The following is a 72089-nucleotide window of genomic DNA, read 5'->3' on the forward strand; positions in this document are numbered from 1 at the left end:
GTGCCCACTAATGGTCTCGGTGCCCACTAATGATCTGGGTGCCCACTAATGGTCTGGGTGCCCACTAATGATCTGGGTGCCCACTAATGGTCTGAGTGCCCACTAATGGTCTGGGTGCCCACTAATGGTCTGAGTGCCCACTAATGGTCTGGGTGCCCACTAATGATCTGAGTGCCCACTAATGATCTGAGTGCCCACTAATGGTCTGAGTGCCCACTAATGGTCTGGGTGCCCACTAATGGTCTGAATGCCCACTAATGGTCTGGGTGCCCACTAATGATCTGAGTGCCCACTAATGATCTGAGTGCCCACTAATGGTCTGAGTGCCCACTAATGGTCTGGGTGCCCACTAATGGTCTGAGTGCCCACTAATGGTCTGGGTGCCCACTAATGATCTGAGTGCCCACTAATGGTCTGGGTGCCCACTAATGGTCTGAGTGCCCACTAATGGTCTGAGTGCCCACTAATGGTCTGGGTGCCCACTAATGGTCTGAGTGCCCACTAATGGTCTGGGTGCCCACTAATGGTCTGAGTGCCCATTAATGGTCTGGGTGCCCACTAATGGTCTGAGTGCCCACTAATGGTCTGGGTGCCCACTAATGGTCTGGGTGCCCACTAATGGTCTGGGTGCCCACTAATGGTCTGAGTGCCCACTAATGGTCTCGGTGCCCACTAATGATCTGGGTGCCCACTAATGGTCTGGGTGCCCACTAATGATCTGGGTGCCCACTAATGGTCTGAGTGCCCACTAATGATCTGGGTGCCCACTAATGGTCTGAGTGCCCACTAATGGTCTGGGTGCCCACTAATGGTCTGAGTGCCCACTAATGGTCTCGGTGCCCACTAATGATCTGGGTGCCCACTAATGGTCTGGGTGCCCACTAATGATCTGGGTGCCCACTAATGGTCTGGGTGCCCACTAATGGTCTGGGTGCCCACTAATGGTCTCGGTGCCCACTAATGATCTGGGTGCCCACTAATGATCTGGGTGCCCACTAATGGTCTGGGTGCCCACTAATGGTCTGGGTGCCCACTAATGGTCTGGGTGCCTACTAATGGTCTGGGTGCCTACTAATGGTCTGGGTGCCCACTAATGGTCTGGGTGCCTACTAATGGTCTGGGTGCCCACTAATGGTCTGGGTGCCCACTAATGGTCTGGGTGCTCACTAATGGTCTGGGTGCCCACTAATGGTCTGGGTGCCCACTAATGGTCTGGGTGCCCACTAATGGTCTCGGTGTCTCGGTGCCCACATGCGGCGTGACGTGCAACCTGCCACGGCAGCCGTCGGGGCCGCTGCGGCTTCAGAGGAATCAGCAATCTCTGGCGAGGCGACGCAATTCCTGCGTGGCACGATTCGCCGTTACACTTTCGTCGGTCCTACTATTATTATTATTTAAGAAATTGCTTTTGCGAGAGTTTGAACTGAATACGTTCGAGAACTCTTCACAAAAGAGAGGGCACGCAAACAGTGTCGGTGATTGACTTCGGAATACCGACGGCGAGTTTCGCGCTCCCGCCGCCCGCGTTGGGGGGGGGGGGGGGGGCGCCTCTGGTGCGGCGCTGTCGGCCTCGTTATGCGTGGGATTGGCCTCGGGGGAGCTTTGCCATCGGTCCTCACCTCCCCCAGGTTCATCTTCTTGTTAGAGTAGCTGCTGTCTTTGGAATTTAAAACTCCCGGTTGTTGTGAGTTGCACAGTAATAGTAATAATAATACTACGATGGTAATGCACCACCGATGACGATCCATCTCGACGGCGTTCGCCTTTCACATCGTATTGAGAGATGCTTCTTTTCCAAGATGCGTCCTTTTTACTGTGCACCTCGGAGTCGGTGTCAGCTGGGCCTGTGGCTCGGCGTGCCCGTGTGCGGTGAGCCGTCGTTCGTTGCGTGAGCAGCGCGCGAGCCGCGCTCTCAGCACCGCTCTCGCATCTGCTGCGTGCCGTGTCCCCAGCGGCACGGCCACTCCCCGACACTGGCGCGGTATTGGAGCGCGCTGTTTGAATGCGAGCCGATCCGAGGCAGCAGAGCCACCATCCATTATTCATGCGGCGGCTCTGTTGGTGGCACTTCTACGGCGGCGGTGACAGATTTAACAGAATCTTTTTTTTGCTGCGCTGCTACAAAAAACAAAAAAACCTGCGCCGTGAATTATCTTTGTTTTGGTTGTGTTCTTCTTCCAAAAATAGTTTTGAGACCAGACAACTGGCGGATGCCAAGCTTTGCTATATTTGCACGTGATCGATCAAAGTGTCTTGACATTTTCAATGCCTCCACATTTAATGTTGAGCCAGTTAAAATTCAGAGATTCAACTTTCCCAGTTCGCTAAGAAATAGAAACAAACATCGTAACTGTCCTTGGCCAAAGCCAATGCTTAAAAGGATACCTGCAATTACCCAATTGGGATTACGCATCGCGACATCGCCACCCCCTACTGCGAAACAATGGTCGGGCTCTCCTGAAGAAGAGTTGATAGTCGATGAAGCTTCCCGCATTGAACAAATGTGATTAAAATAATAAAAATTTGATGCATTTTCACGATTTGGGTTGCAATTTGATTCTAGTACAAGCAAAATCTGAAGCGGTTTCGACATACAGCGTCTCATTGGCAGAATCAGGCTTGCTTTGGATTCATCTAGCATCCCAACGCGACTGCATCTCAAACCGGCGTACATAAAGAGTGAGACACGTTTATGTGAGACGCGTTTATGTCATAGCGAGAGAGGTAGGGGGGGGGCAGCAACGAATCATCGGCAGAGGAGAAGAGGACGGTCTTGAGCCTGGACTGGAAGGGGGAGGTGAAGAGAACAGAGATTCGTGTACATTGAGCCTAGCAGCCCAGGCTGTGAGTGGGTAGCGTCGGGGGTAGTTGGGACGCTGGGTAGACGGAACGGTCTCCGGCTGGACTGAGCGCGGCAGGAGGGCCTGGAGTGAACCTGAGCAGGGGAGGCAACTGGGGGAGCAGCGGCATCCCTCGCCTGTTGCCCTTGGATTACAGGCGGACAAACTCGCCGCTGATCAATCCCATTGGATGGAGCGTTGTCGTTACCACATGAGTGTCCTCTTGCTTTGCAGGAAAGCCTCAATGAGTCTCAAGACTTTTTCAAGAGAGGAGGCGATGTCGCTCTGTTTATTATTAATTTGAATAATTTTCAGGTAATTTGGTTTAGCATTGGAATATTTTTTGGCCAATACTGTACTTGTTAAGGTTTTTTTTGCTTTGGAATGAAACCGCATAAAACCATAAGACACCCATTCCGAACTGGGGCAGAGATAACGCACAAACTCCACACCGAGAGGCACCCGAGTCGGGAATCGAACTTGTTCCCGCAGCGCCCCTCACAATCAGGATGATCAGCCAGGATGATCAATCACCACCAGAATGATCAATCACTTCCCTTGCCAGGACATTTATTCTGGAACGTGAAGCTGACACTAAAGCCACAAGGACTGGTGCCTGGGTTTGTCGTCTTGCCGCGGTTGTTATCCACCTGCTATCATCCGTCACCGCGCAAAGTGTGGTCTTCACGCAAGCGAGTCGCCTGTCATGCAAAACGATGCAGAAACCCAACTGAGGGTTTCTCAACAAACGCATGTAATCCCAAGTCTGTCAAACAACCTCGGCGTGAGTTTCATGCCGTGCTGCTCCCTGTACAAGATTCAAACGTTCACGGCCAATTGCGAGCAGCGTAGCCGCCCATGCAGATCCACTGCTCCGTGGACGGATATTGACGGCCGTGAATTTGAACCGTGAAATGAACATCCCTGAGACGTAAACGCGTTAACCGCCAATTAAACCGATGCCGTGTTGATTTTTTGTAACTGTGTCAAGACGGCAGATACAAATAGGTCACGGATTTATTTATTTATTTTGCTTTAACAATCCAAACTTCTTTTTATAACAAACACGAACTGTACCTGAAATCATTCACCCACGTTTCTGCCCAGAGAGAGAATTCCGCGCCGCATCCGTGTGTGTGAGAGCATCTGTGTGAGTGTCTGTTTGTGTGAGTGTCTGTGTGTGTGAGAGCATCTGTGTGAGTGTCTGTGTGTGTGAGTGTCTGTGTGTGTGAGTGTCTGTGTGTGTGAGTGTCTGTGTGTGTGATTGTCTGTGTGAGTGTCTGTGTGTGTGAGTGCGAAACGTGGACCCCCCTAATAGAACATCTTTGCCGGTTAGAAACATTTAGGCTGGCCTGCCTACTATCCATCATGGGTTTAACCAGGCTGGATTGTGTGAGGAGCTCACAAATCCTTGAAAGATCTGGACAAAGTCCCATCGGTGAGCTCCTCCGGCAGGCAAGGTTGCGTTGGCTGGGTCATGTAGCCCGCATGCCCAGCCACCACATGCGTAAACAGCTTTTGTTCGGCCGGATAGAAGGGGCTAAACGGGTGCGGCACGGGTTAGAGAAAAGATGGAGTGAGGTGGTACATGAGGATGTGGAGCTGAGTGCACTTGCCGATGACTGGTACCAGCGGTGTCAAGATCGGCCTCTGTGGAGGAGGCTCGTGAAGGACGCTACTGGGCAGTTGGAGGCAGTCGCCCTTCAACAACAACGGAGGGTGGATGAGCGACGCTCACAACAACGAGCGGAGCGCTGGGTGGCTAAAGCACAGCAAGTTGGCACAGTAGGGCGCACAGGTGGTGCATCAGCCAGTCATCTCAGTCAGTCGACCCGTGGCACCTGGGTTTGCCTCCTGCCAGCAGGGCGTTCGACACTTCACGTGGCCTCAAGGTGCACATAGCCTGGCACAAGCGTCGTGGTGACGTCACCACCACTTAGTGACTGTGCCGCCGTCCACCATAGCAACACCATTGTGAAGTTTGCTGATGACACCACAGTGGTGGGGCTCATCTCTGGGGGGGATGAGTCTGCCTACAGGGACGAGGTGGAGCGGCTGACAGCATACTGCAGGGGCAACAACCTGCTCCTTAACACCGCAAAGACCAAGGAGCTCATAATAGACTACAGGAGAAAGAAAACGGACACTCCACCACTAATCATCAGCGGGGACTGTGTGGAGAGGGTGGCAGATTTCTGCTTCCTGGGAGTCCACATTGGGGAGGGCCTGACCTGGAGCGCCAACAGCACTGAGCTTCTGAAAAAGGCCCAGCAGAGACTTTACTTCCTGAGAATTCTCAGGAATAATAACATCACACAGAAACTGCTGGTGTCCTTCTACCGAGCCTCCATCGAGAGCATTCTTACATACTGCATCTGTGTATGGTACACCAGCTGCACAGTGGCTCAGAGGAAAGCGCTCCAGAGGGTCATCAACACAGCCCAAAATATCGCCGGCTGCCATCTCCCCACACTGGAAGAACTACACAGTTCACGTTGCATCAAAAAAGCACAGAACATTATAAAGGACTCTTCTCACCCTGGACACTCACTGTTTGAGCTGTTGCCATCAGGCAGACGATTCAGATCAGTCAAAACAAGGACAAACAGATTCAAACAGAGCTTTTATCCTACAGCGATCACCACACTCAATAATGCTAATTAATTATTAAGTAATAGTGTTTACAATTGACTGTGAAATAGAGATGTGCAATGACAAAATGTAACCTTATGTGGGTATGTGGGTATACTTGGGCTGTTTTTATATATAGTATAAATTGATTATCTTTCATTTAATTTTATTTTTATTTTCTTGTTTTATTTAATTTAAATTTATGAATGATGCCCTGACTGGTGAGCATTTTAAATTTCGTTGTACTGGTGACAATGACAATAAACGATCTATCTATCTATCTAGTGGCGAATGGCGGTTGTTGTTCTATGGGGAGCGGTAGTGTAGCGGTTAGCGCGCTGTGCTACGAACCCGGTGACCCGAGTTTGATTTCCGCTCACGGCAAACACCAGTGACGATTATGTCAACCGGTCCTGGGCCTCCTCTAGGTAGACTCAGCCTCAAATGAGTACCTGGTGCGGTGTGTCAACATCGCCACTAGTGAGACAAAGGCGTGTGCCGTGCCGGCCTTCATAGGTGCTCGTAAACATAACTTGCCCCAACAGTCTGTCAAAGGTATGATTGTACGTGTGTGTTCATATTTTTTACCGATTCAGAGCCCAATGCCAATGTGCACATTTCAACAAAAGTCCCAACGAAGACTAATTCACGTGGCTTACTCTGTCACGCCTGCCAGACAACTTGCAAGAGCAACAGGGTATAAGCTGACAGTCACGTCGGGAGGACGACGCGTGAAGACAACTGCCGTGGAAAGACCGCTCGTTCCCACTGCAGAAATACATTTGGCGGCTCGCCGAAACAAACCCCCTGGCACTGGAGCTGTATAAGGCAGCCGGGAGGATGTCGAGCGCCTTGAACGGGAATGAACAAGAGCGAAGAGTGAGTGCGTGACGCTCATCGCTCACAACACAACAACACGACACTGCTGTTACTCTGTGTCTGCATCGCAAGGGCGCCACGGTGGCTAGGAGATGTTAACTCCCTCGCCTGGCGTACAGGAGGTCGTGGGCACGACCCCGAGCCTGACGCCTGCTGCTCTGTACTTGGAGTTTTCACGTCTCGCTCTCCCACGTGGTCGCGTGGGTTTTCCCCGGGTCCTGCGGATTTTCACGCCACATTAAGAAACACGCGTTTACATTTCTTTGGTTGCTGTTTTAAACGTCAACATAATGAGCCACTTCGTTGAGCTATCATTTGTGACCAGGTCGCTTCTGAAAAGAGCTATCAGTGGGCCTTACCTAGTAAAATTAAATAACAAAATAGTTTAATAGTGTACAATAGTTGAACGTCAGCCATATGAAATCGGATGAAGATCGCTGATAATGATGCGAGCGGTATTCCTCTCACCGGGAGTGGCTCCGAGGAGAAGCATTTGTTGTTGGTTCCGTACGGTGCGAAAGAAGTTCAACATGCACAGACACACACAGTGGGACTCGCACGGGCCCGTGTTCCGCATCAACGTCACACTTGGCCATGATGATGATGATGGTGACGGTGATCGTATTGACGGAACCCAAATGTAAATCAATTTCACGGCTCGGCAAAACGAAGACGCGGTCTGCGATTGTCTCCGTGCGAGGCAGCGGGAACTCGCTGTTCCCATGCGCTAATCTTGTCAATGGCGAGCGGTCGTTGTTAGTTTTTTGCGTGTTAATGAAACGATGCATCGACCGCGAAGGTTTACCTCCAGGTCCACCTCCACGGGACTCCGAAAACAAATCAATGAGCCGCAAGGAGTGAGACACCGCACTGCTCAAGAGGGGCGCTCGATTAGTTGACGGATGTCTCGCCGTGATTGGCTGCCAGCCTCTGACGTCACAATAGGGCACGGATCAGCACCACGTCCTTGCGTCATACACGGAGGCAAGGTGACGAATAGGGGTATCACGAGGAGTCGATTCGTCGTCGAAAATCGATTTGATTTTTAAGTTGCCCGGTTTGCACGTAATCGAATCGTCACCGCCAGCCAAGATCAACCCCCACAGGTCCGCGCACGAGCTGATTATACTCATGCATCTCGAAGTGCGTTCGTCTGAACCGACTTTTGTGGTTTATGCAATATATATGCAAACGCATGCGTCTTGCTAAGCTGATACGTTTAAAGTTATCACTTATAAACTTCGTAGGTTACACATATATATATATACATTCTACTCGATTGACCGTGGCTAATGCTGATGATACATTGCTTACAGAACGAATATGTCGCAGTGACGCAATCTCAATGCATTTGCTCTCGGGGTGGGGAGCACACGGGACGAGCCGCTCGCCGCGCGACAGCAAACCGCCAATTAGAGCCGCGCGGTGCTCGTGCGCACATCCCTGAGAGCAGCAGCAGCAGCAGCACAAAGACAAAGGTCCCCCAGGTAGCCCGCGCAGTCTGTCGGAGCAAGTGCTGTTAAACAGCAGCTATGGATGACGGCATGGCACAGTCTTGAGACTCGGTGAGGCGGGCTTTCTCGGGTTAATACAGGATATACTCTTTATTGTTGGCCTCCATGTGGACAGTAATGACTTGTAGCTAACAAACGGCAGCTACATTTTCAATGGTTTTAGTTTAGTTTATATTGTGGTTATCCTCTGGAGGGGCTGGCTTCCACCGTAGGAATGTGGAATTCCCACCACTGGCTCAGGGCTGCCTAAGGAGATGAGCACTGATGAATATTTTGAAATGGGAGGAATTTGGAATTTTATTTTGTTGTATAGCTTATTTAATAAACCAATACCGCTATAAGAGGCAGCATTATATTGCTTCCACTGTTGCTGAGGGTGCTCATGGCGAGGCGAGTAAGAGACGCACACACACAGACGTTCGTGGGTATGAATAGTATAAATAGCATTAAATAGAATGAATAGTATAAATAGTATGAATAGTATAAAATAGTATAAATAATAGTGCAGCATTCGGAGGCCCGAACTGTCCTCGCATTAAAAGAAAGGAGCGTTTGTTCACGTGAACCAGCGAGAGGGATTGTGCTGAACCGCTCAGTAATGTTCCACCCCACTCTGTTCACGACAAGGAAACAGCCTGCATCCATACCGCTGCTGCGATGGCTGGTGTTCTAGTCATGTACAGATCTGAATTAATGAGATGCCTTTCGGCGGTGCTAATGAGGTCCCCAAAGTGTAAAGGCACAAAAGCCCTCTTTGTAAAATTCGGCTCCCCGAGGCACACGCCAGCAACCAACATTGATGACTCCGCTGGACTGACGGGTCCCCACGAGGACGGTACCGGTCTGCGATTGTGTCGTTGATTCACCGCTGCCCGTGATCGGCACGGCCACATTTTCTCAACTCTATCAGTTGGTGGTCCAAATGACAACACGGCAACGCATTCAGTTCTTCTGAGCTGGTGGTCTTGATAAGGCAGAGAGCGTCTGTACTTGCAATAGGGCACACCTCTGTCCACTCTAATCACAGCACTCCAATCATCGCACTTGGTAAAGAGATACTTTCATTCACATAGTTTTAAGTTTAAAAAAAAGAATCTTTAAATATGACACTTTATTTTTAGATGAAATGTAATGAGGCATTCTGACAAAATATACCGCAGACCAAGGTTTGTTGCCCCATAATTGACTCTTTGCGAGTGCCGCGTGCAAGCGTCGCGTCCACGATGTCCTTCATCTGACGTCGCCGCTCGCACGTACAACTCGTCATCAACGTGTGTGTGTGTATGTACGTGTGTGTGTATGTGTGTATGTATGTGTGTGTATGTGTGTGTATGTACGTGTGTGTGTATGTGTGTGTGTGTATGTGTGTATGTGTGTGTGTATGTGTGTGTGTGTGTATGTGTGTTGTGGGGAGCGGTAGTGTAGCGGTTAGCGCGCTGCGCTATGAACCTGGCGACCCGGGTTCGATTCCCGCTCACGGCTAACACCAGTGACGATTATCTGAACCGGTCCTGGGCCTCCCCTAGGTCGACTCAGCCTTAAATGAGTACCTGGTGCGGTGTGTAAACATCGCCACTAGGGAGACAAAGGCGGTCGGGTGTGGTGCTGGCCACCCACCCCCTCGTGTACCGTTCCGGCCTTCATAGGTGCTCGCTAACAGCACTTGCCCCTACAGTCTGTTCAGGCTATACGGGGGATCTTTGTGATCTTTGTATGTGTGTGTGTGAATTGGGAGCGGAAGTGTAGCGGTTAGCGCGCTGCACTACGTACCTGGCAACCCGGAATTCCCGCTCACGGCAAACACCCAGTGACGATTATCTGAACCGGTTCTGGGCCTCCCCTAGGTCGACTCAGCCTCAAATGAGTACCTGGTGCGGTGTGTAAACATCGCCACTGGGGAGACAAAGGCGGTCGGGCGTGGTGCTGGCCACCCACCCCCTCGTGTACCGTTCCGGCCTTCATATGTGCTCGCTAACAGCACTTGTCCCTACAATCTGTTAAGGCTATATGGGTGATCTTTGTATATGTGTGTATGTATGTGTTGGAAACATTTAGGCTGGCCTGCCTACGATCCATCCTGGGTTTAACCAGGCTGGGTTGTGTGAGGAGCTCACAAATCCTTGAAAGATCTCGGCAAAGTCCCATCGGTGAGGTCCTCCGGCAGGCAAGGCTGCGTTGGCTGGGTCATGTAGCCCGCATGCCCAGCCACCGCGTGCCTAAACAGCTTTTGTTCGGCCGGATCGAGGGGGCTAAACGGGCGCGGCACGGGCTAGAGAAGAGATGGAGTGATGTGGTACAAGAGGACGTGGAGCTTAGTGGACTTGCCGATGACTGGTACCAGCGGCGTCAAGGAGGCTCGTGAAGGACGCTACTGGGCAGTTGGAGGCAGTCGTCCTCCAACAACAACGGAGGGCGGAGGAGCGACGCTCACAACAGCGAGCGCAGCGCCGGGTGGCTAAAGCACAGCAAGTTGGCACAGTAGGGGGCACAGGTGGTGCATCAGCCAGTCATCTCAGTCAGTCGACCCGTGGCATCTCCTGGGTCTGCCCCGTGACCTCCTGCCAGTGGGCGTTCGACACTTCACGTGGCCTCAAGGTGCACATGGCCTGGCACAAGCGTCGTGGTGACGTCACCGCCACTTAGTGGCGAATGGCGGTTGTTGTTGATGTATGTGTGTGTATGTATGTTGAACTTCTTCCTTCGCACGGAACAGCTCCACGTATCAACGTGGCTACCACACAGATCGCAACCTACCCCAGCGAGAAACTCTCCTCGAGTCAGGGGACACGCCGCGTAGCCCGCACGATGATGACGCAACACCGATCACCGTTCACACGAACACGCGCTCCATCGGCCAACGCAGTTCGAATAAATCCTCGGACGAGGCACAGAGGAGCCGAATGATCACTTTGGTTTCCCTATGACTCGTCAGGGTAACACTTCTCTTTATGTTGCTTAAACACAATAGAAACATAATATATTGTGTTATTAAAGTCACTGGCACTTCTTCTTCTTGAGTGCTGCCTAACGGCGTGTGCGACTTCACGATGATATTGGTCCCGGTCTAGCACGGCGTGTAGAGTTTGTGCTGTTGTTAATTGTAGCCATGTTTTGATGTTACTGAGCCATGTCGTTTTTTGGCCGTCCTGGTCGTTTTTTCCCTTCGATTTTTCCTTCCAGGATTTGCTTTAATAGCTGGTATTTGTGGTCGTTTCGGGCAATGTGGCCTAGGTAGTAACACTTCCTGCTAATGATGGTCTTCAGCAGTTGCCTGTCAGTGCCCATATCTTGCAGAACTTGTGTTTTGGTGGTTTTGGCTGTCCATGGGATTTTCAGCATTCTTCGATACAGCCACATTTCGAAAGCTTCGAGCCTTTTTGTTGCTGTTGTTGTCAGTGTCCACGTCTCTACTCCGTACAGCAAAATTGACCAGATGTAGCATTTCAGTGTGCGCAGTTTCAGTGATATACTCAAGTTGCGGTCTGCAAGGAGTGTTTTCCATTTAATAAATGCTTGCCTTGCTTGTTCAATTCTGCTCTTGATTTCGACTTCATGGTTCAACTGATCGTCAATGATTACACCAAGGTATTTAAATCGGTGTACTTGTTCCAATTTTTCGCTACCCAGCTTGATTGTTATTTCGCTTGTAGTTCGGCTGACCTTCATAACCTTTGTTTTCTTTTTATGAATTCGTAAGCCCCATATTTGACTCTCTGTGGCAACCTCGTCCAAGATTTGTTGTAGGTCTTGTTCTGAATCGGCCAGCAGTGCAGTGTCGTCGGCATACCTGATGTTGTTGATGTATTGTCCATTGACTTTAATACCAATGTTTTTATCTGCTAGTGTTCGATCAAAAATCTGCTCCGAGTAGATGTTGAAAAGACTGGGTGAAAGTGGGCAGCCCTGTCGTACACCTTTTTGTATTGGTGTTGGGTCTGTCAATTCGTCACTGGCACACAAGCTGCCAACTCGTGCCAGTTACATATAACTCTGTAAACCTGTACTGAAATGATGAGTCACCGCCATCAACTGATAACTCTGTGGTCGATACAATGGGTACCACTTTGTGGAAAGCCAACAGTGGCTATCCGAGTAACGCACCGGGCGAGTACGCAGGGCGGTGCAACTGCGCCAGGTCCCCCGGGCCTGAGCGGCTACGACAGGGGCGGTGATGGTCGGCAGAGAGCCCATCCATCACCTGGGCCTCAGCACACTAACCACGCTATGGCACGGCCTGGGCCTCAGCACACTAACGTGGAGTCTCCGCCGCCGGCTCTGGCTGCCAATGGCGATGAGCAGCAGCAGCACCCCCCACTGCCCGCACGAGCAGAGAGAGGCACTCTGACGTCGACGCGTGGCATCCTCGGCAGCGACACTCAGCAGTGCCCTTCCCCACCGCCGCCTGTTAACCCGTTGACAACAACGGCAACAACAACCACAACAACAACAACCACCACCACGTGGATGGAGGATACAAGGGGCAGCTGCAGCGCGACGATTAATTCCTCAGTGGGGGCGCGCGTTCGCAGGAGACCTCCGACCAAACGTAGCTGGACGCTGTCGTGTGGCCGATTGTCCACACACCCCGAGTGCGCACGGCACGAGAGGGGGATGACATGACGCGGCGGGCGTCTCGCATGTGAGCCAGGGCACTTTGTAAGTCGCGCGGCGCGAACGGCAGCGAGTTGGACGAGTTGGGGAGCGCGCCGCGTCCCATCGACCTCGCCACAGCAGCTTTACCCACAAGGCATTGTGCCGGTGACATTGTATACTTTTACTTTTCATACAAGTGAGTTTATACAGTAATACATGTTTGATTGTCGAAGGGTGGATCTGTTATTTAGTGGCTACTGTGAGGTAACTGTTAATAAACCATTTTAAATACAGGTAATAGATAATCATTATTTTAATGCGATATTCATCATGGCCCATGGTGTAAGTGTAGTTTACAACTTATCTACTCTCTGGCCTGTCTAATTACGTGCTATGGAGAGGAGTCATTGCCCCCTAAGCATCGCTTGCCGTAGATTTTTACTTTCCAGGCCCCAGTGTGATATGCGGATGCGCCGGGGCTCTCTGCATGGCAATCCCAGTGAGCGCACGGCTACAGCAGCAGGAGTGCCCGCGTGTCATGAGCCGAATACAAATCCAGTTGCAACTCTCACAGAAAGCATTGCATCACCTTGTGAGGGAACATTCCTGGGAGAGGATTTCACGAGACTTGAAGGGTTTGGGACGATGCCATGTTTATGTCCTCTGAACGGATGACATCACGGGTAGCAAACCTAGGGTCTCAACCCAGATCTCAACCCAGATCTCAACCCAGATCTCAACCCAGATCTCATCCCAGATCTCATCCCAGATCTCAACCCAGATCTCATCCCAGATCTCAACCCAGATCTCAACCCAGGTCTCAACCCAGATCTCATCCCAGGTCTCAACCCAGATCTCATCCCAGATCTCAACCCAGATCTCAACCCAGATCTCAACCCAGGTCTCAACCCAGATCTCATCCCAGGTCTCAACCCAGATCTCATCCCAGATCTCAACCCAGATCTCAACCCAGATCTCAACCCAGGTCTCAACCCAGATCTCATCCCAGGTCTCAACCCAGATCTCATCCCAGATCTCATCCCAGGTCTCAACCCAGATCTCATCCCAGGGTCTCAACCCAGGTCTCAACCCAGATCTCAACCCAGATCTCAACCCAGATCTCAATCCAGATCTCAACCCAGATCTCAACCCAGATCTCAACCCAGATCTCAATCCAGGTCTCAACCCAGATCTCAACCCAGATCTCAACCCAGGTCTCAACCCAGATCTCAACCCAGATCTCAACCCAGGTCTCAACCCAGATCTCATCCCAGATCTCAACCCAGATCTCAACCCAGGGTCTCAACCCAGATCTCATCCCAGATCTCATCCCAGGTCTCATCCCAGATCTCAACCCAGATCTCAACCCAGGGTCTCAATCCAGGGTCTCAACCCAGGTCTCAACCCAGGGTCTCAACCCAGGGTCTCAACCCAGGGTCTCACTGGTGCAGCGCGGCGCAGACTGCAGATGCAGCAGAGGCGTTGACGATCGTTTGTGGCTCACGAATTCTAAACATAAGCCACTCGATTCGTTAGAAGCAGAGCCTCTTCTCCTAGGCCAAGCCCCGCAGAATATTTATGACACTTCAAGGTCCATTAAACACCAACCCAGTCGTCAATAACCCTTGCCTTAAAAGGGGGAAACATTTTATAAGAGGCAAGGTCCATTAGATCAATTATGGAGGCTGACTTACTGCAGAACCGATCGTTCGAGCTGGTTACGGAAGACGCTCTGCTCTCAAATGACAAGTTGCAAGGTAGCGGATAAGTGCTCTGCGTCAATTTCTAGCGTTATTATTTATACCGACAATGAACCCTGAATGTTTACATCCAGTCTAACGATGGTAATGGGCTGGAGGGGGGAAGTGTCGGTGACTCGGGTTGCTGGACCATACTTCACCACGCTGGTGAAGTGTGTTTGGGGATCGGGACCGATCGGTTTAGATATCGCGCACCGCTGATGCGAGCCGTGGGCGGGCATCAGGTCTTTGGGTTCACAGCACTCAGCAACTCTTCGCGTTGCTCCAGCCAGATTGTGTGTTTTTCTTTTTAAAGAGCCTCGTTTTTAAATGTTGTGGCCTGAGAGGTCAGCGCGTTCTTGGGTGGAGATGCCTCGAGACGCCCTCTGGTTAGAATGGCTCCGCTGTACACCGCAAACGTTGATTCTACGTGCGGCGAGGCCAGGGACAGCTACATCTAATCCAGAGAGCCGCAGCGCGGAGGGAGAAGGAGGGCAAGAGAGTTGATGAGGATCTATGGGCGAGTGTCAGGCAATATCGAGCTATATCGAATCTGCTAAGGGCTAAAATGAGTCTGGCGATGATTTCACTCGGGGAAACGGAACTGAGCAAAGAATAAGGTCGCCTTGAGAGACGCCGTTACTTCGAGATCCAGCGCCAGCCTTCAGACGACACAAATAATTGCACGGGACGATGTTACCCAGTTGGAACATTGTGATGCAGTATTCCGAAGACGTCACGTCGATTTTCAAGACGTTCGTACGGAAAGATATACGCGATAGAGGTGAGAAGCTTCGAAGAGACAACGAAAGAAAATTAAAGAGCAAGGGGAAGTGAGACTGAATATTGGTGACTTGGCAGTCAAATTTACTTTGATGTCTATTAAATTATTACAATGCAGAGTAAACTCATGTGTTTTTGTACTGATTCCTACTTACATACTTACCCGTATTTAATTGTTTGCTTTGATTGTGTCAAATTGGTGAGCCATTCCACTCTTGCAAATAAAAAACATCGGGACCGATTGGTCACCTGAGTTCGCATGTGGTTCAACCACACACACACATTCACCAAAACTTGGGACTCACTCATCCACCCCACCACCACTCGTCACTGTCATTCACAGCGCTCCTCCCATGCAGTGCATCTCCGGGTGCCAGAGCAAGAGAACAACTGCTCAGTAAGAAAACGACTGCGGAACAAAGGGCGATGTTCAGCAAACAATGCAGAGAAGAGACGCCGCGGAGACGCTTTAAATGTGCTGGAGCCGTCTCTTGTTTGGCCTTCCCAGTTGAGTTATTCGTCTTGCCAAAGTGAAAATAACGTCACGTTCAAATTCACCGTGGGCACACACAATAGGTACACACAACAGGTAAACACAACAGGTACACACAACAGGTACACACAATAGGTACACACAATAGGTACACGCAACAGGTACACACAATAGGTACACACAGTAGGTACACACAACAGGTACACACAACAGGTACACACAACAGGTACACACAGTAGGTACACACAACAGGTACACACAGTAGGTACACACAACAGGTAAACACAACAGGTACACACAACAGGTACACACAATAGGTAACATACAATAGGTAAACACAAGAGGTACACACAACAGGTACACACAATAGGTACACATAACAGGTACACACAACAGGTACACACAACAGGTACACACAGTAGGTAAACACAACAGGTACACACAATAGGTACACACAACAGGTACACATAACAGGTACACACAACAGGTAAACACAACAGGTACACACAACAGGTACACACAACAGGTACACACAATAGGTACACACAATAGGTACACGCAACAGGTGCACACAGTAGGTACACGCGATAGGCAGCGCTTCATGTCGTGGTCAAAATCCCACGAGACGGGAACGAGTTCCCCACAGCATCTCCCCACCCCCCGCCAAGTGCCGACCGACTTGCTCTGTGGGCTGTGGTCGCCCCGAATGAGATGAACTCGGAGGGCGATTGTCTCCCGCTCGGGAGATGGAGACGAATCGCGCGGGGCGCCGCTCGGCCAAGCTGCCTCCCTTGGGTTGCCCCGTGGCGACTGTCAGCCGCAACGTTCGCAGCGATAGTCATTGCCGCTTTTTTTTTAAAGCCGTAAGATTTGCAAAACTAGAAGAAAATCTATTCGCTTTATCTTAATTACGAGGATAATTGTATTGATTGAATTTGTAATGGGCCACATGCTGCCTAAATAATCCCATCGGTTAAATACAAGGTAGATGCTGTTGTTGGTTTTCAATTGGAAGAATTTCAATATTCACCATTGGAACCTCATTTTCCAGTAAAAAAAATATGATAATTGTTTTTTTACCCTTCTATCTGGCAACAAAGCTGACACCTTTTTTACAAGGAGTCATGTTTGCATAGACCACAATACCTGCAGTCATAATGCAAACAAAAAGCATAACTCTGATAATGTATGCACTGTCCTTGAAGTTGATTGGTCCACACCCGAGACAGCTTTCCTTAGCCTAGTATCACATGGGTTGGACCAGATGACGCCAAAAGGCGCACAAGTAAAAAAAAATGCACCATCAGAGTATGAGAGCTCGGGGTAAGCATGTGAGACTAGGCTCTAAGGAAAGCTGTCTCGGGTGTGGACTAATCAACTTCAAGGACAGTGCATACATTATCAGAGTTATGTTTTTTTGCATTATGACTGCAGGTATTGTGGTCTATGCAAACATGACTCCTTGCAAAAAAAAGTGTCAGTTTTGTTGCCAGATAGAAGGGTAAAAAAACAATTATCAATTTCAATATTGTCGAGAATTAAGGAACGCATGCAATGACAAAACATTCTAGAAATGTCGCTGGTTTTGAATGTCACGATGTTGATGTAGTAACTCTGCGGTTCACAGCTGAAGCTGACGTGGCACCACAGATCAACATCGTGCGTGTTGCCCGCGGTGGGGTGAGTTTGCGAACAGCATCGGCCGTCTTCCCCCTCTTCCTGGCTCTCTATAATTGTCTTTGACATCGTATGAACGTACACGGTGTTGGTGGGAGATTAAAAACTAAAATGTGGCGTAAGCCTGTCTGCACGCGTTTGCGTGACACCTTGTGCACGCGTGCAAAGCAGATGTTTCAGCTCAAGAGATTTTCCAGGTGAAATATACGAAGAAATTAAGTTAATATATATTTTAAAAAAGAATCGTATATGCTGTTGTTGATGCTACACATACACACGTCAAATCCTTTTAAAATCACTTCAACAGAGAAATGCATGTTGGCATTGACGTTCCAACTGTAGCCTGCACACCTGCCAGGGCCTGTCACACACCATCACTTACGCATCATGTCCCTTCCTTCCACATGACGATGAGAATATTACATAAGCGGCCTCAAAACACAGAACCATACGGCCAAACACAATGACGCCCTGCATGGCGGCCAGTCAATCCTTCTTGAAGATGCATTCCTTGGCAGCAACGCGTAGCTAATTTGATCATGTCGAGTACAATGTAAGCATTTCACTCAGAAACCTGTTTATCAATATCGGTAGTATAGGAAAGTGCTCAGCAATAACATCAGCGATTCAACTGTCCATCCAACGTTGCGATGAGAATGCTGCGTTATAACTGAGATTCGTTGGAATATTTCGTATATATATTTATTTTAAGATTTATTTTCGAATAACTGTTCAACCAATTGGTGAGCATTTTGAGTTTCGGACATTGAGGTTTACAAATGTCGAGGTGGAGCACTGCAAATGCGTTCTCGCTCCACTGCTGGTAGAAGCGCCTCCACTCCAGATGACTTCTGAGCGCCAATCTGGAGGGTGTTTGGCCTACTCTTCCACCTTGGCCAGACATCTTGAAAGAGATGGGAACAAATCCATTTTACACCACAAGCGACTTGCCGATCGGCCGTTATTGTAATAGAACGTTAAAGTTGTGATCAGAAAACAGCAGATGCAAACATGACAAAGACTCTAGCCTTTCTTCATGCCGTCGTGTGGTGCTCTAAATGATGTTGTTAACTCGTCACAAAAAAGGTAATTGGCATTGGCCAAACATCCCAATGCGTAATATTTACCCGCACATCACTCAAGTGGGATAACGCAGCAGCAGGCGAACACATCTCTCTCTGCTGCCAAACCTTGGCACGACCCTTCTGAAAAGAGTAGAGACTCAGTGAGGATGTATTGGGTAAACAAGCGTGAGCTTAATCATAACAACAATGTTACAACCTGAAGCTCTGCTGCCCTCTCGCTGTAGGCTTGCGTATTTAAAATATATTTTGTAACCTCTCACAATTCGAGGCTTCTTCCCCCAATCTATAAAATATGGCCATCACAACATGCGCGAAAATATCTAAGCAAGGAATTCAATTAAATTGTGAGAAGTCATTGCTTTAGTTATCAAGTAGTGTTTTTTTTATTCAGTCCTGAAGGAATGGTCTATCATTGACAATAGATGATAGATTACCAAACGCTCAGGGCTCTTCTTAGGAACCGTCAAGGACTGTAACCAGTGCAAACCTTCAGTTGGAACAGTCCGGGCCGATGTTTCTGGATTTATTTTGGCACCAGGTCGTCCCCGATATCCCGATTCATAACATTATGGGAACGTAGCGAACACATAATCTAGGATTGCTGTATTACAGATGGACATTCCTTGTGCAGTACTCTCGTGGTAGTGCCTTACGCCAACAATCCGTACTCCAAGCTAGCCTGGCAGCGTACGGAAAAATATTGAGCGATTTAAATTGGAGCTGTCCAACCGCACTTACTCATGTATGTATGTATGTTGAGCGTCTTTCGCACTATACGTAGCCAACCGTGCTAATCAGAGGTGCGGGGGTAGGACAACAAACTAAACACAAAATGCAGTTCTAAAGAAATGAAATTGAAATGTAACGCCAATCCACTGCGAGTGTGTCTAGTCTGATGCAAAACGGATAAACTGTTGTGCGTTATGCATCGTAACAGCCACATATGGTAGCTATGTGTAGGCGCAGCCCTGCAGCATCTCGCTCACGCCACTGCTGCTGGAAGGGCCTCCAGTCGGGGCAGCTCCAGAGGGTTCCATCTCGAGACAATCTAAATCCGTAATGGTTGCTTAGTGGCGTGGTGTACAGCAAAGGGCAGTGTAACAAACGACACTGCTATAGAGTCCTCGACTCACATCCTCCGTCTATGCTCCCCGCAAACCCGCACTGACCAGCGTGGTCAAGGATGATCAAACAACCCAAACACAAAACCGTACATGGACATGCTTAGGAGGCATACAAATTAATAAACAAAGAACCGCAACACTTGTTCAATAACAATGTTTCAACATATTCTTTGGGTCTTTCGATAATGTCACGTAGACAGGTTAAAAGAAAATAACAAAAAATCTCCGTCATGCTGATGACGACCGCTTGTGTTGCGATCGAAACATCTGTCTTTCGTGACTTTAGCGAAAGACCCAAAGAATATGAATTCCTGCAGCCACGAAAGCTTTAAGTCAAGATTATTTCAACATGTTTTATTCTCAACTGCGTACAACACAGACGTCCGTTTACGGCTTCGTTCGTCAAGCTAGTAAGACCACAATCACATTACAGGTGCAGAAGCACATCCTCGTCTACAATCTAAAACAGTTGCAATGCATCTATCGCTACCACGCGCACGACAGAAGCACTATGCATGCTAAGTGCAGGACCGCATCTCTAACAGCTTAGGCATTTGTGCTCTTACGTGATTTCGTATACCACAAGGATATGTAATATACCTTATGAATACTTGAGGCGATGTGGCTCAGTGTGAATTACAGCAGTGGCACTGACATCGATCCCATTATTGACCTAGACATAGGGGCACCACGAAAGCGATACAAAGACTCCCTGAAGAAGTCCCTCACTGCTTGCTGCATCGATCACCGTCAGTGGGCAACACAAGCAGCTGATCGCAACTCCTGGCGGCACACAGTCCACCAAGCCACCTCCTTCTTCGAAGATACCCGCAGGGCCCGTATGGAGGACAAAAGGAGGAGGAAGAACCATGATCCCTCAGCACCCATCCCAGATGAGACCTATACTTGCAGCTGTTGTGGCAGGACCTGCTTGTCCCGCATAGGCCTCTTCAGCCACCAGCGTGCCTGCAGAAGACGTGGATGTCCTTCCTAGATCTTCGTTCGCGAAGCCAAGCCATGATGATGATGATGATGACTTGAGGCGATGTGGCTCAGTGTGAATTACAGCAGTGGCACTGACATCGATCCCATTATTGACCTAGAGAGGCATTGGCAAGGTGTGGTTGGGTCTAGTGCCACGGTGGCGTCTGATGCAACGCCCGAATCCACCGCTAGAGGAGGCTAGGGTGTCGTTGTGTTGGTCACCGACTATTCACGCGTTAAGGTCTTAAGCATCTGTGCACAGGCATATACAGTTTTATTTGTGTGTACTCGTGGGTGCCTGTTGCAAAATATATTTATTTGTAAACGTGCCTTTGAAAAATAAATGGTATAACTCAACTGCATCCTACGCACACACGTGTAGGGAGTAAGTAAGGCGATCCACTTTGAACTTCTAATATCAAAACTGAGACCGCCGCATGAAATCAGCTCCACTATTGTACTGAGGTCACGACTGCCTTGCCGCAAATTTGGCTGACATTAAAATAGAATTGTTTGTTACAACGAACATAAACACACGTGTCTCGGTTGGCAGTGATGTACAGAAATCAGGAAAACAAACCCTTTCAAACATCTTCATCAGCAGTGACTTTAAACAGACATGTAGTCGTGTATGGGTCATCACCTGTACTGACTTTCCCAAGGTAATCATACTGGCAAATCTGTCATGTGTAAGTTTTCTGCGGGCATTAGACGTGCCGGTATGTGGCAGTTGGGTAGTAATACAGCAGTAATAGTAACACTGAATACCACTTAATACAATGCATGTCCAGGCAGCTCTCCCCTCGTTGGCTCCTTGATATTCATTTCCCCATCATGTTCCAAGTTTTTTATTGACGAGGCAACCCCATTTACAGGCATGCGAATTTTCCACGTGCTCTGTAAAAAGAGGCATTTCCGCGATACAGCCGACCTATGTTCATGTTGTAAAGTGGCAAGACAAACAAGACATGTTCTTGCCTGCACGCTGCACTGAAACCCGGGAATCGAGGAGTCTACGTTACTTGATCTGGTCTCCGCTCGATGCCACGTGGTGGTCATGCCGCTTGGCAGACGCGGTGGACAACATTCGACCGGGAAGATCGCCACCCTGTGGGTCCCTCTTCCCGGCGGAGCCGAGCGGCTTGCGAGCAGCGCGAGGAACAACAGCGACGTCAGTGGAGGACGGGCCACGGCCTCGTCCCAAGATGTGTCGAGTTGCACTCTGGCTTTTGTCGGGTACAATTGGCTCCCGAATTGAAAGCTTTCAGGAGTTCCCACGTTTCGAAGCATGTAGTGTGGTGTGAGCTTTTTTTTAATAACCCAAATGCGTAATCTCTCTATGAAAGCTTGAAAATACTACCCAATCGCAATTCCAAAGTTAATACGAGTACTGTTATACTGTACTGGATGTGCAAAGCACTAATCGTTCCCTTTATAAGACCATCATGTCTAGCATATTGCAAGTTTACTCAAGTGTATCCATGCTTAATAATGAGCTTTTAGTCTTCAGTGATCATGCTGCAATCTACAAATCCTTAATCGTCTGCAAGCGATATATGGACAGGCATAACTGCATCGAGCTAAATCCTCCAGAACACAGATCTCTCCTGTGCCAACCGCCCCGAACACCGCTCCCGAGGTCCTCCCATCCTCACCACCCCAGCAGAGTTGCCCCACTCATGCCAGCCGCAGCCAACACTCACACACAATGGTGGAGGAATGCACGCAGCCGGGTACAGAGTGGCAGGCGGATATCAAATTTCGGCCAGCGCAGCCCGCTGACAATCACGGGGGTGACTCAGTATTCCTCCAGCATGTCAACTTCATCTCGCGAGGCCAATCGCAGGCCATCGATGGCAAAGCCGGGAATCGCACCGAGATCGTGAAGAGCCCAGTGCGACACCGCGACGCAGCCAGCAGGCGGCGCGGGCGAGTGCGCCACCACCACAACACGAAATGATTGATGCTCGGTACAAAACTCTCAAAAGGATAACGCCCCAATGGTCGCACATCTAAAATGTAGCAGAGCATGCTCTGCTATGCACACGGGACTAAACAAAGCCGACAACAACGCGTTAAAATCATCACAGTAGTTGTGCGTAAACAACGCAACAAGCAAATGGACAGCTGGCGTTTTTCCAAATCGCGCTTTGCATGATGCATGAATGTGCAAGGTTGTTTGTAGTTCGTCAAACAAAAAAAACTCCACTTTGTTTCAACGTTTTGCCAAAACGACTCATCAGCTGTTCTTTGCGATTCTGTAGAGTAAGAGCTGACTATTGTGTTTAACAGTACACAAAGGCAATGATTAGCATACCATTTTAAAGTGTAAAGCATGTATATGCTTCAGCTGACAAACCGCATGGCTGCTGGCACAAATTGTACGATTGCAGTGATGTCGATGGTGGCCTAGAAGGAAAAAAACCGGACTGCCAGTTTAAGACTTTTGATTATTCTACCACGATGGTTACATATTTTATACGATTATAACTATTTTGATTGATACATTAATCGTGAATCTTGAACACACCATCTCGCCTTTGATATGCATGAACGAATTAAATTACCATGACCTAATAATTTCTCCATCATGTGCAGCAATTTGGTTTGTAAGCTTAAAATGGGTTTGACAGCACTCTCTCCCCACGACAGTGTACATCATGTATGCCAGCTCGCTCACCAAGGAGCTGCTTGTAACTTCTTTCGCACTGTACGTAGCCAACCGTGCTTGGTGTAAAAGAACCACGTACCAGGGCTGCAATGAACACGAATGGCGACATCGTGACCGGCGACTTTCGCCAACTGTGGCCTACGGCGAGACATTATGGGGGAAGTGTCGCATTCAAAGGGGGCTGATTCAGATCAGCGCTACAGTCCGGGGATCACTTTACGACCAAAATCAAATCCCTCCCATTCCCTTCCCGAGCTACTGATAGGGCATTGCCCAAATTCGCGAGCGCTCTCCGTGCGCATCCCAGCGGAAGCTGCATTCGCCAAACGCCTCCATCCGATAGCGCTGCCTCTGTGCTCGATGCAAACTGAGAACATCCCAAAAACCCACCCTCGTCTAAGCAATACGATTTTAAATCCTCCCGATTCCCATTCAGTATTCAGAAAAATCTATCGGTGGAAAGGATGAGCAATGCACGTGTTTGTTTTTTCCCAAGTAAGGTTCAATTCCATTGAATTTTCACTTGCGCATCTGTGAATAAGAATATGAAACGTTTACATTCTTAAAAGCGAGCATTTATGATAAGAACCTTTCTGTGGCCTAACAATTTTAGTTGCTCGTTTTTTTTGCCAGCTGTCAGAAATTAAATAAAAGTGATTTCAGGCAGTGCTCATCTCTCGTCTACAACCCTGACCCAGTTGTGGAAATTACACATTCCCATGGCAGGGGTGAGTCTCTGCACGGGACTTATGTTATCGACCCTGGTGGGATGATGGGCTGAGCCAATTCCAACTGTGAGCCGCTGGCTCCGACGCTAAGCTGCCTGGCCAGCCTCTGCTCGCTGTAGATGTATAGATATGTACACAAGAATATCAACCATTACCATTGCAGATCATTTCCTTAAATAATCATGGCACTAAACACGTAGTCGTTAGCGCAAAGAATGACCTCGCGACCATCTGTATGACACTGCAGGTGAGAGTTTTACACCGATGGATAATCGTACGTCTCAGCTGTGGAAAACCTCAAATTATATTCAATTACACCTGCTTATAAAGCAATGAAGGTTTAGCTTCGATGCAACTATTATAATATATTATATCATTACATAATTGAATCCTATCTGGCATCAGCCTGAGCGTTTTACTTTTTTATTATATTTGCTTTACTTCGTTTAACCTGTTCAGAGTTTAAGTAATTCATGATTAATACGTTTGTGGTAGGAGCAATATTGAATGGCATGTGGTGAAAGAACATCAAATCTCCGCGACCGTGCACGCAGAGCCTGAAGAACTGTCAGCCAGGAGACGTTCCCTTGGCTGCTACAGACCCCCCCACGGCTATCCGGCAATCTCTGAGGCTTCGGTGACAAGCTTGTGACCGTTCCACACGGTCTTGAACTGCTCGGGCACTGGGAATTCTCGCTGTGGGGAAAGAGAGAATGCATTCGACAAGGTTACACTCAAAGAGGGAACTTGCACTCCTATTCTAATAAACATTCAATGTCGTGAACGATATGTAGTGAAAACAAATTGGCTGGCTCGAGACTTGGGAATGTCAGAAAAAAAGCACATTTGTAATTTGAAATAAATCAAGTTCATGAAATAAATGGTCATTGTTTGCCAAGATTAATCAACTGCTGGATGACGGCCTCCGCAAGCCTCCGACACCTCTCACAATCCTGGGATTTAGCACATCCAGCAGAGCACCAGCACGCAAACGTATTTCATCGCTCCATCTCATCAGTATATTAAAAACCACACAACGGTTGGCTTCAGACTTGCTCATTGCAACAAAAACTAACGACACAGACTAACAATGTCTCCCCACCTCCTACGAACGCACCGAAGAGTACAGCAGCGAGAGAAAGGAGCCGCTGCGACCGGCACGCTATTCCTCACGACGGGCAGACTCACGTAATCGTCGTGGTCAGGGACGAGGATGTTCATCTCGGAGGACTTGGCGCTCACGATCTCGCAGTCCAGGGACTGGGGGCTCAGGAACACCTGGCAGCCGTCCGTCTTGTTGATGGAAATGGTCGGGACCTTCCCCTCCACCTGTCGTACGGCGCGGGGGGGGAGGGTCATCGTCAAGGCTGAAGCGGAGTGCTCGCGAGGGTGACACGAGCGTGACACGCGACGCGCGGGGCGCTCGTGTTCACTTTTCGACTTTAAAAACAGAAACTGAAACATTGTGCATCACGTTCTCGCCACTAATACTTGTCAGTGGCAGATAGTGTGGAGGTCAATAGAAACTATTTGCAAAAAGACTTTGAAAAAGTCAACAAATTTCAGTTTAACGCTTGACAAAGAGATTTAGTATTTCATAGGCAAACACAGTGGAGGATGAATTCGTTGAAATAGTTTTCTTGGACTGCCAATACATACCTATTATTTTCCTTACACATGACTCAAGGGCAAATGTAATCTCAAGTTTGATAAGACTGCACATATTTTAAACAATAGAATATTTATTGCCCAGTAATTTCAACAGACTGCAACTCAAAAGAGTGACAATCACATAACCCTGTGTTTCCAATTCTTACCAAAAGAGATTTTCTGGCTTTCAATTTGAGTGATAACCTAACAGCACAAGCCAATAATACTTTATTGCTGCACCCAATATGATGAAAGCTCGATATATAACGTGTGTAAAACAGCAAAAAAGTGATTCATGCATATTGCACATTGTTCTTGAAATACTCTAAAGTGATTCATTTAGCTGGGAACAAACATTACATTTGAATTCAAGAAAGTGATTACAAATGTGTAGAAATCCACGTGTGATTCCCAGGAGACATGCGAGTACCTGCAGTTGCACACTCTTGCTGTTGATGACCTCTACGATGCCAACCACGTTCTCAAAGACCAACCCCAACCTCTTGCAGTTATCTGCAACAACGAAGCAATGGTAACAAATGACTTCACTGCATGCCCAATGCACACCAAAACATGGTCTTCGATGACAAGAACGCAATATCACGACGAAGCTATCGCTTGGGATAAAGGGAATGAAACAAAATCCATTGTTGTAGTGTACTTCTAAGCTCAACATCTACGCTCGCAACCTTCACCAACCCGTATTGATCAGCGCAGCGAAGTATGGTCAAAGAACCCCCATGACCCACACGGTGTGGGGAGGCCCTCATCCAGCAGTGGAGTGAAAAAATGTCAATCAAAGTGCATGTAAAAAGATGTGACAATACCCCTACAGTATACTCAAGTGCACGTGCCAGCGTTGGTTAAGAGTGTTATCCCCCTAGTTCGTTTTCACGTGCTGCATTGGTCTGTTCAGTAGCTCACCGATGATGATGGAGTTGATTTTGCCTTTGATCTGCAACATGCTGTTCACACACTGGAAGACGTACACCACCTGCTTGAGCTCCGTGTCCTCGATCAGGAGACCCTCGGCATTCTCCTGGTACTCCTGGAAAACCGCACCCGACGCTCTCGGTAAATCGCCGTTACATACGGGCACGTTAAAATGATAGATAGAAGCTGATAGCAGCATATCAAGAGCTTGCGACATAACATGTTAGAATCACCGTTGTGTTACATTGGGGCCGGATGCGGCTACTGGCAGAGCGTTCGACTCGCAATCGGTCACGAGATTAGGAGTTCAAATCCCCGGTCAGAGGTTAACTCAACCACTCGGCAAAACAAATCCACTTTCTGGGAGGTCAACAGCGGAGGTGCGTGTCTGGTCCCTCCCACAGGAATGTGGAATTTCCACCACTGACTACTGCTAAGTTAGGTCGACAGGCAGAGAGGAGCGATAACCAATGCTCACCAGAGCCAAGGGGAGACGTTTCACATCAACTCCTCTCCGTTGTGCGGACAAACCGACGGCTGTAGGAATCGAGTGGCACGGGGGTGCGGCGGTCGTGACGACTCACCACTCTCCACTTCTTGCCTTCTAACTTCGAGCACGGGCTGCTGCTGTTTCCGAGCGGCGAGCGCCCTGTGGGGCGACGACTGTGGACTGTCCCCCCGGCTCACGCTGCCCTGCGCACGGAGGCCTGGGTTCTTGTGGGTCTTCACTTTGTCCGACACGTGCTTCAACGCTGAGAGACGGGCGAGAGTTTCAACCAAGTCAGGCTTCGTCGTCGTCGTTGTTATTATAATAACGATTGCTGTGATTATGGTTGTTAACACAGTCTGTCCTCGTTCCACACTAGCTACAACTGGCAGCAACGTTTGAAAAGTCAAAATGGTTCAATATTTAAGTGATGAAAACTCAATTCATGCCTGTGTGCCAATAATCACAGGCAACAGGTAAATGTGAACAGTTATTAAACACGCGAGTGAACAAAACAGCAGCAGTGACACACTTGAGAAAACTGTATTGCATCCGTAGCTTAGTGCGGACAAAACATCATAGAACATTAATATTTAACGACCTGTGGTGTTTATTTAGAGATTCCTATCTGCCCAGGTGGCTGCAGAACCCCATTTGCTGTACTGCCATATCAAGGCCAGCTTGCAGGCCAGCAGCTTTGCGAGTTTCTCAAATGTACGTGATCCACACACCCTTGATTCCACAGTGCTGGATTACTGGCGGGACACCACCACGGCTTGCCACACGTGGGGTAGCGAGCTAAGACGGGCATCACACAATGATGTCCTTCTCACTGCAGACATGTGCAAAAATGACACGTTGCTCCTATTAAGTCCTCGTACTTTCAATGCGGCGGTGGAGACCTTGTACAAATTATCAAAGCGAGAGGCGTTATTTAAAACATTTAAATAGTGACGCACAAAGTATTTTGTTACACGTGGCGAGTACTTTATCCCCTCCCTAGCAACGGTTTAAAGCCTCTATCAAGACGCGATCAAAACTACGGTTGACTTTTCAAACAAGTCATAAAGGGCGCGATGACGAACAGGGATGTGTCAAGTCTGACTGGGCTTAGTGGCAAGACCCACACGCCCACACACATGCGCGAGTGTGTGCATTTTTTTTTACTAAGATGACGAAATATTTTAAAGACCCGCGCTCGCAGTCAACATTCCCGCCAGAAGTCAAAGAACGCGACTACATTGTGCGTGGTGACACACGAGGGCAGCCCCGTTCACGCTGCGTGGCCACAAGCTCGCAAGGGGGCTTCACCCACAGAGTCGTGTCATACTTTCATCAAACACAAGTCAAACATTACTCGGAATAAAACAGTGATGCTCTAATTTCATCGTAACTTTTTTTTAAACTAGTTTTATGCATAAAAGAAAAACAGAAGATTTTTAAAAATAATCTTTAATTGACTGTCAAAAGGACACAAGACAAAAGTGATTTCCTAATTTAACACGTTGGTTCTCGTGACCAGGATTCGTAATTGTGTGTTTGGGTAAGATCACTTGAGTCTCACGCCAAATGGTGTCATATGCCCTCCGCCACCCAACATGGCCAAAAGTTGTCACGTGAACAGAACATTACTTCATTGGTCCCAGCCAAGCATGTTAAAAGGAAGTGAATGTGAGTGTGATGATATAAGTTGTCATTATCAATAGTCCCTCATTATTAGTTCATATGTTAGCATGACAGAAATTTATAACTTATTGTTACATGAACCTTAACATGTGATAAACAACTACAGGACCATGAAAATGTCTTTTTAAGCACACACATTCTCCCTTATACACACCACAGGTGCAATTATATAACAAACACGGACATTCAGAAATGACCTTACCTTGCTGTGCATTATGCCTGCACCTGTGTAGGCATTAACCCATTTCACAAACATAATAAACCCTAATTGCACAAGCATCAGCATGCCTCCACTATCTCTGCTATCACTTCGGCACACAATCAACAAAGGTAATATTTTAATTTTAGTGATCAGCAAATGTTCCGCGGTTGTGGCAAATTGACCTTGGAAAGTGATTGGTGTGTTGTAAGAGAAGTCAGCCATCACCAGATTTCCCAAAAGAACGATGTTTTGTTATATTGTTGACTTTGGTCTTTTAGGATTGACTCAATAATACTGTAAAATGAATACAAATTGATGATTTATCAATGCTTATGCGATATGCCTTGACTATGTACGTTATATGAGTCTCAGAAACCTGCATGTACATAAATGTGAGGAAGAAACTGCATGGTAATATACCAATAAAACTCTCCAGACTGTGCACGTTGTATCTGTACGCAAAAGGGAACGGATTATGTTGGAGTCAAAGACAACTGCTTGCCACAATCATCGCTGCGAATATTACATTATCATATCGGTGTTCATGGGACAACCGCGAACGTTGACAAAACAAAGAAGGCATGTCAGCGGTGAGCAATTTCACGGACACTTTTATCGTGTTTAAGTGTTTGTAAAGGGAGCAGCGCTGGAGCAGGTGTTGGGCGAACTGCACTCTAAACCCCGCGACCTACGTTTGATTTCCAGTCACTGAGACATCCCAGCATCGAGGCTCAGAGAGTCAGGCAGAACATCACTAACACACTTGGGGTACCCTCCTGGCAAGAGACGAAACTCCCTCGAGGATTCTAAGGATTCAGCGGTAATTCTGCGGCTCAGAGTCAGACTGACGTGATGATGATAGTAGTAGGTTTTTACCCTTTAAACTGGTACAAAACTGACACCTTTATACAAGGCATCATGTTTGCAATAACCGCAACACAAGCAGTCAAAATGCAAACAAAAAGAAACAACTCTGATAATGGTAATGATATGCACTGTCCTTGAGTTGATTTGTCCACACCCGAGACAGCTTTCCTTAGAGCCTAGTCTCCATTGGTGTTAGACCAATCAACTTCAAGGACAGTGCATATCATTACCATTATCAGAGTTGTTTCTTTTTGTTTGCATTTTGACTGCTTGTGTTGCGGTTATTGCAAACATGATGCCTTGTATAAAGGTGTCAGTTTTGTACCAGTTTAAAGGGTAAAAACCTACTACTATATTTTGCCACTGGTAAAGGAGGTCTCATAATGTGATGATGATGATAATGATGATGAACGTCCTCAGGGTTCCGTGTTAATGGCCGGGACCCACGGGTGACGCGTCGCCGGAGGCTGACGGGCGATCAGCTGTGCAAGGTGGAAGCGATACCTCTGGCAATCCCCTCGCCCTGGTTGATCTCGGCAAAGAGCGCCGAGCGGTCTCCCGTCGCGCTGTCCTGCCTCGCCAGGGACGGCAGCAGAGGGGGCGGGGGACCCGGGGGTGGAGGGGGAGGAGGGGGAGGAGGAGGCGTCGAGAGTGCACCTGAGGTTGCCTCTTTTGCTTTTGGGTTCTGCAAGAGAGAAGAGAGGGAACATGCGGATTGCCTGCTGTGGGTTCACTACAGGCTACGTGGCCTACCAGGCCGCTGTAATGCATCACCGATATTACATTTCAGTGGACCGTTTGTATACAAAATGTGCAGCATTGTTGTTACTGCAGTACAAAACCATTTGTTAAGCATAATGCATATTTAATTGTTCTATACGGTGCCAAAAATACTCTATATTTTCTGTGTACAGCATACGGCACAGCTGATCCTGAATAGCAGCACTGTTATTGAAGACAATGCCTGCAGATTTGCATCGTATTAAACCAACACAAACTTACAAAGTACAACTCTCACACAATAAGCCCAGGAAATTATATATATTAAAAAAAAAATTGGCTTTCATGAAAGCCAGGTTTTGTCAAATTACTTGCAATGTACACGTGTCGCTAGGTTTTTCACGAATAATACAGGACTCCCTCAGAGGGAAGCCTAAATAAAGTAACAATATACCTTTAAAAACCCCAAGTCAAAATAGCAGTGACTCTACAGTCATTCACCGTCTACAATTCTACTTTGTTCAAATAATGTTTCTTATACCTGTTTGGGAAACACTACATAACTGCTAAAGTTGTATGAATACAAAGCTAACCTGTGGTAAGAAGACACTGCACTAAATGGAACTTATGAAGTTTCATAATGCACACACGTGCAGAGTTTAGCCCTTTTAAAGCACTATAGAAGGCGTACACACACAAAAAAAACACACACACACTGGCAAACAGCTTAACGGCCAATTCTGGGTCAAAGAACTTCCAGTAGCTTCACGTACGGCCTTGGCAAAAACCACACGTCAGCAATCAATCACGGCGACAGAAAGAGTGGAAGAATAATACACGAAATTGACGGCATGCCGCATCAGCGCTGTAAGGGGGGCAAATCTTTTAATGGGGAAAGGCTGTGACTGTGTCTGAAGTGAAAAGTAATTTTTTTTACTCATTTTGCGAAATGTCACAATTCATTATTTTCAGATAAATGACCGAAGGGTGCATTATTTGCTTAACCCAAGGAGAAAAAAAAAATCTCACGATTATAAGAATACACCGATCACCGTACCTTCCGAGATCAGTTTTGACTAAAATATGTAACATCACGATTAGCAGCATGCACGTTATGTTGCCTTGACTTCCGTTTGTCACAACGCAAATATCGCAGACATGTTCTTGTTTAGCACTAAGTCTCTCTGCATTAAACTACACCTTGAACATGCGGTCACAACGCTGAACATAACCTGCTCCGATAACAGCACGGATGGTACAGCGCAGAGGTTTAGTATTAAGTGCAAGCATCACATTTCAGCGATTTCAAAATTCCAGGTTACCACCCTGCTATTCCAAGAGCTATTATTACCAATGCCCGCACGACATTGCAAGCTGATAGAAAAATGACAGACGTTCAGTATACCGCTATGAAAAGAACTCAAAATAATTTACGACAAATGCCAATGACAAATAGTTTGGGCAAGCGAAGCTGCTGCTTTGTCACGCAAGCTATTTATATGAAAAGCCAAACCACCTTCGCGATGGTTTAATGACTGCGACGCTGGAGGCTGAAGTCGCTACTCAGCTGTTGCGCACGAGGGCCCCTAAGAGCAAGTGCTGAACAGCTGAGAGCCGAAAAAAAAATAATCCGCAACTGATCAACAGCTGTCCTGTCCAAACTGCCAGTTCATCCACAAAAGGGCTGAGCCCTTACACTGAATTCCTTGGTGGCCCTGTACAACGAGACCACAGTGGCAGGCCACCCGCCAGGCAGGTGGCCACTTCAGGGCCTCATGTTGGATGTCAGGGAAAAAAAAGGACATTCACTCTAGTAGGATGAAAACAAAAAATGTGCTGAGAATTTTCGTCGTTTGTGTCTGGAAAAAAAGGAACCTGATTTTATTTTCCTTTGATCTTTAAAACGATCTTTGCAACAGCCAAGCTGGCAGCTGTCTTTATTTTACGTTTAAAAGCAGAAAGCCTGAATAAACGCAGATATTTTATGTGGTGAATGTTCGGTCATTTTCCATGATGAGTTTCTACTTCTTCCAAATTCGAAACGGCAAGTCCGCTGCCTAAAGTGTTTTATGGTTTAGTATTAATTCACCAAATTTTAAAAGCACAATTACTATTTCCCAATTTACACCTTGCCTGCCAAAAACAAATAGAAGTGTGTGTGGTGAATAATTAGACTATTAGAAAAAAACTGGGCATATTTGTAAATAAACTGACAAAATGACCATCAACCAAAAGCATCTCCATATCTTGCCAAATCCCACAAATTTTAATGAAGCTGTCCTTTTTACCAACATGACCCAGGTTGTCTGAAACTGAACCAAATTGTTCATGGCAGGCTATAGGGGGCATGCAAATACAATCAGGGGCTGGCACAAGATGAAGGATAAGAAAGGTACCGAATCTTTCCACTCGACGCCGGTAGTGTGGTACTCTCGTATGTAGGCCTGCAGCTCCTTCCAGATGCCCAGGAATGCTGTCACCCACTCCACGTGCCTCTTGTCACTACCACAAGCAGCGCACACACAGCAAACTGGTGGCATCGATACAACAATATTTCACAGTAGGTTGCCAATACATTTACAAAGCATAAAGTGTACACGAATATGGCACTTACGTTTAGTAAAACAAATCTACATTATGTTATTGGCTATATTATCTTAAAATACATACAATTTCGGTAAATTGCACACAATGTCTGGGTGTACAGTTGACATACCTATACCCGTAATTATATTTCCACTGAACTTTTACCACAAGGAATTAAAATAATGCTGTTGTTACTATGGATGAACTGAATATCATATTCCTTTTTAAATCAGCCTCGGGCTACTTCAGTGGAGACCTGCACGAGTCCAGCTCGCCAAGACAACACGCTCTGCCACGCAGACACGAGGTGAGCCAGGGAGCGAGAGAGCAGTGGCAGAGTTTCTGCTTGTGTTAACTTTGTACAGCGTGCTGTGTGTCGTGTTATTGTTCGGCTTTGAATATGAATTAATGGAAGATTTTTTTTTTATCATTCTATTGTACATCTAAATTCTTAAACATGTAAACTGTAGCTTAATCAACATCTGGAAACATCAGTTTTCAAATGTTCTTTTTGTAGTCATCATGTGACAGGTATCAGTCTCAATCTATCAATCTAGATCTCAAATCTAGAATTAAGTCTCAATCTGTCAATCTCTCTGCGTGCAATGGCTGACAATGTTTCCCATTCAAAGGTAAGCAAGCTGAAGTGCAGGGTGCATATTGGCATCTCAGAACAATGTGTTTTAGGTCAAGCCATGAGGGGCTTGGGAGTGAAATTGGAGCAGACTGATTGCATTGATCGAGCAGCAGTTGTCCCACTGGAGGGCGCTCCAGACAAGAAGACAGCAGAGCTCAACTCCACAGTCCCAATTTGAAATAGATGACCTACAAGCACTCATTTGGAATCTACAGAACAATCATTGCCACCTACTGAGAAAGAAATATGATAGGACCCTCCTAGAAGAAAGTCATGGGTAAATAAACGTACAAATAAGAATAACTTCAACGACTGAACTTTCAAATGAATTAACAAATGCCAATACCATGTTATGAAATGAAGTGCTCGTAAAGACAGAAATTCCAAATTATTATCCTTAGTGATTCTAACAGGAGATTAGAAATTAGATATGCACATTCCGAAAATATAATAAAAAAATTACTTTGCCAAACAGTAAATTTCTCATCTTGATGTTATGCTTGTATTGTCGATTTACTTCTGCGTCGATATTACAAACCACATTTGCATTCGTTTACATGGCAGGCCTGCCTTGCAAGACACTGTTGTCTCAATGAGTTCCCACCATCACCATCAACCGTGATTCATCTACTGTAGGATGTCGACTTCCACAAGGCCTTGCCCAGCTCTGAGCCCCACCATGAGGTCATATATAAAGTTGGTGCACGTACGCAGGCAACAGAAGATGCTCATGTGAGCTGTCAACCCTCATTTACAGTGACAGCAGCAGCTGTGCCGCCGTTCGAGGCGACGCGAGTGTGACGCCGCTACTCACGAGTCGCGATACTCCTTCAGGACGCGGTTTGTGTAAAACATCGCCGCATCATTCATCTCCTTCACGTAAGACGATGGCGTGGGGGCCTGCGGTCAGGGCGTGGAGAAAAGTGGACAAAACAAAAGATAAATAACGCAGTCTGTGGTCGAAAGTGAACATAACGTAAACATGGTGTTGTCTAAGCTGCACCTATGAGGCACACGGTGTTTATGAAACGTAAGCAAGGAACTCGACCATGCGCCCCATCTGCTGATGAAAGCGGACGTCAAACACGTGGGACGTTATTCGTAAGAGTTGAACGCTCGTATAGTAACTCAGCCCAAATAGAACATTTAAAAATGACCCACAATAACAACAAACTACAATTAAAATCCCATCCATTGTTATCCTATTTAATCCCAATGTAGCTTAACCTGTTGGAAGAAACGACACCGATTGTATAACAAACGACATTCATTTTAGGTGCTGCCAGGCCGTCCCGCTCACCATGGTGACCCAGCCGAGTGCAGGAATGCTCTCGCTGACCGCCGACAGGTGGTTGAAGAGCACGCTGCCGCGGTTCCTCTCCCGCAGTCCCTGCACCTCCTGCACCTTCTCCGAGATGGGCTTCAAGAGCTGCATCAGGGCCATCTTGAGCCAGCGAGGGTGACACAAATGTATTCGTTAACGCCGGCACAATCGCATGCAACGACGGAAATTCGTTTAGCAAAATAATAACGCCATCCCCCGAGTTTAATGCACACCACCTCTTCCCCCGCTCCCCAGTCGTGCGCGTGTCATATACACACAACATGACGTGTTCATTGCTTGCGGTGTCAGCGGCATGGCTCAGCTTCTGCAGTGGAAACACAACCCGGCTGTGCGGTAGAAAAGGTGGGCTGTGTGTATTTTTGAGCCGCATTGTGGCGCAGTTCTTGACGCAGAAAATGAGTCCTACACGTTCACCATCCCACAGACTGGGGCACCCCTCAGAGGCTTTGGCGCTGCCGGTTAAGAGGCGCTGATTAGTCTTCTTTTTATATGTAGGCATCTTTACAAATCTGAAATGCAAATCCATCTTAAGAAAAGAAGAGAGTGCTCTTGCATTCTGCAGAAAAAACGTTAACATTATAGTATATTCTTGAACAAAAATAGTCTTGAAAAAAATCTAACATCATAGATGTGAGTGCAGAAATTCGTTGTAATTACATTTTTTTATGTACATGCCTAGACTTGCCCAAGGAGGCCACGCATGGCCATGAAGGCAAAGGCAAGAGGGACAGGTCACCACAATTAGCTTTCAGACTTGGGGAGGGCCTGGCAGACAAAGAGAGTTGATTCTCTGTACCAGGGCTGGCTCAGGAAGGTTATAACAGCTGCCAATCCTGACATCTTGGATTTCAATATGGGTTCAGCCCCGTGTGATTAAACTAGGTTTTAGTTTCTAAGGTGTAGCAAGTTGACCGTCTCAGCTCGGCCATCAATGACTGCAGAATGGTGGCTCAAGTTGGCAAACTCCAGCTCTGAGTGCACGTGGCAATCAGACATTCAAGTCTGATTGCCACGTGATGAACACTTTGCAGGGCGTGCATGGAAATGGGCACCATCTCGTGTGGATAAGAGGCTACAGAAAATCACTTTTAGTGGTTCTGAGGTCATCTTCCCGAGGCGGTTTTCTGATAGCAAGTGATGTTGCTTTGCTCACAGCGAGAGCTTGAAATGGGCAATTCTTTCTCTCTTGACACGACGCTGATAAGACAAAACGCTGTATCTTACAACAGTGCACATGCCCGTGTTTCAAGAGACGCACACACACACAGATCTTCTGGTGCATTTCATTTTGATATTTTCGTAACCTAAGCGTATTTAAAGATTGTCACGGACAACTGTTGGAAAGGTTTAAAGCACTCGGGGTTAATCTCCTGTATTTTTGTCACAGGTTGATAGAAAAGCAATGGAACGTGCCGTGCCGATATGAACGGCACTTCTGGCTGTTGCACTATCAGGAGAGATAACGGGATCACTTTGGTGCCATTAGTACTGTCACATCACACTCCCCAGAGGCAAATGGCTGATTATCTACAATTATATCCCCTTATAAGGCGAATCCTATCTCCCTTTTACGAATAAGGACACAACCCCGTATGATAAATGTCCACAAAAGGATGGCGGTTGCCAAAATATAAATAGAATCATCATATGCTCTATCTCGAAATGTTTAGGTATTACGCATTATATTTAAAGTTGTATGTATGCTGAACTTCTTTCACACCATATGTTGCCATCCGTGCTTATTAGAGTCGTGAGATGCATTCACACAAAAGCACTCGCAGTGACCAATACACAGCCACTGTAGCAGTCATCGGCGGAGCTATCCGACCAGGCCACATTTGCACCCTCCTGGGGCAACTTTGTTGAGGGGGGTCATTTCTAGGGACATGTCTGCATCGACATTATAATCGTTGCCTTGACACAAAGGGTCACCTTTACACGCTCCCCATCCACGGCAGTTGTCACGCAACACCTCCACACGCCCATGCCCTTTGTTTTAACACCGAATGCAAACGCGTGAATGTAAACCTGCTCTTTCGATTCAAAGCTCTATGAGTATACAATACATACATAACAGGGGCCTTCAGACTGCCTGGAAGTCAAGAAAGCACCACCTGTCCCCGAGCAGTGCAGGCGAACGTCTGTAGCCCAGCCCTGTGGAGGCAGCAGCGAGGGTTCGTGTATCACACACAGATGTTCTGACACTCCCTTCCCGTGGGCGTCGAGGTGCCATACTCTGACCTGCTATGCGAGAGTGGTCCACCCAATGTGGACTCATCTCCATCTGTTTCCGTCTGTATGGGATAGAGTGTTGCCCCCTCGCACGCGTGGGTTTTATCCACGTGCTCCTGTGTCCTCCCACATGTATAGACACTCACGAATTGTCCGAAAACATCGTGATATATAGAGGATCGTTAAGCTTGGGCAATTATAGGCTTCGGCTCACTACCTCCTGGCTGCCTTACCGCTCTCTCTACGAAACCGAGGAGCGATTATTATTATTGTAGCAATGCACGGGTAATGAAAGTTTGTTTGTTTGATTTTAAGCCAAGAAATGCTTTCAATACTCAATTAGCTATCTTTACAAGTGCTGGTAAATTAAAATGGGAACAATGACAACAGAAAGCATAAAACTCACGTCACTAAATAGTTCACTGAACAAAACCAAACACATTACATTTCATCGTGCTTTGCACTCCAGGTGTCATTTTTAACTACAGCTATTATCCTTAAATTAAATCGAACAGGCATGTAGCTCACCCATGCACATCACAAGCCACCGTAGGTGGATATGCAGACAACACGCGTGAAACCAAGACCAAAACACACACAGCAGTGCTTAGAAAGCTTCTATTCACCTCAGCAGTCTTATCCTCTACAGCAACCCTCCCTTGCTTTTGAAGTTCTGAAATCTATCCCCAATGTTAAAATCACTTGAACTAAATACTTTGCCTCTGCAAAACCAGCTGAGCAAAAAGAAACAACGGTGGCAAGGCCATTCTCAAAGCAAAGAAAAGGCAGCCAAGTATTAAATCAGTCTATTTCCACCTATGCTTGAGCCCGAACTACATCATATATTGCACAGATAATGAGTCCCCGCAGCATAAGAGGTGGCACAGATATTTTTCAGGCTCCCACCACAGAGATAATGGAATCACTTCAGTGCCATTAGGACTGTCACATCACACTCCCCCAAGTAGGCAGCATGGAGAGGGGCAGGTTACACAGATGGGCACTGGAGTGCCACCAGCCACCGAGGGAAAGAGCTAAAGCCACACAGTGGGCTACTCCAAGAGCAGACATTGAAAGATGGGTGCAGAATGAGTAACCACGACGTGACCTGGCAGAAGCATCAGGTGTGCGGGTGTCGATGGTGCCAACGATTGAACGCCACCCACCAAGTCGCAATGTAAAGCGCACTGCGAGAAATGGAGTGTCATTGAGTTTACATTCATGCACTGTGTTGGTCGTTTTCTGGACATATAACAATTCACCGTCCCCTCCCAACATGTGACAATTTAATGCTATAATTGATGTTTTTTAAATACACATGTAACGTCTCATGTGTATTATGTGCTTTGTACATTCCATCATGCTGTCTCATTAATTATATTTGGCCTCATGTAACATTTCCATGCAATGTGAACACACTAAACACGATCAATTCTTGCGTACACAATTCTGCCCAAGTATCATGACCATAAGAATCTATTTTCATCAATGACTTGTTACATGGATTGGTGCTGAGCATGGGAGAATAGGAGATGGGATGCATCCAACAATTGGCTTGGCTCTTGCTCAAAAGCTCTTACATCACAGGGGCTGCTGCATTTTAAATTAACATGTATTCAAAGCTATTCACATTTTTGTAAATCTTATAATTTAGCACGGAGGTTATTCATGGCCTACTCGTAATCCGAGTGTGGTGTACTGGGTTAGAGTGGTGTACTGGGTTAGAGTGGTGTACTGGGTTAGAGTGGTGTACTGAGTTAGAGTGGTGTACTGGGTTAGAGTGGTGTACTGGGTTAGAGTGGTGTACTGGGTTAGAGTGGTGTACTGGGTTAGAGTGGTGTACTGGGTTAGAGTGGTGTACTGGGTTAGAGTGGTGTACTGGGTTAGACTGCATGTTGAGCATTTATCCTCTCAAGCCTTTGCCACGCACTCCTGTGGGCATTTTCAGACACGTGGCCTGACCTGTGCATATCTGAAGATGTCCACAGACGTGGATGGCCAAAGCTTGAGAGATGAAATTCTTAATACGTGGCCTAACCCAACAGTTCACTCACTCATGTATCTCTAAACTTCACGTGGAATGTTGTATATTAATTATTTTATAACATTGATTAGTAATACATTTTATATATTTATTATTTTGGTATTTCCAATTTGAATCTACTGATTCGTCAGGATATGTCCTGTCGAGCATCTATGTGGAAGCTGGAAAAAGAGGCGAGAGTCCAGAGATGATTTAGAAAAAAAAATTTGGCCAAAAAAATCGAAAAGGCCTCTTGAGGTGAAAAACCAAAACCTTGCACTTCGTAACTGATGAAGTGTAAAAGCAAAAAGTGCAATCCATCATTTGAATTGACTTAAAGAAATACTTCATAAGCGTAAGAACATCATCCATTTGGAAAAATGGAGCGACTATTTTGAGAGCGCTACTGTCAATTGCCTAGAATAATATTGCCAGCTCGACTTTGACATGGCATCCTAACAATTCTGGCTTCTCTCCGGTCTAAGCTCCAGTAAAAACATCGTCGGCAGCTATTGGTGCTCACAAAGCGGTGCTAACTCTCACGCGGGCCACTGCCCCGCAGCCCGGGCCGTTCCACGACTCTCGTCCCAGAGAAACAGTTTTCTCTACGGGGCCAGCAATGATCTCAGCGTGTTGGCACAGCCCATTGTCTCCCTGTTACACTCGCCGGTTGGCATTTAAATATCCTCTGGCCCAACAAGCACTTTTTCTTGCAGAAAAAAAGATTAAACCTTTCCGGACTAAAAAAAGAAAGGGAGGGGGGGGGACGGTGGGGGGGTATTGTGGGGCCAGAGGAGTTGGCGTTGGGTTCGCGAGGACAAAGTCGTCGCAGCTCGCGGGCACGCCGAATTTCGCCTGCGTCCGAGCGTGCGGGCACGCGCAGGTGAACTCGTTTAGTCCCGCTGAGGAGTGTGCACAGGCGACGCAGGGCCCCGTTTTGCTTTTCAATACGCAACGAGAGAATACCTGACTGTTGCATATTGTTTTATTGCAGGCGAGCGATAGGTTTAAATTAATTAATGAAATCTTGTGGTACAATGAAGCGACCCGTGGCTTATTTGTGCAGGCCCGGATGGTTCGTCCAGCTGCGCTCAGCCGTGGCCTTTTCTCCTCTTGAGCAAACACGTCCTTCCTGCCGTTGCATCAACAGTTGACACAATAGACCGATGGGCTCAAGTGATTAAGAAAAAAAAATGTTTAGAAAAGGTAACAACCCTCACGCTGGACTTTACCGTATTTCTATTTGGGGTATAGAGCTCGATAACCTATACATTGCTGCCATGCATCATCTCTTTATATGTATCGCTTTAGATGTATTGCTTTCAGGTTCAAGGCCATGGTGCATTGTACATGTGGCTAAAATCAGTGTAGTTTGATGAGGAAATTATACACAATCCGGTACCGATACTGACCTGAACAGTATTCTTAATGTTCACATACTGTGTGGTATATAGTACTCCTGTCAGCGCAGGGTCAAGTGACCAACATGAGTTCGTCGAAATGGCCTTGAGCAAACAACATCAGGCACACCCATTTTTTGTTATGCACACGCGATTGTAACTGTGCATTCAGTTCCATGGTGTGTAGGTGTGAATCCATCTTCAAGGGACCTTTCATCAATTAAACCTCCACAATCGTGTTGGTGAGAAGGGGACTACACATGTCCAAGACTTAACAGAAAATATATCTTAAAAAAATGATGGATGTGCTCAAAAAATGGGCCGTGTTTGCCAAGCTGTGGCATCCAAAGAGTATGGCAGCATTAATTACCTGCTCAATCCGTCAGAAAGCAAGTTGGCCTTGACTCCAACAAAACACAAAGGGGAACGTTTTCTTGGTGGTTGCAAGGAGGTTCAATTGAAAGGGAAAGTGGGACACGGTGGATGGACAGGTAAACAACGCTCGGCTCAATTGCGTTTGTCGTTTGCTGGCATTGTGCAGGCCGGATTCAGCAGCGCCGCCGACATTGCGATGCATTCCGTGGCACAGTCATGGAAAGGTGGCGTGCTACAGAGGGACAGCTTGAAAAGACCAATTAACCCTTTGAATGGCACAAGTGGCTTAATGCCAGAGTGGCTGTAATGGTAAGCTGACAAAGCAAATTTAAGACATTCCTTTCCCATGCTAAAGAAGAGTATAATTTAATCGAGTCCACTGTCATAAGCATCAGCTGCCCATTGGTTAAAAATAATTATAGTACCTGTGAGCAAAGGGAATTTAACTTCTCATTTCTGAATTCATGCATTTTTAAAAAATATTTAAATATATATAAATTGTACGGCCAGGTTGAAAACCATTTTCATACAAGAACCTCCTTCGAAAGCTTTTGTTGTATACATGGATAATTTTAGACCGTATTTTGTAAAATTATACTTTCATAATAAATTAATTCTGAAACTGGATAAGTATACTTTTTTCACAATGACCTGTTAATCTAAAAAACACCCACAAAAACACACACTCCATTCCAAGGTGCATACACTTGTGCAATACTCACCCAATGCAGCTAATAACCTCATTTTTTAATGTATAGATGTAAGCATTAATATAATACAACTCGTATATTTATTTCTAGAAATATAACATGAATCAGCCATTCTTATATTATGCATGCACTTGCACAATATTTACCCGTAGCAGTGAATCCTACCGAGCGGTATTAAATAACATGAGGCCATTCCATGTAGCAGGTGTGCAGGCTTCTTCACTTGTGCTCATCTTACCATGTAACATTACAAGTCATGTTTCAAAAGGATTCACTTACCTGTGCTAACAAAGGAGACTCAGTGCAGATCGTGTTCTTGGGAATTCGAATCTTTCCCAATCAGCTATATGCCCCTGCATCTGCAAGCTGTTTACAGCTTTGGGCTGTACAAGACAAACTGCACTCACGTTTCAGAAGCCTTGCAGACCAAGGTCTCGATAGTTCACTACAAGGCTAAGTATTGCGAGTAAAATAAGACGAAAGACTTATAATTAACTGGACTTACATTGGCTTTACACACACGCAGATGACAAGCAAAGCTATCGATAAGGCTAACCGACATGCATTTGTGCTACATCATTCAGTGTTTTATGGAATCAACCAATATTAACATCTAAATGATTGTGCCCGGTAATTGCGGTAAAACATCGACACGGAGCACATGCGTGAAGCGTCGAATGACCTCGGGTAGAGGAAGATGCAGCTGGCTGCCTTCGGGAACGACTCTCACCTCAGAAGGCTGCTGTGACCTGGCAGCGGTCACCAGAAACGATCTTTGCGCATGAAGAGCTGTTTTTACCATCTCGGCCTGAAGACAAGAAACATGAAGAGAAACGAGATTATTTATATCTTACACTTCAAAAGTCAAGGATACGTGTCTACGTGCTGCAATGAGCATTGTAGAGCCTTAAGACAGCAGTGGAAATACCACATTCCCATGACAGACCCAGTCAGTTCACAGGAAAGCCAGTGCAGACTTCACACGGCGATACTAATTTTATCAACCCGAAAGGGATGATGAGCTCAGGCAACCTTTGAACCGGCATTTGAACTTTCAACCTTCTCGTTTGTGTACAGAGGCAGTAAAGGTGATAGCGGACGGCCATGAGGAAGTGTTCGACACCGACCGACGCCGCACTGTGTAAGATTATCTGTGTGTGTACCACACGGAGCGGCTTCATCCGCGAGTGGCATTGAAGGCAAACATCGCATTCATTCATTTAAAAAAAAACTTCAACTTTGCTCTCGTGAGGACATTAAATGAACCAGGTACCACAGTCATTTAACTTTCACACATTTGCAGTTTCACCCATTAAACACCACTCCAAACACTGCCGTCTGTGGGCACGGCTGTGTTTAAGTGCAATCAGGTGCATGAGCTTTGCACCAGGCACAGGTTTCTGTTGGTTTTTTGGTGTACAATAAGCCTGTTGCAGGCTATTGACTTGCAAAGCAAATAACTATCAATGTCAAGAAAGTCTTTAGAATTCTGCAATAGGTCAGAGGTCACTTTTAACCAAATGCCACCTCCTCCAAAAGTGAACTATGAACTATAAATAGGCTTGCCTAGGCTTGAGCGTTACAAAGTAACAACTCAACAACTGAACGCCAGTCACACATTTAGTGGGAGAAGCCGTGAAGGTAATCTCAGCCAATGGAAGAAGACACATTCAGGGTGTTTCTGAACAGGGTTACAGCGTGTTTCACTTTACACTGGAATAAACTCACAAGAAATTTAACTTGTGTGCTTTCATACAAAACAAACGCACCTGTATCGTTTTAAAAGCGATCATTGGCATTGCTTAGGTCTCCCTAGTGATCACTTCGCTCAGCGACCCACTATGACTAACCTTAAGTTCGCTACTATGAGTAATCTTAAGTCCGCAACACTTGGGCTATTACGCCACATTTTGACATGAAATAAGTCCTTCTCATTCTTGTTCATGCGGTTAATTTCTCAAGCTCACTGGAATATAATGTTTTGTTTTTTGCCGAGTTCTGTGTGTTCTATTGTTTGTTTGGCACTTTCGTTATCGATCTTTCTCTTCAACACGCCTTTTTGTCGTGTCCAAGTAACTTTTTCACCATTTGCTTTTTAATTTCATTACCACTTTAACTGCACTGTTCAGAATTTCTGCTTCGTATCAATCTAAATCTGCTAAACTCATGAAGTAGCCTTTCGATATTAACCGCCGTGTTGTCTCTAACTTACTTTGTTATCTCTTTGGCACTGCTGAAGCGTAACTTGCATCGCATCAGCCTGTGATCACTTCCTGCGTTGAAATTGCTGAGTACAGAGACGTCTCTGACGACCCGGCATGTATCCGTGGGAATAAAGGCAATCTCGTGTGTACTGTGCACTGTTCGTTTCCTTCTCTCGTACGTCTTGTCAGTAACGTCTGTCATTTGTACCGTCTGCCTCATTTAGTCTTTCTCGTTTGTAGCATCCGTTTCTTATGTTTTGTCGACCCCATTTGCATTGTGTCCTTGTCTGTACTGTCTAGCTCACATGTACTTCCCACCGTCTTTGTATCACCTATCTCGTTCACTCCGCGAGCCTAAAGATCCACGACAAAAGAACATAACTCGTAAAGAGTCGAGGCGAACATGCAGCAATCGGTGTGTGTATCAAGAACGTCAACTGCTTAGGCTGGGGTCACGATTCAAAGAGAAAGTGTGGATGCTGAGCACTTCTCTGCTTGCGCTGTAGTTGCTTCATGGTTATTATTCTGCTCGTGAGAGGGGGACGGGGGGGGGGGAGCCTGTGTATGGATGAAGAAAACAATGCTCTTGCTGTCGTGACACATCAGCATCGCAGGACGCGTCTGCATTAGCATCACTACTTGATCCACTTCTGTTTGTTGCATGAGAATGGAACTGCAGTCTGAATTCATGAGCTCTCGTTCCGTATATATGAAAAACTTATTTTGCACCGTATGTAGCCAACCGTGCTCATCGTCGATGCCACTGATCAGGTGGTCATGATTCATATTCTTTGGGTCTTTCGGTAAAGTCACGTAGATAGATCAATAAAATAATAAAAATGAAAATAAAGTTAATACAAATGTTTTTATTCACTTTATTTTCATTTTTATTTTATTGTTCTATGTGACTTTACCGAAAGACCCAAAGAATATGAATTCCTGCAGTCACGAAAGCTTTAAGTCAAGAGGTGGTCAAGAGTTTAATCCTGACCCTGACGCTTGCATATTTGCTGTTTGCACGCCTGTTTCCCCGTGGTCGCGTGGATTTGCCTCCGAGTCATCTGGTGTTTTCCCCTCCACAATTATAATCAACGTGCGCTTCGATTATTTGGCTGCTATAAATTTCCACATGATAAGCCACTTCGTTGAGCTATTATTGTGGCCAGGTCGCCGCTGAAAAATATCTAATAGCTCAGTGGGCATCGTGTTAGGTTCATAGGGTCGGGCGAGCGTCGATTCAAGGCCCGGCCCTGACCCCGTGGCTCTGTGAATCTGAGCGGTGGCTGATCTTTTCTTTTCGCTGCTGCTGCTGCCGACAAGTGCGTCACGAGGCCAACTCCTCTCCATGCTGCGTGGGCGTCGCCTTACATAGCCATGCTCGGCGCACGCCATCCCTGGGCAAGATCAGCCGGTCCACCGACGTTTTCTCTTCACTCTCTCCCACGAGAGCAGCTACGACGAGGCGTTTTGTCTTCGTTTTCAATTAACAACGGTAATTACAGTGATGCTGCTGCTGATAAGAGACGTTCCCTGTTACATCTAACAGAAATCTAACCGCTCACGCTTAGCAGTGACGAGGCTGCAGTGAGGGCTCGTGGCTGCATCGTTGCCTGAGAGGCGTTATTGCACCAACACTCCACATCTCCCACCGATCTTGTTTTTACTCCTAATGAGCTGAACACGAATGTTCTATGTAAAGCAATTCTTACATGGGTCACATTAACCAACTCATTCACCATACCTACGGCTAAACTCTACATTTTTAATTAAGGTAATCAAGGTACTGTGACTACCTTGTAATGCATCCTACCTTGATCAGATTAGGTTTATTGTCACTATGCAGAGAACCAACTGGGAATATTTATGTCTTTGTGATACTGTAACAGGCAATATAGTGATCACATTTCAAAATCCAGTTTGATTGTTCTGCTAGTTTAAGGCATTAGATCACTCGCAAACGTATATAAACAACTTTATTCAGTGTCTCCATCTTTCAGTGTTCCTGAAATCAATCTATGGGCATCCTCCAGGAATGTCCCTCCAAGTCATGTGGATAGAATTAAGCAACCCGCCTAAAAGCAAATTAGCAGAGATGTCACGATTCCCCACCCCACCACTGCCACTTGATGAATAGTCAGGATTCATGGTCACTTACAATTGATGCATCGATTATTTTTTGTCTCTTTCACTTCATTCAGCCATTAAAGGTGCCAGTTCCATTTAATGTACCTATAACTTACATGAATTGGAAATAAATCAATTCATAGACACAAATCTGATGCATGTATTGCGAGTGAAAAAAGATGAATTTTTTTAATCGAGGAATCAATGTAACGTTACATAGTTATTACCAAAAAAAACTGATAAAAGTCAATTGGTAAAAGTGGAAAAATTATGTTTATATGATGTAATGTTTGGCACCACCGCATCAGTGGAACCCATGCCCAACCGCTGCTACACGTTCAGTCAGTTACCGTGGAGGATCAGCTGATTGTATCCAGGTATCAGAACACACATTTTCCATGCATATGATCGCGGCACAAAACACTTGCTGACCCAGCAGTGCGCGGATTAATTTACAAAGCAAGTTGTTAGTCAGCAGCAGGGATACACCGCGGGGCGGGGTCGAGTCACAACGATGATTCAATGGGGCATAAACAATAGATGTAACTTTTGTTATTCAAGCAGTAATCTTGTAATGACCTAAATAAACCTAAAAATAAATCAAACAAATGCACATGAACGATTTACACTGACCTCACTTTTAACTATGGACGTGTGGACTAGTTACGTGGGAAATGGAAAGTTTTCGCATGAACATTAACCATCAATATCGCACAGCATTTTTTACAATTGCATTACAATCGTGAATATTGCATCAAATTTTACTTTCAACGCGTCGTAGGAGGCTCGTCTAAAATTCCCCAAAAAACACAATTGTGTCCTCCAAACATAAATACTTTACTGTGACCAAAGTCTCAACAAATAATAGATGCGGTTGTGGAAAGTCAATGAAACGTCCGCTGGTCGGCTGTGTGTGGGTTTTAATGTCCTCAAGCACTTCGCACGTTTTTTCCCAAAATGCTTTTACATTTACGATAATGAAAAACATGACAAAAACACAACATCGAGATAAGGTACCCCGTGTCCCCTTGGCAACTGCTCACTTCACGGCTAAATATGGCTTTGGAGCAGCACTCGGGAGGAGCACCCATACATGGCTAAGGCAGTCACCACCACTGACGGCTGGCAATATCTCTCTCTCTGATCGGGGCCCGAATACTTTACAGGCGCCAAGGAAAGAGGAGGGGTGCACTGCACTAAGGAGGAATGGGCTTAAGGAAAGAGGGAGACTGGAGGCAACGTGTTGGAATACTCCAGGAATATTTACCGAAAGCCCTTCCAGACACCAGCTGTTCACAAAGTAACCGCTGTTGGCCTTGTGACAAATCCAGTGGAACATTCGTGCCGAGGGTCTCCACCAGTATTATGTCTCATTATTAATTAAAATGCAACAGCTTGATTTGGAGATTGGGACATTTTAACCAAGTAACTTTAAATATCCCTGCAGTGTCACAAAAATATATATAATCAACGTACCCATGATATAAGGAACGTTTAAATATACCAAACTATTTTTTTACGAAAAATTGTGCCAAGGTCTACCAAGGCTCTTAAAACTTGCATGCATAACGGCTTGGGTTCTACTAAAATCAACGTAATTTCCTGCTCAAACAAGCATCGAGGCATTGGTGCTCATCTCCGTATAGCCGGGAGCCAGGTGGAAAAATTCCACATTCCTACGGCAGGGGCGAGAAGAAAAAGGACAACCACAGTTGACTTCCCCAGAGAGTGGTACCTGTATATTGACCCCAAAGGGATGATGGGATGAGTCAACTCCCAACTAGGATTTGAACTCATGAACCTTCTGATTGCGAGCCGCTCGCTCTCCCACTGAGCCACCTGGGCCAGGTCTGAATAAATATACAGGGTGTTTAAAAAAGATGGACCTAATTTCAAAGCAGTATATTTCACGATGGCAACATGTTACAATTACACAAAAAGTTACAAACGGTTTAATGAGTTATCAAATTTTATTAACCATTTTAAAAATGCTATATGTGCCCTCCACCTGCTGTACGGACAACATCGAGACGATAGTTGAATTCGTCCTAAACGCCTCTCTGCTCACGTTTTCCTCTGAGGTGCGTGGTCGGCCTGTGCTCTTCCCCTTACATCAACAGCCTGTTTCCTCAATTTATCGGTACCAACGACGAATGCTCTTTGACATTGGCGGATCAATGCCAAAACGCCGTTAAAACGCACGCTGCACCGTAATTACGAATTCAGTCTTGCTGAACTGCAGAACGCAAAACGCCCCTTGTGTTGTGGGGTCACACGTCTTGCGAATGACTGAGGCTAGGGGCTGTTTGTGCGCCGGGAGAGGCATCGAGCGGTAATCATTTGAAACTCTATGCCCCACCTTCTCTATGTTCCCGCCCTCTATGCCCCACCTTTTCAAGTGGTAAAAGTTTCATTCATGGGCGGTTCGTGGTTGCAGAGATATAGCGATTTCAAATTGGGCCCATCTTTTTGAAACAGCCTGTATATCTAATATTGTGATTTCTATATATATCTGTAAATATATGTCTGTAATTCACGAACCTGGGATGCAGGGTTGGTGGATCAAAGGTGGAGCTTCAGTGCATGCGAGACTGCTAAATCGAGTGCTAATGATGTGCATGTACAAGCCGGTACAAGTAGGTTTCTGATCTAACTACACAGTTCAGGTGTTAATCCCACACATGTAGGCTTTCTTTGGAGACTTCAAAATCCATTCAATGCAAAATTACACAAATAAAATAAAATTGCCAAACATCCCAAAGCTTTGACACTTTCCACTTTGTGGTGTAAACAATAAAAATGGATCAAAATGTTTTCTTCACACATATGTGGCTTCCCATGAGTACAATGTGTAGCACCTGTGATCACACACTCGGTACACATACGTACTAAGCTGAAGCTTCGACGACTGCAGTATGTGTCGATCTCACACGTGTCAGCACTATACATTTCGGGCATCCAATTTCAGAAATGCACAATGAACATCATATCTCCTGCATGATCCAAACAGCTTAACCCTCTAAACAAACACCTGGATAATAGATGAATAAAAACTGTTGCCATCTACTAAAGAGCCGTCTTTCATTAAAAGACAAAAGTTTAACTGTAACACGTTCATTACAATTGATAATTGCCACATTGTCTTAGCTAAAACAACATACAAACACCATTTAGAGCATGACACGATTGCTGTATTCCATGCATTAATATCTACGAAAGCTTCAATTAAACACACAGAATCACAACAATACACATAGTGAACATCGTTCTCTCACAATGACACATCAAACGTGCGAAAGAAAAACATGAGCTGCCTTTGAAAAGTGCCGTTTTAAACACTCGGGCATTCACGGGGCACCTGCTGAAGCTTAAGCCTCTCTTGCCAGGGCTGCATTTCACTTTTAACCAATCTCTTGCCATATAAACTTTCACCAACCCTCAAGCTTTCCAATAACCTCAAGAAAGGAGTCACTTGTACATTTAAAGCACTGCTGTTGAAGTAGTTGTGAACAGGTGCGGACGGCGCTATACACCACATTCTTTTTCTCCCTCTAGATGTTATTTTGGCCATGCCCGTGCCACACGCGCATTTTTTGCTAAATCCTGGACAGTCAGACAACCAGTGTGAACTCCTGGCAGCAGTTATAAATGTAGCATTTTGTAACCAATTCCATCACTGTGCATTGTGCATTTGTGCGCGTGTGTGCAAGCGAATGAATGCTCGCTTCTATGCCTATTTTACAGTTTGGTAAATGTGTTTGTGACATGCGGCGCATTGTTTGTGGCATACGGAATATTGGAGTGGAATGTACTCTTCACGCTAAATGTTGCAAAACAATAGTGGGTTCCAGGGTGTTCCTCATATAGTTCCATAAAACCAAACATTTGTTTCTTATTCTTGGTCCTTTCGGTAAATTCACGTAGAAGGGAAATAGTAAAGTAATAATAAAGTAATAAAAAAAAATTATGTTTTATTTTGACTTTTATTATTTCCCATCTGAAAGAACCAAGAATATGAATCCCTGCAGTCACGAAAGCTTTAAATCGGAAAAATTATGTTTCTCATTATTTATACAACACCGATTATTATAGAAAAAAATTACAATTTCTAAACTGATATAATAACTTTGAGTGCTTATTTGCCTCCCATATTTACACGTTGGTTGATTGGCGCGCTGTTGAGTTGTGGGCAATGCAGACCGAATCAACGAGCCGGGGTCCCCCATCCCGCCGGGACACACGCGGCGCCTGAGCTGAGACAGAGTTCTGTCGATCTCACATCGGCCTCATCATCCACCTTTGGACCCACAGACAGGACAGTGACCAGAGACAATCATCTTCGACCGCAACAGATTGCAGGAATTTGACAATGAGCCCATCAAAAATGCTGATATCTTTACACAGTGAGAGGTCGCTCATTCTCCTCTGCTGCCCCCAATGACCTGAATTCCTATCCCCCTGCTGTCCACGCTGCTCACTCCCTGCCCCCGTTCAAGTCCAGGCTTAATGACTTCCTTTTTTCCTCTGCCTATGATTGACCGCCGCTCTCTGTGAAAATGTATGTCCACTGTTTCTGTGTAACATCTTGAGATATGGTTTAATATAGACACTTATATAAAGCCAACATGTTTTCCAAAATGAGTGCACATGTAGTATTATACGCAGTTCTACATGCACCATGGTTATACACAAGTTAAAGCAACAATCCTTGGAGTCTGAACCAGCCCTGCCTCTTCTGAGCCCAACATACCACTTGCGTACATGTTTGTTCACAGAGTTGAGTTTGAGAATTAAAACTGCTACAAGTGCCCTACACAGTGCCCTACACAGTATATAGCTAGGATGAACACGGACTGCAGTGTGACCTTGACACAAAATGCTCTATGGACGAGATTAATCTGACTCTACTTATTAATTTTTATAGTACAAATCTACCTTCCTTTAATCACAAAATTATATTGCTTGACTAAACACTGGTCATGCCCAATTCAAGTTTACTTGTCACATATTTAACACGTAGGCTTTCGCGACCAATATTATTCATAATATAGGTTTTTGGGCCAGATTGCGTTATTTATAAATGTGTCGTAACTCTCCACCACCCGACACGGCCAAACAGTAAAAAATGTGTCATTTTTTTAAATTATCCGTGTATGTGAAAACACGTGAATTGGTGTGTTTTAAACTTAAACGTTGTGACTTACAACACAAATTATTATTCGACTATTGTGAGTTCAACAAAAATGTTCTTGGGTACTAACTCAAACACATGGTGCTTGTTCTAATACGGGGGAGGAGGAAAGTAAAAAAACACACCACAAGTAACACTAGCCAATTTGCACACACGGAAAAGCAGTCATTGTAGACACGTCTTAACAACTGTGCAATGATAAACTCCTTTATGCAGGCGGTCAGTCTGTCAGCGGACACCAGCTGACAGGGCCCAGGTTTTAATCTCAAGCGCCGAAACTGGTGGCGAGGTGCAGCTGCCACGCGGCACTCACCCCAGCCGGCCTGCCGCTCCAGGGATTACGGCGCTCGCCATCATAAAGGGTGCCATTATAAGGCAAAACCCCAGAACATCTCTGGACATTAAAAGCGTTCTCTCTGATGTCCAAAATGTCGGTATCGTCGTTACAACGGCGAGGTACACTTTTCAGTTCTTGTTTTGATCTTCGTTGAGACTCTTGACTACAGCTGCAAAAGCTGACAATTAAGTTAAAGATTTAACTATGTCTCTGCAATGAAGAGGGATAAGCCACTACTTATTTTCAAAGAAACTAATAAGTGGAGATGATCAGAGAGTACTTAGCATATTTGCCTATCAGACTTTGCTAAAGCTACTGAATATCTGAACATGGATGTAATGATGACTATCAGGGAAATTCTGATTTACCTTAGATTTTCCTTTAGAATGTCAAGTGTTGTTTGTTCGAAACGCACCGTGGCAGGGTACTCGAGTGATCACCGAGGCGTGGTTTAAGTGGAAAGTTGAGTTTGACCCACAATGTGCATGTTAATCACGCACACACGGTCTTGGTAATGTTCAAAATTAAACAACAGGAAGGGTTTCTCACAATCATTCACGAGCATTTCATTACTAGGCATCAATCCTCGAATAAACATTGTAATATCTTATACTTGAATTAAAAATATATATATATTTAGGTGAAGCATTTGACTCTGTAGTTACAGAAATGACATATGTAGCTTTAAGATCCAGCCCAGAAAAACGATGTTGTAATGTTTTTCCATTTTCCCCTGGCCTTCACAAGACACATTACTTCAGTGTGATCGAACCTGGGCAATGGATATACCTACGTTCCACTTTCCAATAAGAGTACAACATTCAGTACAAGCTGCACTTGGGGAAAGTTATATGTATAGTGCTAATGTAGGTATTGTTATAAGCTGCTGTGGGACGATACTGTCCAGAGGGATTGCAGCAAAAATTTTCGTTTTGTAGTATGCTCATATGCCTATGTTCCACCCCTTCACCAACCTACAGTAGTCAGCATGCTGCATGGTGAAGGGAAGCCTCCATCCAGCAGTGGAATGACAAAGAGGCTCTACGTGTACATTCATACTTACTGAAACAGAACTTTAAACATGCACATGGCATTGTCCAATACGACCTTGAAACATCGGCCCACAAATAAATAAGAATGTATCACGAACGTCACTTAGGAAAGGGCCTCCACACCATTCATGCCCAATGCCAGCAGTGCCCGAGAGCCCCAGCGTAAGAGCGACATGGGCTATGGAATGTGTGACAATGCTCAAATGCAACTGCTGCATTTTACAGTTGGAGTGGAGGCACGCGATGTCGAGTTGGACGGTGTGCTTCAAATAAACACACACACACACACAAGCTCCCAACGGTCAATCATGAACAATGTATGCTACACCCGCAGGGCTCTGCTTGTATTTAACGACTCAGAACATCTTGTGAAGAAAGGCTTTAAAAAAAGGGAAAATAACTGAGGAAAACCAAATAAAACTGGCCATACTGCAGAGAGTTCTTGAAGGAACTGGGGTAATGTGGAGGCAGGCAAAATAACCAGAAAGAGTTGAAAGATGCTGAAAATAAAATCTGACCCCAAATAATGGAATTGAGATGAAGATATAGAGTAAAAAAATGGCCCTTCAAAGGCTTCCTTGATGATATCATACTTGAATGATTTTCTGTGAAAGTGGGAAAGTGATCACATAACCATGATACCCGAAAATGTTTGGTGTTTGTACACTCCTCACTGGAATGCACCCATGTCTATAACTGCTACTCACGTGGCTCGCCACTTCTCCGCCGATGTCACGGCTGTAGCGAAGGTACTGGGCTACAGGCCCGGCCAGGATACTGTCAAATGCCTCCACGCATGGCGGCACCTCTACAGTGACACACACGTTGGCACATACGACAGCACACACACGGTGGCACACAGAGAAGCACAAAGTGGCACAAAGGGCAGCACAAACAGTGGCACACAATAGAGCACATACATACACAGTGGCATTTTAAAACACCAGAGCACACATGAACTTTATAATTCAATACAATTGCTAATTTTTTTATGATGTACTGAACAGTTAGTCCTCACTGATGTGGATTTTATTTTCCAGCTAAACAAGACGTGTTGATCTACATAACATAGATTAATAAATTAAATTCTATTTACATTTTATTCCCCAAAAAGCGTTTTTTTTTCAATTTACAACCCACTTGTAAAAATATATTCTTTTCACCTGTATTCCTATGCAATGTATAAGTTACTTACAGTTCCTGCTATATGTTAAGTGGCAATGTATTTTTTTAGTGTTTTACAATGACATTCAATTGCAGATGCTCATAAAATAGCTTTTCCATTAGATGAAATCAACGTGGTCGCATTTAGGTGCAATAAAAATCCCAATTTAACCGTTTATCGCAAACATTGCTCCCAACACAAATGCATCTCTGGCCTTACCTTCTTCAATGCCATTGATTGCATCTCCACTGGGGCCACCAGTTCCTCCAGGGAAGGCAGCCTCCAGCCTCTGTGCCACAATCTCCAGCCGCTCCACCAGCTGATTTAGGTCTGCCATCCTGGCCACAGTTTCACACATCACAATATTGTAATGCATATAATAAAGGCAAACACTACCCATGTTCACCTTGCAGATGGTAATGCTGTTAGCAAGCACCTACTAAGGGAAACGTGAGTGGATGGTGTGTTTAATTTGAGTGCTGATATTGACACGCCACACTCGGTTATTGTTGTAAAGCTGAGCAGAACACGGGAAGGTCCAAGACAATTTCAGATACCATGTGCTACTAATTTTATCCATAGCTGGGAATATAACCCAGGTTTCCAGGATCATAGCACTGTGGCCCACTGCAACACCGCACCCCATATCACACATACACAGGATGCTGTAAACTAAGACACTGTGCTACATTGTAACTGGTTAACCAATGTTTATGTGATGGTTACGCCGTCATAGCAGATATTGGCTGCCATTATATTAAGACCCAGACCTATTTTAGGAAACAAAATGTACATTTTATTATCCACAAAGGTGTCGGTGACTTTGAATCAAACAAATGCTGACTCACGGTATTAATACATATTGTGTCTCAACTCCTGAAAGAGAAAATCACAATATTTGCACAGGCAGTAATTTCCAGCTTGAAAATAAATAAATAAATAACCCGAGATGATATACTGCGCAGGCACGTGGGAGGCATTACTGCACTGGCTGGCACATGCAAGACGCTGGTGGGACCACCACCACCACCACCAAAGCAGGCTTTGTATCACACACAGTGGTTACGAGGATGACATCGACGACACTGACACCGCGACACCAGGTGCAGCTCATGTATTAAGGATATGTTGACCTAGGGCAGGTTAAGGTCAAATCCTGACACAAAATGTCACCGTTGTTGTGCATTATGAACAGGAGCCTATTGTGGGTCGTCACGCATTGATAGCACAGTTCATGAACCATCACCAACCACCCCCACATTACTCCTCATACAAGTCCAACGGTCGACAGCATGTGCATAGACACTTAGCGTATCATTCCCATCTTGATGATTTCCAAACCTCATCAGATATTTTTAAAAACAACCTGGCGGCAGTTCATCCATTGGTGGCAATGAGGACGCCCCACATGTTTACAAGCAATCGGACCAAAAATAAGCAATCGTCTTAATGGGAATGATGCCCTAATATGTAGCCATTATATAAGGATATCCATGTAGCCAGTATAATCGGCACTTGTAAACTGTGTGTAGATCTGGTCAGGTTTGCTGTGGTTGGATCACTACACCACGATGAAGGTTATGAGTACATTCGTTCAAATTCCCAAGTGGAGCGTTGACTAGGTTTATCATTCTTCTGGAGTAAAGAAGTGATTAGAGTACCTGTTTGTGGAAAAGTCAGTTACTGGACATTTGTGAAACAGAGCTATACAGTTCTTGGGTCTTTTGATAAAGTCACGCAGATAGGTTAAAAGAAAATAACAAAAAACGCCGACGTTTCGATCGCAACACAAGCGGTCGTCTTCCTTTTAATGATGACGAGCGCTTGTGTTGCGATCGAAACGTTGTAGTTTCTTGTTATTTTCTTTGAACCTATCTACGTGACTTTACCGAAAGACCCAAGAATATGAATTCCTGCAGTCACGAAAGCTTCAAGTCAAGATTTAGAGCTTCATAGCTCATCGGATTCCTCCAGTATACATATTCTGATTCTGTCTGTCTCTTACAGACACTGGTCATATAAGAGACATGCAATGTTTCTACCTCAGGCTCAACGGCATCAACAAAGATGAGAATATTTGGGCAGACTATTTGTTTCAGTTGTGGAAAATACATTTAGATGATCAACAACATCAACAGGCTTTGTGCACTTCGAGGCCACATCAAAGCATTTATGGGTGAACTTGGATACCTGGCAGAGGCACCAGCTGTGATCACCGCCGTGCCCACACCTTGCTGTGTTTTCTCCAACAACCACTCTGTTCTTTGTTGCGTCGCTCCCGCACCCGCCTTTGTTACACCGAGGGGGGACGGCTGTCTCTGACTGCTCAGCAATCTCCCCCACAGAGGCCGATCGTGACACCACAGGGTAGCCGGTGGTCAGAAAGCCGCCACGCTTCGCCAGGTCCTCCTGCGACATTAGCGCGTCCCATCGTTCCTCTACCCCCCCCCCCCTTCTATCCGGGCACACAGAATTTTTTTTGGTTTTTTGTTTTATTTTATTTTTTATTAATTTTGATGTTTTACCTACGTGACTTTATCGAAAAAACCTAAGAATAGGGCACACAGAAGCTGCTGGGGCATGCGTTGGCTGGGCATGCGGGCCACATGTCCCAAGCCAATGCATTCCCGTCTACTGGGCAGGCTCACTGATATGGGACGTCTCGATCTTTCGAGGATCAATAAGCAGAGGTGGGACAAAGTCATTGTTATGCAAGTCCAAGTCGAGTCTGAAGTCATCAAATTCATGACTCGAGTCCAAGTCACATGACTCGAGTCCACACCTCTGTCAATAAGTGCCTCACACACGCCAATCTGATGATGATGGTTTGTAGGCAGGCCAGTCTGTATTGTTCTAAGCTGGCGTAAGTGTTCTTGTATGGAATCACATTTCGCATAAAGAAGAGGGCATGGTTTGTGTCCAGAAAGTATTCAGTCAGTACATCGAGAAGTCGAAAAATACGCACACAATTAGTCTAAGCAATACATGTAAATTGTATACTGTGAACAAAGTCCAGTACTACATTTGTATCGCGCACACTACGGTACACAAATACAGTATATAAAATACTGCATACACATATTCAGTATAAAGTATTATTAGTAGTCTATACAAAGCATGCTAGTCCTACAGAATACCCCTACAGTGTGTAGTCCACACAAGGCTCAAAATTATACAAGTCCACACAACACACACGAGTCTATCCAGCATAACACCGCAGTCTATACTACAATAGCTCCTACTCCAGTTTATCGAGTGAACACATCGATACAGGCCACGATACAGTCTATAACGATGCAGTCTATAACGATACAGTCTATATCGATACGCCAGCCGGTAAGTCTGTACCCTACACACCGATCTCCATGGTACAACCACCACGTCAGTCAGTCGCACTGCCATCAATGCGGCGCAGCAGACACGAGGCCGCACGGTCTCGACCCACGGCACCACCACCACTCCCGATGGGCACAACAACAACAACCTCCACTCGCCACTAAGTGGCGGTGACGTCACCACGACGCCTGTGCCAGGCCACGTGCACCAACACCACCACCACCACCACCCCCGATGGGCACAACCAAAACAACCTCCACTCGCCACTAAGTGGCGGTGACGTCACCACGACGCCTGTGCCAGGCCACGTGCACCACCACCACCACCGCCGCCGCCGATGGGCACGGGCCGTTATTCACACGCAACCCGCACTCATCGCCCGCTCTCTGCTGCTAAAGATGCTCGTCTCTTGAAGACCTCCGCCACGCTCTGCGCGCATGAGAGGGCACGCCACGACGGTGACGCCGTCGATGCGAACTGATGGTAACGATGGTAACACCGTCGATGCTAACTGATGGTAACGATGGTAACGCCGCCGATGAGAATTGCTAATTGATGGTAACGATGGTAACGCTCACCCGGCTCAACCTCACCTCCAGCGCGCCCGTTACTCCCGGTCACGTGACGCACGGCTAGCGAGGGGCGGGGCGTGAAGGGGGGAGGCGGGGCATGTGACTCCGCCCCGCCCCCCTTTGCGACGAATCAGCGGCCTCGTCACTTGGCCCCCACCCTCCCCCCGTGACCCCCTCCCCCACCCGGGGTCATCAGTAATCCCCGTCATCATTTGCAGGGTGTCACGCAATCTGTAATTGATCATTGAAATTATGGCTCATAATCACGTACAGGGTCAGTCCGGGGCAACCTTCCGTTTGGGCGATATTTATAACACTCGTTTCTATAAGCAAGGTGCCCAAATGAAATTAAATAGCAAACATCAATACCTGTACATTTGCCATTAACACTGTGGCCTTAAATGAAATATTGTATACCATATAAATAAGTGGAAACGCTTCGGCTAATGGACCTTTTTCACATGAGAAGACAACTCGGATGTGTTGCTTGTAACGGCACTCTCACACGAAAATAAATATTTGCTGAACATGTGGCCCGGGATACGTGTCCAGCAATGTCAGTTAATTGCCAGATAATTATTGTGCATTAATTCTATTCTCACGCAAATCGTTTCCCGTCAATTACATAGAGCGTTATAATGTATGCTGCATATCCATTTTATATGAATGGATATGCATTATATTATTTAAAACATTCTATAATAGACACTATTTTACTCTCTAACTATTCTAACACGAATCACCACAATCTACAAATGGTAGCAACGTGATGTGGACATCGCTGTCAAGACAGACGGGTTACCCCGTATTCTTGTACAGGGAAGTTGAGTTTTCAGGTCCATACGGCGTACAGCCGTTTCAATACGGGCAAAACATGTGTCTATCTGTGTGTGTTTCTCTCTTGTGATGGGGCTTTGTAGAATGGACGTTGAGATGTATAAGGGCACAGGGTGAACCAGTAAGGTCTAAATTGGTCTCTAATAGGGCAGACACTGATAAGGGGTTGACAGGTTTGTGTGAAGGGAGACAAATTGAGGCGACCACGGGGAGAGTCACGCAAACTCCAAATATGCAGCAGGCGCCTCCTGTATACAGGGCGACGTAGTCAACATCCCGCCACCGTGATTTTGTGATGGAGACCGCGTCTCCCTGGGCAGCTGGACGCCTGGATAATTATCAAGGACGACGCGAAGTGGGCATCGCCAGGGCCCCTTTCGGCAACATGCCGCGTGCCTCCACCAAGCGTGGCGCAATGTTCACCAAGAGGGCACAAGGCGAGAGTCGCCGAGTGGGTGCGGGTCCTGCCGAATTCGGGTCCTGCCGAATTCGGATGGACGTGGACACGTGTGTGGCCGTGCCCTTTTGCCGAGGAAGTTTATTCGCCCCGACTTTTTATTTATAGGCAACGTTGCGCAACGCGAATGTGAGCGCGCAGTTGTTGTTCGTACGACGAATACCGGCACGGAAGATATATTGTGTTCCCTTGAAGACATTCAAGTGCAGGGGCGCAGTCATTATCACCGTCAATCACCATCACCACTACCCACTGCCTGAGCGTTGCCATTTCACTGTCCGGCTATGCAACGATGCACACGTGAACCGATTCCCATCGCTCCGTCTCCGCTGTGGATGTCCCGCGGCAAACGCGTCTCAATCCTTGGCTGCCACCCGACGATTGGTCTTGACCTTGCGCTTCCACCAATTGAAACCAAACCCGTCGCGTTCAATCCCGAGCACTGCCTTTGTGAGAACAGAAAAGACATCTGCAATGGACCAACGCTTCAGGCAACAGCCCTTCTCCATGCGACGCGCCTCGCAGAAGGTCACTGCCAAAACATCGGCACATCACGTCGCGTTTAGTTTCTGTTGCACGGCGACTAAAGGAGGCAGTGCGAGTGACGAGTATATTGATGTGTGCGCGTGTGCACCACTGCCAACCTGATTTCTCAAGTTTTATTCCATCATAACTTCATAAGTCTTAGCCATCAGTCATCATCCCAAGCCCAGTGATGTATTGTTTCGTCCCTTATCCACGTGGAAGCTCATTCATACACGAACGATTGGTAACCCACACCACCACGATTCACACCAGTAACGTCCTTGTCCACCAGACGATGATCCAAGATAGTCTGCTCTTCATCCACACACGCAAATGTGGCATCACCAACACTCACGGACCCCCCCCCCCCGCCCAACTGACCCCCAATCCAATCCTGGATCAATTTCAAAATTCCACTCACCGTCGTTTAGATCATCCGTGGACTATCTTGCCTACCTCTCATCTCACTCTACTGCCCTCCACGGACTCTCCACTACCAGCAAGCAATGCGTTCTAAACAAGCACCTCGTCAACAGCGTCTAGAGACGTGGGTGCATCGCGACACGGCAGTAGTGGTTCTTAAATCGGGGGGGCACGCACCCCCTGGAAGTGCGAGACATGCCAGATTTGTTTTTATTAAGCACGGGCACGGAAGTACAACTGCTTTGTTTCATCAAACCGAAGTATTTATTAACATACTCTTTAAATCTTTCGGTAAAGCCACGGGGATAGAAAAATAGAAATGTTTTCCTGCCTCAGCAGCTCTCCCGATATATTTTTTCACCTGATGACGATTGCTTGTGTTGCGATCGAAACGTCATATTTTTTTTTATCTACGTGGCTTTACCGAAAGACCCAAAGAATATGAATTCCTGCAGTCACGCAAGCTTTAAGTGAATAATTATTAACATTATACATGTTTTTTTACGATTGCGAACCAAAGGGCTGCAGTAAAGGTGAAGAACCACTGCTCAATAGTATAAGGCCATATTTGATTTTCGCCCTTGGGTTTGCCCACTGGAGCGAGCGGTCGTGAAAACAAATTAAACAGTGCGCATTTAACGACTCATCCATCACGACGCATCACCAGTGCGAATACCGCATCACAGATGCGTTGGCTCGTGTGATTTAGATTCCCTGAAGTGGTGGACCTGGGAATTATTCTAATGTGGTTGGTAGAAAACAACCACGGCGTCCAATGGAGACAAGGGAGCTGGCTACACACGAGTGTGTGCCCACAATTCATGTTTTTCAACGTTGGTTAATGCCTAAAAGAAACCCAGCAAACGCCCAGGATACGTGTACAAAGGACAATGGACACCAGTTTGAACGCGACAGGGAGGAATGAGGATATTTTTAAATTGTTTTGAGACCGAAGACTGGCATCTGGAAAAAAAACCCATCGGATTGCGTACATCTCGGGCAGTTGTCGAGAGCAAAAACGATGGCGTGGAGAGACGGACAGCCTGGAAGTGCGTTCGGTAGACTGCGCGTAACAATGAGAAACGCACCAATGTGGTTGAAGAAGACGTTTTCAGTCGGTGACCTATGGGTTACAGCTGCTGCTGCTAATGAAGCAATCAGTAGGGTGGGAATTCTTAAAATATGGCAGAAAACAGCTCGAAAATGCTTCAATGGACCACACAACTGAACTCCAGCAAAAAATAAACACCACACTTATAGCATGTTCATTATAATTTAATATATATCATGTTTATAGTATACAATGACCCTCCTGAAGTGTATTGCAGTGGTTTGAAAAAAAATGCCATCATAAACAATAATAAAACAGTATAATACTGTCATACCTGATTATTTGTTACACATTCCATCACAATTTGATGAACACATCTTCGTACGCTCCAGGCAGCCCACCATTGTTTCCCCCCGTTGTGCTTATCAACGTACACAACAGGAATTAACAATCAAGCGCTTGAACCGCCTGCAACCAGCGAGTCACAAGTCGGCAAGGACATCTTGGAGTGGCGGCGGGAGGGGTGCCACGACCAGACACGCGGCGACGGCCAGCCAGTACCGGGAAAAATAGAATCATCCGGGCAGACACTCGCGTCACCCCCCAGTGCTGCCAGCAAACTCCACCGATGCCGGTGCTGTATGGTACAACGGAAATCTATACCACCACTCTTGTCGTCATCGGAAGGGTACAAAGCAGAACATGGTCATTTCAGGTTGCGAATTAAATATTTTGAAGAAAGAAAAATTGTCTGCAATTACTCTTTAAAAAATAAACCAACATTTCTCGTTTTTTTTTCCTTTTAGTTTAAAACTGCGGTTAGTGCTCCCGTGGACTTGCGACAGGCCAGATCGTTACTGCACCAAGAGACTCGAGCAATCACATCACCAATTCATTTGAGTTACATTTTTTTTTTAAACGCAGTAGTCACGACACATGTATATACAGAGCAAAACTGTAAACAGCTTCAGAAGTTTAACTATAGGCTTTGGTGACAATTATTTGAAATTAGAAATATGTCCCGTCACATTTTAAATTATGAAAAGACGATTCCAGTTATTTTTTTTTAAATTGCATGTGTACACCGGTAAATAGACTACAGAAAAAAAATAACAAAAAGACAACGTTCTTACTTTGTAAATGTTTTCTTTCTAAAAACTAGAGAATAAGATAGAAAGGATTATCATCAGTGTATTCAGCGCTAAAATAATCTAGCAATGAATGGCATTTATAAATGTAGCTTTGTGTGAAATAATGGTATTAAAAACAATAACATTAATGATAAGCATAGTATTAATAAAGAACCTTTTTGCTTCAAATATTGTGCTCCGAGAGCTTAAATTTCGCGCACGGCAACCGACAATCGAGACTCTCTCTCCCCCAGCGCTCTGCGTAGCCGGCAGACGCATTGTTCGTTCCGTGAATGTAACTGCTGACAAATAAATAACCCCGACGGACGATGCACGCGGTAAGGCACAGTGGACAGAAAACTCTGCCCTCTTCAGAGAACCATTAGAAAACACACGGGGCGGGCCGGGAGCAGGGAACGTTGAGCGTGCCGGTTCACGAATGTAGTGTGAGCGACGATGATGACGACGGGTAACACTTAACGTTGTCTTCCAGTGTATTGTAAAATAGACATTGCCATCCCCTTGATATTGTTTTTTTTAGACAAATATAGTAAAAAGAAAGCCAACAAATAAAGCCAAGCTTTGGTAAATATTCTAAGCAGCAGGAATTAACGTATATGTTCATCATTTGCGATTTTTTTTGTTTTAAATATTTAGACACAGACTATCCTTTTTTTGTATTTTTCCCTTTTCTTCCATTTAAGCAGCCGAGGCTAATAACCCTTAGAGGGCCACAAAATTCAAAATTAATCCATTTTACAGAAGGGCTAAGCTAGTTCATGCTACCCGTATTCAATACACTACAGTGTAAATGGCAAATATATATGTGTCTATACCGTATTACTTTGCTGGCAGATAAATTGGTGGAAATTAATCAAATAACTACTCAAAAAAGTAGGTCAGGCTCACTTTAGGCCCTTCCCCCACCTGACACAGAATTCCATCAACTTGTGCAAAAAATACACCGATTGATGAACAGCAACTACATGTGTTGCCACAATGGGGAGCACGGGATACGCCACCTCACATCGACTACGGCGTCTTCGTGCGAGCCGAAGACGCCGTAGTTGCACGGGACTAAGCTTAGCGTGACCCTGGGGCGGCTCCCACAGCTCAGATTGCCACCACGGCCGTCTGAGAGGCTGCAGTCAGACAGCTCTGGCTGCGGTGCTAAGGGTGGCGCCATAACGGCTTTCGATGGGGCGGGGGGGGAAGAGCGAACGGGCGGGCGAGCGGCGCGGAGCGGGGCAGGCGAGCGAAGATGGGCAACGACGAGAAAGATTTCCGTCACTGCAGCCGGTCGGCATGCAGGGGCGGCGGCTGGAAGTGCGCGAAGGGCGCGATGGCGGGCGTGTGCGGCGCGGCCGGGGGGCTGGCGGCGCCGGCCATGCCGGAGTGGTGCGCGTAGCCGTAGCCGGGCGGCGTCACGTAGCCGGAGGCCGCCGCCGCGGCTGCGGCTGCGGCCGCCGCCGCCGGGTAAGCGTACTGCTCGTAGGCGTTGGCGTACTGCACGTACGCGGCGGCGCCGCCGCCGGCCGCGTGCGCCGCCGCGTAGTCGGCGAGGTACGGCGAGACGGCGGTCGCGTGGCTGGGGCCCTGCAGCAGCAGGCTGCCCGGCTGCATGAGCGCCTGCGGGTAGACGTACTGCGCCGGGATCCTGCACGCACGCGCAAGCACACACGCACGGTTAGACCGGCGCACGGACTAATCGCGTGGTGAACGTGTTCGGTCATACCGTGCATCGCTGCTTACGGCCGGGGCTTTAATGTTAAATTCTGTCAGAGTCGTCATTACCAAAACGTGATTACGGACTCGGAATCTGTCAGGGTCGCCACTCTGCCATCATCCACATGGGAGTCAAAATAATTAGCAGAGCCGAGGTGGGAATTCATCACGGATCCCGCCATGGTAATGTAGAACTTCTACCAATTGCTCAGAGCGAGCAGGGCCGCCCCCCCCCCCCCCCATGCGCATTTGAGCTGCCAAGTAATTTGCGGAACGAACGACGGTGCGTTGACGTCGTGCTTACAGTTTTAACGTAAAAAGGATCTTTTTTTTCTCATCGTTCAAGCGAGGTGTAATCGTTTCAAAAGCTTAAATCTTTTAAAGTAAGGCCAGATTACATGTGCTAAGAAAAGCACACTTTATATACAAAACATTCAATTAAGTTAACACCAAAGTGTTTATCAATGTAGGCGCCGTTGCTGCTGCAACATCGAATCTCGGTTATTTCACTAATTATTTTCAAATTATTCCCCAACGGCAGCAACGCGGCGTTCACGGTATAACCGAAGTGTTCAAAGACACACCGGGGGGGGGGGGGGGGGGGGGGGGGGCACGGAGAGAGAGAGAGAGAGAAAGACCGCCAGTGACCCGAGTGGAGTGCACAGAGCGTCACGGTGCGGGTTATAGGTTGGTGCAAATATTGAAACAAAAATCATCGTGGCACACATTTGTTATCTCATCCAATTAACAGTGTACCTGGCATGACTTGTTTGATACCAATCCGAATTCAAAGTCTCGTGTCATCATGGCACTGGACTGTGCAGTATGCCATTAAATAAATACACCACACCTATAATTTGCATATCAAAACGGCAATCCTCATAATCCATATCAAACACCATGCCACACCGCAAGTCCAACATCAAAATCAAAGTGGACATCCATTATAAAATGATTTATATAAAAACACAAAAACAAAACAAGCCAAACAGCAATGCACACATTTATGGAAATATAAGAATAAAAACAGCAGTGAATATAAAAAGAAAGAGCGCAAAGGGCAGGAAGTACAAAAGATCTGGCGCTAAAAGCCTGCAACGCTCGGAAATTAACTGCTCCAAATAACAGGAATGAAAAATGTTACACATTTAAAAAAATAAATCTAGCATCACTTTGGTCTGCCCAATAGAAAAAGCCTCCTGCCAAATAGCCTTCCGGGTACCAATAAACAATCTTACTTGGTGCATTACTCTGCCCGACTGCCTGCAGATGTGTACATCAATCCCAGACATATCACGAGTGAATAAAATCTGCAACAGTCGTGAGCGAGGATACACGACTGGCATGCCACATGCAGCTCAGAGCAGTCCTGGCGACGTGTGTCACCTCGTAAAAATGGCACGCACAGCAACAACTCGTTATAGATTTGCATTAGCAACGCAGCACTCAAATAAAACATGTGCGGTATTGTGCGTTGTCCAGATGGATGACGGTCCGTTTCATCTCAAAGTAAAAATCCAAAAGCATCTTTGCCTTTCCTGCCGTGGTCGATCAAGCGCGATAAAATAACTACATAAAAAACATGACTGTGACATTGAAGCTATCGCTGTAATATGTTTTTTGTGCGTGTCTACAATTATGCGGCTCAACACAAGCTTCAGTACGCGTCGGGCAAAGTCAGATAAATCACACATCGCCCGGTGCCGATATCAGCCAGGGCTATGCGCAAGGGCACCTCAAAAACATTGGGCTGCCGCCTGTTGACGTAAATCAAAGGGTTGTTTCTGTGAAGGTGTCCCCGCCAAAACTGCGAGGCTGCCCCTTTAAAAAATCCCACTTCCTTGGCAGATAGACGGCATGCACATATACGGCCAGGGACGGCATGCCACCCGGGTTCGGGGCTCACAGTCTATTCTTAACTCCCATCAACGCGGCACGTGACTCCCATTTATATTCAGGCACCCCCCCCCACCTCGCCAACCCCCTTCCCTCGCCCCCACACCCCTTCCAGCGTTGACCGCGCACATTTCCATCCGCACCGAGAAACGCTCCCACGTCCGAATGCGCGGACACTCGGTGTGGTCGAGACGTCGCTCGCAAGTCCGTACGCGGCACAGCGTCGCCACTCGCGATTAGCCCGAACACCCCGACGCTGCCGCCAGGTGGGTGGAACGGCGAACGGCGCGCCGCAGGGCACCGCAAGGCAGAGGTCGCACGTTCGATTCCCCGTGCGGCAGTTCGCCGGCACCGAGGGGCACGTTTCTTAAATCCCACCGCGTCCGTCCACCCAGCAGGATAGCCCAGTTAGTCAGTAGGCTGGTCGCGTGCGATGGGTAAAGTGGGTAATCCCACCTGTTCCAAGCCATTTGGCCAACATGGAAGAGTAGGCCAAAATTGCCTCGAGGGTTTCTCTCGTGGATGCATTTCTGCCAGCAATGGCATGAGCAAGTAATTGCCTTTACGTATGCACGTATGTATTTTGAACTTTTCACACCGTAAGTAGCCAACCATGCTAATCCTAGGACTGGATTGGTGCAAGAAAGCTGCTGTGTCATCAAGATATTGGCTCATCGTGAATCGCAGCGAAGGCATCTCCACGACGGAGCGGGAAGACAGAACGACGCACCAATTCAAATCTCAATGGGGATTCGAGGACAATTTATGATTGAGTTTAATTAAAAGAACTAAACTTTTTATTTTACCAGGTAAGGCCCACGGAGCTACATAGCTCTATTTTCAGAAGCAAACTGAGCACACATGGGATCGAACCCCCAACCTCCTGTAAACCAGGCGAGAGTTAACATCTTGCTACCGTGAACACGAAACCGAGATGACACATTCCTGGACAAGACCCACTAAAAAGTTAACTGCATAAAAACAGGTAAAGGTACAGCCCTGAAATTGATCACTCACACCACTGTTGGCAGAAGGGGAATACCCACACTTTACCTCACCGCACACGATCTGCCAATGGACTGACTGCGGTCAAACATATTTTTTTGCTGGGTCTAAATAAAAAGACAACTCAAATGGTGACTATATAATTAACTAGCCTGCATCCAGAATATAAACTTAGCCACCAACTGTCAAAAATCCATTTAATACAAGTACATTTTCTACCCTGTCAACACTAAACCGTGGCGTAAAAATGCGGCTATTGTTTGTTCAGAAAGCCTGTTGGCTCGACGTGTTGGTGACAGTTTCAATGTGCAGAGCTCCATCACCCACTCGGTTGGGTGTGTGATCAGCTGTTACACGGTTAAACATAGCTCACAGGAGGGCAGACACTCTTGACAGACGGACAGAAAATGCGGCAGCCAGATTACTGCCATCTTATTTTTTGGGGGGCGAAAAAAAACCGCACACAGTTTGTCGCGTCTGTAGTCACAGAAATGTGGTCCTGGCTCATTTATTTTGAGCGGTTTTAATTTATTTACGGCAAACGACAATAAATTATCGGCCTCCTTTGTCACAACGTAGAGACGCGCAAACGCCAATTAATTCTGCCCACGGTATTTGGCATTTCAATGCGACAGCGCCAAACATGCTGCCACAGGCCACTGATTAATGTGGGTTGGTGCGGCTTTTTGTGTAGAACTTTCAAATGACACTTATTATTCCATTGCCCAATCTATTATTTCCCACACCCGGTGGGGGCAGCACCACCGTGACCTCTCATTGATTAAAACAAGCAATTGTTTTGCATACTCATTACTGATATGCACTGTATAAGGCCCTCTCTTTGTTATTACATGAAACTTTTTTTTAAACAGGTAAGGCCCACGAGCTAAATAAGCGCCCTGACCACAAATGATAGCTCATGTGGAAATTGAAAGCAGACAAATACGTTAAAACGCATGTTTGTAAATGTGGGGGGGGGGGGGGGAAACCGGAGGAACCAGATAAAAATCCACGCGATCATGGGGAGGGAGAACACGCAAACTCTAAATATACAGGAATCAGGGTCAGGATCAAACCCAAGACCTCCTGCATACCAGGCGAGTGAGTTAACATCTCACAGCCAATAGCAGATTGACTGCTATGCAGTCAATCGCCTCTCGCCGTGTCCCCTCTCGCACGATTTCCATTCAGAAGCCGAGACGGAGGTGTAATCTCGCGCCGCGCACGTGGTCCATTTATCGGCTGCCCGTCACCGATAGCTGCGAGTGCCCAGACTCCATTCAGACTCTCAGCACCATTTTGGGAGCGAGGGTTTCTCACCGTGGGGAGTGCCACTTGCACCACGGGGCACGTGGCACGCACCTCAAGAGGCTTGAAAGGAGTTGGAGTCCACAGTCAGAGGCGATATGTGCCAATATTCCACTGGAACACTCCGTCCCAAAGCAAAGCAAATGACTGTAATCATGCGCAGCGGTGCTTAAATAATCGTTCCAATGTTAGATGCGTATCATTTGCGCCCACCGGCTATAGATCTATCCGTAGTGAACTCGCACGTATCCGGAATCCATTTGTAAAACTCCCCCAGAAAATGTTTGAGTACGCTTTGTTGATTGTATAATCTTCGAATGTTTTGGCTTTTGTAGTAGTACTCTTCACAGCATGCACGTGCGTGTCTGCGGCATCGGCCCGATTACATCACACAGGCTTGGGTGCTGCTCTGTTCAATTCCCATTCACCGGTCTCCGCAACTGTTGCGTGCAGGACCAACAGCCTAGAAAGGCAGGGTAATAACAGGGAGTAACAGTTCAAACAAACTCCCCCCACCATCAATGTATTTGTTGAACTTAGGTAGCCAACTGCGCTAATAGGAGGGGCAGGGGAAGGACAACTGACTAAAGAGTTTCCTATGGAGCAATGCACGGAGCTCCTGCAGACCAGCTAATCATGTGGCCGTGGTAAGCATCCTATCGGACGCGTCCCATTTGATAACCACGCCACTATTTTTCTTTACTCCCTGAAGCAACGTGCCCTGCGCCCACGGGTGCTCACGTCTCCTAACACTTCAGATGTCACGAGCCCGCATATCTATACATCTCAACCAGCTCAAGCCTTCCATGAAATCACGTGACTTTACGAGTGGAGACCCCCCACGCCGCTCTCCCCGTCCCCTGTGAAAGGAGACGCTGCTCCGTGCGGCTCACTTCTGCTCGCTGCTCCTTCCTTCGCTCTTCTTCCACTCTTCAGGTCTCCTATTCCCAACATCGCAGCCCTGGTCATTCCCTGGCCCCTGTTCCATTCGTTCCTTTCTCTGTCCACACAGCATACCCTTCACTCGACTCCTCTTCCCCAAGTGTGCCACGGCTGAAATGGTTTTGTTCTCTAATCCACGGGTTCCCCCCTTTCGTCTCGCAATGCAATTTCCAAGCGTGCATCTCTCTATTGCATACACAGCCAGAGGTGTGGACTCGAGTCATGTGACTTGGACTCGAGTCAGACTCGAGTCATGAATTTGATGACTTCAGACTCGACTTGGACTTGCATAACAATGACTTTGTCCCACCTCTGAGGTGTGGACTCGAGTCATGTGACTTGGACTCGAGTCAGACTCGAGTCCTGAATTTGATGACTTCAGACTCGACTTGGACTTGCATAACAATGACTTTGTCCCACCTCTGATACACACTATTCCGTTTTTGTTCCGTTGTTTTCACCAATGGACCGCCATTGCAGGCAATACGCACGGATTAAAAATGTTATTCGTTGTAGACAAAAAAAACTAAGACCCCCCCCCCCCCACACTTCCTCGTGAAATCCGTCCCATCTCACTGGCAACCGGCAGAAGCGGGGCTCCCATTGGGAGCGTCGTTGAGCTGAACGAGTTAGGGCCCCCCACCCCCCCCTCCAGAAGACGTCCCAACAAGTCAGCCCCACCAGCAGTGTGATTGTCACTACTTGGCATCTCAATTAGATAAAAAAACAATTATTTCTAAGCTAATTTTAACAGTCTCATTCGTGCCATTTAACGTCGAGTCTCGCTTTGCGCCACGTAAATTTGCGCACACGGTAAATAATTGATTCTTACAAGCAAGGGTCGAGGCGTGCGTTTTGTGTTTCATCGGCATCAAACTACGACAATTAACAAACTCTCCAGGGTTGTACAAACCCCACGGGGTTCACGATATCATTCGCCGGTGGCAGTCCCGTCACACTCTGCACCTCCCCAACGGTACATCGTATGCAACAACAACAAAAAACATTTCACTTAGGAGAGGACTTTACCAAAAAATTGTCACCCATCAGAATTACATTTTGGCACCGAAATTTCCCCCCCCAAAAAATTACTTCCAATACAAAGCAATGGGAGCGAGAATTTTGCGGAGGTCCATTTGACTTGCATTGAACCATTGAACCCCATGGTTACGCATTTCGTTATCCGTCCCTTAAGCCACGTCTATGGCCTCGCAGCTCAACCGGCTCAAGGTAAGCGCAATGGCTGTGGGCCGGCTGGAAATAACGGCCCAGGAATGACCCCAAAAACAACACCAGGAGAGGGGGGGGGGGGGGGGAGTGCTCGTTCCCGGGGCGTGACACGGGCAACACCACGGGGCCCGCGACGACCAGCGATTCATCCGTTCAAATGGAAACCATCACGATCGTGATATGGACATCGAATAATGCATTGGAATAATAGTTAACGATTCATGCAAATGTGCCAATGGAATGTACCAAATTCTACAAACGATAGGAGAAAAACACAAATGATTAGGCGAAAAAATTAGATGAAAATATTTGGTGCTTGAATTCAATCGTGACCCTGTACCGTTTAAGGTCAAAGTGATTTCCCTATTGAAATGAGGATTGAGGCATTGCTTATATCCTGTTTACAGCCCTCAGCGTGGTGGAACAATTCCACATTCCTCTGGTGGGGGAGCAAGTTACTCCATACCACATGATATCTTAGAAGGGTTACGGAGATACAATGTCACATAACGGAGTCTATTCCCTGCAACTAGACAAATACTCTTGGGTTCTTTCGGTAAAGTCACGTAGGTATAAAATAAATCATTTTATACCTACATGACTTTACTGAAAGAACCAAAGAGTATGGATTCCTGCAGTCACGAAAGCTTCAAATCAAGATTGAACTAGACACATGCCAAAGAACAAATGTTCGTGTTTGAACCACGAAATAAGATTACAGCCTGAAAGTCAAATGGGTTCATTCATGGTTAAGGATCGGCCTGGAATGATTTCAACACTCTCGACAAACAATTAACATAAAAAGTTCCCTATCATTGGTGAAGCAGGCAATTTACTTCCCATGTGGTGTGCCACACAATCCAACAGAGAGTGGGCGAGACCCACGACCTATCAGAAAGTACTTTTAAAACCGAACTCAAGTTGTGCACGGACTGCGTGCGGTGGTGGCAGGTCCACAAAAAGGGGTTTTGTCAAGGATGCAATTTTGTTGGGATGGCCACATTTCCTCAACTTTTTGAGTTGGTCATCTAAATGACAAAATGTCCACTCAGTTATTTTAGATCGTTGTCAAGATAAGGCCTACAGCTCTTCGACATGCAATTCACACCATTGTGCGTTTTAAAATCTGATAATAATCCTAACACTATCCTTTATACACGTAGACACCACACACTGTCCAGCAAGTCAAGTCTTTACATAAGCCCTCACTGTTAGCGAACACATTTGGTCTGGATCTGCTGTGTACCACGTTTGGGCTATAATCTACCCGCTTTTAGAACGTTTGTTGGCACGACGAACTAGGACTTGACAGGAATAATGATCGCACATTAACAACTACAAAGTAATACATTCCTTTGTATTTAGCCTGTAGGCGAAGTTTCACGATAAGCATCGACTTGCTGATTGTAAAGGAGCCGAGCGTAATAATCAGTCGGTCTTCTTCCTTGCCGATTTGACTACTGCTCACTTCTGTATCCTGCGGTCAACAATCGCTTGAGAAAGGAAGAGTCGGTTTGGCAAAATGTTGGCATCGGAGCATCGTAACATCACCACAGCGAGATTTACCAGCCAGGCTGCTCGTCACCACTGTGGATTAAACTTTGGCAGTATTTCAAGGATAACGCAGCAAGATAAAAAAAAAACACAAAGCTGCAAATACGTGTTCAGTCACCACCACCATCGAGGGTAGTGGGAGGCACCGGCAAATCAGAAAGAGGTGACAACTGCCCCCCCCCACGCCCTCGTTATTTGATCTTTGGAAGGCCACGCTTAAAATAGGGTCCCCCTTTCTTGTGTAGTAATTTCTGCGTTTCCACGTCTGTTCGGTCACCAGCGATTCGGTCTTTTGAAATGCAAACCATCCACAGTGGTTTTAACAAGAACGATTTGACAAATGGCGTCCGGACGAGCAATGAATGGGGCCCTTCGGTGTGGAGGTGGGGGGGGCGACAGCTGTTGAGCTCCATCACGTGACAGCCCCCCCC

At 46.5% G+C, this 72089-nt stretch overlaps 2 protein-coding genes across 2 annotated transcripts in view; both read right to left on the reverse strand.

Annotated features, from left to right (window-relative positions):
* Positions 1 to 19697: 19697 nt before the first annotated feature.
* Positions 19698 to 57646, reverse strand: LOC133347445 (adenylyl cyclase-associated protein 1-like). The gene is given in 14 exon segments (XM_061559701.1): positions 19698 to 24437; positions 24930 to 25070; positions 25822 to 25904; positions 26316 to 26439; positions 26909 to 26932; positions 26934 to 27076; positions 30071 to 30251; positions 32683 to 32788; positions 34324 to 34409; positions 34810 to 34953; positions 42325 to 42402; positions 53210 to 53310; positions 53887 to 54005; positions 57582 to 57646. Coding segments are annotated over 13 exon segments (1413 nt in total). The 5' UTR covers position 54005; positions 57582 to 57646; the 3' UTR covers positions 19698 to 24353.
* A 3425-nt stretch (positions 57647 to 61071) lies between these two features.
* Positions 61072 to 72089, reverse strand: part of LOC133347449 (RNA-binding protein 24-A-like) — a 27062-nt gene continuing 16044 nt past the window's right edge. Inside the window, exon 4 of the mRNA XM_061559704.1 lies at positions 61072 to 63655. Within this exon, the coding sequence (XP_061415688.1) occupies positions 63286 to 63655 (370 nt within the window). The 3' untranslated portion in view covers positions 61072 to 63285. The remainder of the gene's footprint in view (positions 63656 to 72089) is intronic.

The sequence above is a fragment of the Lethenteron reissneri genome, chromosome 26, assembly GCF_015708825.2.
Source record: "Lethenteron reissneri isolate LAM-NWPU_2019-01 chromosome 26, ASM1570882v1, whole genome shotgun sequence".
Taxonomy (NCBI): domain Eukaryota; kingdom Metazoa; phylum Chordata; class Hyperoartia; order Petromyzontiformes; family Petromyzontidae; genus Lethenteron; species Lethenteron reissneri.